We start from the raw sequence: 69,949 nt of genomic DNA, 5'->3' as shown, positions 1-69,949 counted from the left end.
AGGGCAGGGGTTGGTGAACTGCAGCCCACGGGTCAAATCCATCCGCTGCCTGCTTTTGCACAGCTCACGAGCTGAGTGGTTTTTACATTTTCAAATGGTTGGGAAAAAAAAAAGAATTCATGACCCGTGAAAATGATATGAAATTCAAATGTCAGTGGCTGCAACTAGTTTTATCAGAACACAGACACATTCATTCATTTGCATACTGTCTGGCTGCTTTCAAACTAGAGCAGGAGAGTTAAGCTATAGCAGCAGTTACAATAGAGACTGTAGGGCCCACAGAGGCTAAACTATTTACTATCTGACCTTATCAGCAAGTCTGCAGCTCCAAAGTCAGGGTGCTGGGGCATGCTGCTACCTCCCACAAAAACTTAAAGTTCAGCTTCAATGAACCTATCAAGAATTTTACAATTAGAAAATCTAGAGAGAGGTTGTGTTCATTTCAGTACATACACGTGAGCTTTGGGTTTTACAACTTTATATTGTTTGTGTGTGTGTGTGTCTGTGTACCACCATCTTCAAGATTTAGGATCTCTGACTCATCTTTCATGCATCTGTAGTGTTCAGCACATGCTAGGCACATGGTGGGTAATTAGTTAAGGTCTGTGGGATAAAATAACATGTGTGGTTCTCTCCATCAACTCAACAGTCCTGCTAGCAAAGCGATACTCTTGCCCATTTCATAGATGTGGAAACTGAGGTCTGGACAGGTGACAACGCCTGCTTGAGGCTCTTTCCTGGACCATTAACTATGAGGACAAGATGTCCTTCCTTGACTTTGTATTGCTCCTGGGAGAAGTGGGCGATCACATTATAACACATCTGGTGGGAGACATCTTGCCCCTCCCTCTAGCAGTTTTCCAGGCATCCTAGGTCCCCTGCCGGCCCCATAGGTTTCCAGGCCTTCCTCCCTTGCTGGGGGGTCTTGGCAGGCTCCCAGGAGCCTGTGGAGGGATGAGTATTTTTTTTTTCCCTTTTCCGGCAAACGGGGCAGGTGTGGAGTGAGCAGCTCCCGGAGGGGGTAGTGGGAAGACGACTGAAATTGAACTTCTGGGGGATCCAGTGAGGCTGACCCATAAGAGGGGTGCCATTGAGAGTAAGGGACCTGCTGAAAGGGGGAATGGAGGGAGTTTGGGGAGTTAGGAGCCCAAGTGGGGGTGTGGGGATAGAAAAGGAGCCCCGAACAGAGGTGTGGAGATCAAGGGCAAAGTGGCCAAGTTGGCAACCTCGGGTGGGGCTATCGCTGCTTCTGAGGACCATAAGTCACGCCCTGGAAAATCCGCAGCCTCCCCCCCCCACCGCTAGCTTTGAACCTACAGAATGCAGACCACTGAGCCAAGGAGAAAACACACTCCTGCTGTCACACCCCTGCCCTCCACCAGAGACGGTTCCGGGATAAACCAGAGAGAATGGGGCAGGGGACGCCTAGCAATTCACCATCAGGGACGCTGCCTCTCTGGAAGGATTGGCACCAGGACTCAATGGTGACTTCCTCTACTCTCAGGATAAAATCCAAAGCCCTTTTTCACGGCTGTCCAGTGCTGTATGTCTGGTCCCTGTTCCAGCCTCATCTTGTACCACCTTCCCCTCATCCACTGCACTCCAAACGCAATGGATTTGAACGTACTCTGCTCCTTCCCACCACAGGGCCTTTGCACTGGCTGTTCCCTCTGCTGGGAACACTGTCTCCCACACTCATTCTTTAGATTTCTATTCAAACCTGACTTCCTCAGATTAGCCTTCTTGACCACTCCTAGACCAAGTTTATTTCATGTTCTCAGACCTGCAACTGATGATCTGTGTGGTTATGTGTTTGCTTGCTTGCCGACTACATTGGAATCTCCAGCACAGGTCCTCCACAAATAGACCTCTACTAAGGACCCTGGCTGTCTTTTTTTTTCTTTTTTCTTTTGGCCCTGCTGCGTGGTTTGCAGGATCTTAGTTCCTTGACCAGGGATCGAACCGGGACCACGGCAGTGAAAGCGCCAAGTCCTAACCCCTGGACCACCAGGGAATTCCCTGACCTTGGCTGTCTTGCTCCTTGCAGTATTCTAGGGCTTAGCACGGGGTCTGACACACAACAGGAGGTCAGTAAATCGATGATGGCGTGAATGAACGATTGGTACCACCAGTGACTGCTGCCAATACCTGGTGTTTTGGAACACAGACGTACTGAAAAGTAACATCAACAAACCATCTGTTATGATTTTGCCTGTGTTTCCACACTTGGTGACCACCCTGTAGGCACCAAGCAACGTTCTAGAGCAGAGCTATCCACTAGAACTTTCTTTGTTGATGGTGATGTTCTGGATCTATGCTGTCCAATACAGTAGCCACAAGACACATGTGGCTATTGAGCACTTGAAATGTGGCTAGTGGGACCGAGGAAGTAAATTTTACTTAATTTTAATTAAACGTAAATTTAAATTGTCACATGGGCTTAGTGGCTACCATATTGGACAGCCCAGCTCTAAGAGAGAAGGGAAGTGTCCTACTGTCCCCAAGGTTGCTACATGCAGTTTTGTCATCTAGGGATTCACTGTAATTCCTTCAAACCTCCATCAGCTGGTCCTTGGGGGTGAACATGCCAAGGATTCCTTGGCAGCTTCCATGAGGCAGGACATCACCATTCCCCCCTGCCCATCAAGATTGTCGTAGAGACCACCAGGCAACAATGACTCAGGGAGATCTCCGCAGTGGTGGCAAACAAAAATGCTGAGAGTGGGACCTCCCCATTTTTATCACCATCATCACCTATCACACAGCACCAAGACTGCCACCAACCTCATCCTCTCCATCATTACCATCACACCACTCCCAAGACCACCACCAACACAACCATCAACACCACCACCACAAATTCCACAATCAATACTACCACTGACATCACCACCAACACTATCTTCTCCATCATTACCCCCCCCACCATCAACACCACCAACACCCTCACCCCCCCATCATTACAACCACCATCACATCACCCCAACAATACCAATACTTAGAGCCAATATAAGATACCAGTTAAGAGTTTCGGTTCTGGAAATCAATTGGGCTTAAATCCCAGCTTTAAGTTTAAATCACTCAACTTCTGTGAGACTCAGTTTCTTCATCTGTAAAATGGGATGGCTACTACTACCACTACTACCACTAACATAATAGTAAGACTGGCTGTAACAGTTGGAAAAAATCAAATGAGGAAGTGCATGAAAAGCCTTTTTACTATGATGATTGAGCGCTAATGATCTTCTAGGTTCTTTGCTCAGTGAGCACAATTTTATTGAATCCTCACACAGCTGTGAGAGACATTGACCCATCCATCTTGCAGATGAGGAAACTGAGGCTCAGAGAGGTGATGTAACTTGCCAACAGCCCCACTCCTAATATGAGAGGCTGGATTGGAACCCACGTCTTCAGCAGGACTTTGCTAGACTGTCCCTTTTGGGGGGAGGGGGTTGGATCAGCAGATTGGCGTTCCGCAGTTCTGTGCTCCCTCTTCAGGGATGCCGGGGGGCATTTCAGCATCCCGCCATGAAAGGTGGTATTGTGGTGGTGATGGTGGTGGTGGGGTGGGGAGGGTAGCGAGTCCACTGACCTGTGTCCTGGCGAAACTGGTGCATGGACTGCAGGTCGATGATGTAGGGCACCAGCTGGGCGTCCACTTGCCCCAGGACCACGGAACCACGGGCATCCTCCTTGAGCACGTTCTCGATGTGGTGGCACACGGTGGCTGTGTAGGGCCGCCAGCGGCTGTGCTCATTCAGCCACTCCCACACCACCACCCGGGCCACATTCTGCGGTGGGAAGCCCAGCCCGTTCACAGGCATCATCACACCCTGGCCTGGTCGTGACATGGCCGCTGCCGCCTCAGGGGCCAGGACCCTACTATTACTGGCCCAGCTCCTCCTGGGCCTGGGAGCAGGTGGGGAACTTCCTCTCTCCCCAGGGGGGCAGCAAGGACTCTCCGGCCTCCTTTCTAACTCCCGGCCCTCTCTGAGGCCCAGAGGCCTCAGTTAAAGGAGTGTGGGGTGGTGTTCCAGGCTCCAAGACCCCTTCCCGGCAGAGCCGTCTCAGATAAAGGTGCTGCTCTGGAGAGCAAGTGTCTTTCCTATGATGGGGAAGACGGTGCTCTAGATTCCTTGGTTCCCTCGGCTCCGATAAGGGAGTGAAGCAGCCGCCTCTACTCTAGGTCCGGGCTCTTTCCCGCTGGTCTCCCGTTCTTCCTGGCCGCGCAGGGCCTGTCACCAGGAGGCCCGGCCCCAGCCTGCCGCTCTCGGCAGCGCCCAGCCAGCCCTCTGCGCTCCCCACTGCGTCCCAGACCCTGCGCCTGGCTCCAGTGGGGCTGCTTGCCTTGTCTCAGGTCCGCCCCCCCGACGGCTCCCGCTGAAGGGGGCGTCCCTGTCCCCGTTGTCCCCGATCCACAGCGTCCTGGAAGGCCTGGGTGGCTGAAGAACGCACGGGGGAGGGGTGCGGCGCGTACTCCCTGCCCTCCGGCCGGGGCTGCGGCTCCGGAGCTGGGCTGGGGGACGAGGGGGGCGGGGGCCCGTGGGCACGCCCCACCCCACTCGTGCTCGCGACCTGCCAGGAGACAAGAAGGGGAGAGGGCCCTTTAAGAATAGAGCGCGGCACCCCCTCCCCCCTTCCCGGGAGAGCGATGGGTTGAGAACAATGGGGAACCGATGGGGGGGGGCAGCAAGGGGGGCTAAAGGGGGTCGCCTGGTCGCGCTCCCTTGGGGCAGGCCTGAAGGGAGGGCTGGGGCCGGGGGCGCGATTTCCCGAAACTCCTCGCCTGCTGCGCCCCCTCCTCAGCTCCCTGAGCGCTCTCCTCCCCCGGGGCCCGCTCCCGGCGAGGGATGCAGGGTGCGCGGGGATGTGCCAGGATGCGCGGCGCTGCAGGCGCGGCCCGGGGCCCCTCAGGGGTCGCGTCACCGAGGAGGCGAAGCCGGGAGCTGGATCGTCTATGCCTCCCTCCCTGGGGGAACAGCCCTCCCTCCCCAGAGCGCGCGCGGGCCTCCCAGAGGAGCCGGGGGTGGGGTCCCTAAGCACCCCGCGCTCTCACCGCCTCTCCTCTGCTCTGCCTCGTTCTCCGGTTCACGCTTCAGCACCGCCGCCTCCTGGGCTCCCCCCGGAGTGGGAGGGAGCCGCTGTCCCCCCCCCCCCCGCCCGTGCCCTTTCCCTCCCAGGCCGCGCGCCGGGGCGCTGGGCTTTCCGCAAGCTTACAGACTACCCCGCCGACCGACGGACGCGTGAGCCTGCTGCCGGCCGCCGGGATCCCGCGGGTGGGAGGCGGCCTCGGCCGTGCTCAGGGGAGGGAAGGGGGAGGGGGCGGAGAAGGAGGAAGGGGAGGAGACAGATCGCGGCCCTAAGCGCCAGCGGCGCTGACACGCGAGTCCCCGGGCGCCCCATATCCTCGGCTAGGCCCACCTGGGACCCCACGAGGCCTCCTGACCCCAGCAGGGTGCAAGGCATGGAGTGGGGTGTCCACTGGAACGCCTGCTTGAATCTTAGTCATCTTTACATTCCAGTTGCCCAGTCCAGGGCCTGGTACAGAATAGATGCTCAATAAATGCTTGAACGAATGGAATAAGATCCAGAGGTTGTTTAAAGAAAGATCTTAAAGCGTTCTAGGGTAGGCTTCTTTTCTCCTTCCACTATTCTGGGGGAGGGGAGTGAGGTGGGGCTGGCAGAGGGAATCGTAGAATCTGAAGTGTAAGTATGGGACAACTGAGGCCCATAGAGAGTAAGAAATAGGCCCAGGATTACACAGCAGCTTAGAGCAGTGCCCAGACAGCACCCAGCGCTGATTCTCCTACCAGTACCCAATTAGCCAGCCCAGAGCCCACTTCCCCAAGGCAACTAACCCGCTCCAGGTAAGTGGGATGGCAACAACATCTTGCCTCCAGGAGGGTGAGGTGGACCTGGGCCAGGAGGCAGAGACCTTGGAGGAAGGTAAGGGTAGGCCCTCCGTCATCTCATTAAGGGATGCCTGCAAACAACAGGTGCTCGATAAATGCTCAGTGAGGGTTAGCTGGATGGAAAAGGAGGCAGGTGGTGGCAGCAGCTCAAGTGTTAATGGGATGACCAGCTCTCCCTCCTCTGGCAGGCTGAATGCAACTGAGAACACACATCATCTTGGAGGGGGATGGACCACCCGGGGCCTGCGGGTGTTTAGATTAGGGAAGATGAAGGATACGTCCGGGAACTCGAGCCTGGGTGGCAGACGGAGGTCAGTGGCCTGTTTGGGAGCCTGTCCAGAGCAGCCCACGCTCCTCTTCCTCTCCAGGGCAGATGGTGATAAACTAGGCAAGGTCAGGGGCAGACTGCTCAGGGGAGCGTTCCCAGAACCGAACTCTGGCTCCCCAGACAGCTGGAGTGATCTTCCCCCGACACTGCGCCCCGGGGCCCCTGCTATCTCCAGCTCTCCAGTGCTCAAGGGGCTTTTCCAGGTTGGGCATGACTCTGTTTGCTTCTGCCTGCTGCAGGCTAAAGACAGAGGCTCTGTATAGAGCCAGCTCTGCAGTGCTAGCGCTCCAACAGGATGGCTGAGCTCTGGGATTTTAGCCTGGGGTTCACCGATGGCTTTCCAGGGGTCCACGAGCCCCGTCCTCCCATTACAGGCAAACTTATATGTCTGTGCATTTTTTCTAGAAGGGCTCTGGCTTTCATCAGATTTTTCTCAAAGGAGGCTGTGACCCAAAAGATTTGGAGCTGATGCTGAACAACCTTATTTACAGAAGGGGATCTGGACCTCAGGGTGGAGAAGAAACTGGCTCAAGGTCACATGGAAATTTAGCAGCAAGTTGGAAAGAAGCCGCCAAGACTCCAGACTGTATAATGCTATTTAAGGTCTGACTAAATGTCACCTCCTCCGGGAAACCTTCTCTGAACTCATCCCATCTTCCTCTGTGTTCCTTTGCACATACCTTGATGTGACACCCTATATCACAACTAGCCGCTTCAGTGGAATCTGTCCCTGCTAGAGTGAGACATCCGTGAGATCAGAGACTGTGTCTTATTCATCTTTGTGTGGTGTGGCTGGTGTTTATTACATAAGCATTGTCGTTTATTGAGTGCCTATTATGTGCCAAGGCACTTACATAATGCTCGCTCCTCTTCACAGTTGTCCTGCAGGGTAGGTAATATTGTCCTCATTTTACAGGTAGGAAAAAATCTCCTGGAGCTCAAAGGGGTGAGGTGGCTTGCCCAAGTTCCCACAGGGAGTGAGTGGCAGAGCTGGAATTTGAACCCCAAACCCTTTTGCACCACCCACATCACCATACTGCCATGGTGTTTGTTCAGCGACGAATGAATGGCAACCACCTGAGGAGCTGGTGCAGCGTGGCCCTAATGGCCCCTCTCAACTGGATTGTGGAGCATCTGGAAGTACAAAGCCCTGCTCCCCAGGCATCCTGGGAGAAAGGGATTCCAAGGAGGGGAAAGGAATTTGGCCTCCAAGGAGCTCACAATCCACTGGGGAGATACTCAGACACCAGTGGAGAAGCCAATAGAAGAAAAGCAATCCATCGTGAACTCTTTTTAAAATGTATTGTATGTGTGTATGACAGCCCTAGTAGAAGAATCCCAGGATTTTGTCTTCTGTGTGTTTCTGTCTTGCTTCCTTGAGGCCATGATACTAGCTGAGGTCATCAGTACAGTGAGTTGGGAGAAGATGATTCTGCCACTTTTCTAGATCTTTGAGTGACACTTCAAATCCGAGGCTGATCCCACTTATTTAACCTGTGTGTGAGTTTCACAATGACTTTCTTGCTCTGTGATCATCAGTGATTTCAGATTTGCTGATGTAGCCATGCTTCATCATCACAATTAGAAACCAGACGATGACTTTGGAGCCTGACCTAAAGGAACTTGGAGTTTGTCTTTCTTCTCAGCATTGTTGATGCCCTTAAGAGCATTGGCCAGGATGTTCATGTGCACCATTATAGCAGCATGGAAATACGGCAGAAAGAGATGACTCATTTTTTGTTCTCCTATCCATCCATCCGTCCACCCAACCATCCATCCATCCATCCATTCATCTGTACATTCAGCTGTACAAGTACCCTCCCTCCCTCCCTCCCTTTCTCCTACCTACCCATCCCTCCATCCATCTATCCACTCATCTATCTGTCCATCTATCCATCCAAAAAATACCAGACCCAGCCCATGAGTCAGGCACTAGGCTATCTGTGGAGACACAGAGATAACCCAAATAGCATGGTTCTTGCTCTCCTGTTTCTCAGAGTCTAGTGGGAGAGTGAGCTGTGAATCAAAGAATCACATAAAGTATGATTAAAATTTTGCAAGAGCCATGAAGAGGTTCAGGATATCATGAGGGCCTCTACCAGGGGTCCCACCAGGTCTAGGGAGTCAGGGAGGGCTTCTCAGAGGAGGTGACATTTCAGCTACTCCCCGAAGGATCCATAGTCTTAATGTGGCTAAGCCAGTGGGAGGAGGAGCGGGAATGTGCGAAGGCCCAGAGGTGGGAAAGAGCTTGGTGTGTTAAAGCAACAGAGAGGAGGCTGGAGTGGCCACTGAGAATGGATCAGGGGTGAGCGTGGGGCAAGTCGAGGTGGGCAGGGCCACCATGCAGAGCCTAGCATGGGTTTGGGATTTTTATCCTGAGAACCATGGGGAGTTACTGAAGGGGATTTAATGCAATCTGAGTTGTGTCTGAAAGAGCCTGACAGTAACTAGACTTTATTGAGCACCTACTGTATGCCCGGTGCTGGGCTAAGTGCCCCAGAGGGAGAAGTGAAGATGTGGGAACCGTTTTCTCCGGGACACAGAACAGGATGGGTGACCCTGAAGACCATACCAAGGTCATGTATGATCGGGGCATGGGTCCTGGGAGGCAGATGTCCCCCCTGCCCTCCACCCCGAGGAGCCAAGTGAGTTAAGACTTTTCCGAATTCTTCTCTCCATCTCCCTACATCCTGGTGCGTGGACCAGCTGTGACCTTTCCTACAGCAGCGGGGGGAAAGTTTAAGTGGGAAATAAGAAACAGAGCAAGAAAGATTGTTTGGGTGTCTTGGGGACTGAAACAGGGCCCCTGGAACTCGGAGCGTTCTGCTGAAAACAGGGGACTTCCTCCGGGCTGCAGGATGCAGGTGGGGTGGCGAGTGGTACAAGGTCATTCGCTGCCAGCTGAGAACTGGTGGTGGAATTAGAGAAACCCCAGAATGGTAACATACACAGCTGGCCCTGGTGGGCGAGGAGCGTCCACAGTCACAGCGGCCAGGGTGGGAGCTGCTCTGATGGCCATATGTCCAGGTCGTGGGGTTGCTGCCAGGTGAACACAGATCCCTGAGCCTCACCCTAAAATTTGGATCTAGCAGGACTTGTGTGGGGCCTGAGTATCTCTGAGTGAGACAAATGGCTTACTTTAGAGCTCTGGGCCTCACTCTGGATGCACAGGAGAATCTCCTGGGGAGTGGTTAAAAACTATCCATGTCCCAAGCCCCACCCTCAGGAACTCTGATTTAGTTGGACTGGGAGTCCTGGCATCAGTAGTTTTTGGCCAGTGGTCCTTTCCTGGATTGGGGCGATTGAAACTGAGAGAGGGTTAAATCAGCCCAGGTAATTGGGCCGATAATACATAGTATGAGCCCTCAGCTCTCGTTTTGGGCCATCCGCTTGTTCGTCCGATCAGAAGATGTTTATTGAGCATCTACTATGTGCCACACACTGATCTAGGCACTGGGAATACAATAATGAACAAAAGAGTCAAAAACCTCTGCCCTCCTGGTGCTGACATTCTAGTGGGGTGGAGGGCAGAGATAGACAGTAAACAAAGACATAAGTAAAATACATAGTATATCAGAAAGTGTAAGTGCTGTGGAGAAAAATAAAGCCTTCTTAACATTGCTGGTGGGGATGTGAATTGGTGCTACCATGTTGGAAAACAGTCTGGCTTTATCTCCTAAAGCCAAGCATGTATGTATCCTACGACCCAGCAATTCTACTCCAAAGTATGCACCGTGGAGAAATGCTGGCCCATCTACACCAGGAATTACATGGAAGAATATTCATAGGGGCGCTGTCCAGAAGATTATGGTGAGGGGATTATGATGGGGCAGGGGGAACCATCTGGTTAGATGTAGGTTATTGTCAAGGCTATAGTTTTTGTTTCGAGTGGTGGTTTCACAGGTGTTTATTATATTATTAAATTTAATAATTAAATGCTGATGAGAGTAGGCTGTGAATCAAGGGTTATGATTACCCCCTCTTTATTTTTTGTGAACTTGGATTAAAGAAAAAAAGCAAGCAAGCAGGAGAGGGGCTAGAGCATGCTGCTGGTGGGAGGTGGATTGCAATTTTCTTTCTTTCTTTTTTTTTTGGCATGTGGGATCTTAGTTCCCCAACCAGGGATTGAACCCGCGCCCCTTACAGTGGAGCCCCTTGCAGTGGAAGTGCAGAATCTTAACCACTGGACCGTCAGGGAAGTCCCAGTTTGCAATTTTCCATCAGTTAATCAAGGAAGGCGCCACTGGGGTGACATCTGCGCCAAGACTTGAAGGAGGGGTTAGTGAACCACAGGAGAGATGTAGGGAAGGGTGTCCTAGGCAGAGGGCAAAGCAAGTGCAAACGCCCTGAGGTGGGAGTGTGCTTGGCATGCTCTAGGAATGGCAGCAGGGTCCGTGGGCTGGAGGGAGGGAGTGTGGGCACTTGTCCTGCATGGAAGAGAGAATAAAGCAGGCTTCGGGGAGGGGACAGGGAGGATGGTCCAGGGTTCCCCAAAGAGCCCAGATCCTGGATCTGCTCTTCTCAGCAATTTGCTGTTCGATTGTTTTCTTGGATTCCATGAGACACTTCAGTTTCCTTGAGGTAGTTTAACTAACTGGGTTTCTATTACTTGCAACCCAGTGAGTCCTACCTGGTTAAATCACTGACCCTGTCTGGTCCAGAAGACCATGGTGCGGGTTACTCCAGGAGAGGTTTCTCAAGAGATAAGTGCAAACTCGGGAGTAGATGCTGTGCAGTAGAAAACCACCCGGAGACGGGAGGAGACCCAGGCCGGCATCAGATACGGGGCATGGAATGGTAATTACTCCATCCGCTGAGTGCTTTTTAAGCATCAGGGGTTTTATTAACTTCTTTCCATCCTCCTGGGTATTAATATAGATTTTACAGATGAGGAGACTGAGACCCAGGGAGGTAATGACATACAAAGTGAGCAGCCGAGTGGGAAAACCCCATGTCTGGTTGACGGTGAAGCCCCTGCACCTGGGATAGGAGGTCTCTGACTCATTTCCGTTGGCGTGTCCCCTCATCTTTGGGTAACTTGGGGGCAGGTGAGTCCTTGTCACTTCTCCCTCTTCTCCAGCCCCTGGGCAATCTGGAGGCCTGCGGGCAGCTAGGCGTGGTGGGCGCACTCCATCCAGGACCCGCTGTGTCTCCAGCACGTAGGGAAGGGACCCAGAGAAAGAACGGGGTTCAGAGTCGGCTGTGGCGGGCATGTGGCCGCGATGCGGTGCAGCTCTGGGGTTTATGCAAAGCTGGTCCATCTGGGGAAGGCGGGGAGCAGAGAGGAGCTCTGACTTTCTCCAGGATCCTAGTGCATTTTTTTCCCCCTCTAGAAACCGCCAGTTTCGTCCCGGGGTGGGAAGGGTGGGGAGGGCTGTGAATTGAAATGGAAGCATAGCGCCCCCTGGTGGCCTATTTTGGGTCATTGCTCTAATGCTGGAGGGATTTCCAGGTAATTCATTTTATTTTTGCTGTGGTAAAAACGCGTAACAAAATTTATCATCTTAACCACTTGTAAGCATACAGCTCAGTCGTGTTAAACATATTCAAATTGTTGTTCAACCAATCTTCAGAACGTTTTCATCTCATAAAACTGAAATTCGATACCCATTAAACAACTCCCCATTCCTCCCTCCTCCCAGGCCCTGGCAATCACCGTTTTACTTTGTCTCTATGAATTTGACTGCTCTAGGGACCTCCTATAAATGGCCTCATACAGTATTTGTCTTTCTGTGACTGGCTTATTTCACTTAGCATAATTTCCCCAGGATTCTTTCCCACTGTAGCCTGTGTCAGAATCTCCTTCCTTTTTAAGGCTGAGTAATATTCCACCGTGCGTACACACCACATTTTGTTTGCTTCCACCTCTTGGTTATTGTAAATAGTACTGCTATGAACATGCGTGTGCAAATATCTGAGATCCAACTTTCAATTCTTTCTAATCTATACCCGGAAGTGGAACTGCTGGATCTTACGTGCTATGGACTGACTTGTGTCTCCTCCCCCTCCCCCAATTCATTTGTTGAAGCCCTAACCCCACAATGTGACCCTATTTGGAGACATGGCTTTTAGGATGTAATTAAGGTTGAACGAGGCCATATTGGGGTCCTGATCTGATAGGACTGGTGGCCTTATAAAAAGAGGAAGAGACGGAGTTCTCTCTCTCTTCTCCCGGTCTTCATTCACACACTGAGGAAAGGCCACATGAGGCCACAACGAGAAAGCGGTCCTTTACAAGCCAGGAAGAGAGCTCTCACCAGAACCTCACCAAACTGGCACCCTGATCTTAGACTTCTGGGCATACATTTCCGTTGTTTAAGCCCCCCAGTCTATGGTATTTTGTTATGGCAGCCTGGACTGACTAATACAATTGGTAAATCTACTTTCAGTTTTTGAGGAACCGCTGTATTGTTTTCCACCGCAGCTGCACCATTTTACACTTCCACCAACAGTGCACAAGGGTTCCAATTTCTCTGCAGCCTCACCAACACTTGTTATTTCCTATTTTGTTGATAGTAACCATCCTCATGGGTGTTGCAGGTAATTTTCCTCCTGACCATTCAGTGAAGGCTTACGTGTGCCCAGTACCGGACTAAGTGGGTTCCATGTTTGCCGTCATTTAATCCTCATGTTAGCAAGTGAAAGTGTTAGTATCATCCACATTTACAGATGAGGAAACTGAGGCACAGAGGTTGGAGGGACAAGTAACTAACTTTAATGTCACCAGCCAGTAATATTTACATCAAGGGCTCGAACTTAGTTGTGTGTCTCTCTACAGCCCAGGATCTTGACAGCAATCCTATTAACCTTGGTGATGATGGTGGTGATGAAGACAGCTAGTGGTCACAGAGCATTATGCCTGTGCCAGGCGCTGTCCTCCACTTTTTAACATATATTTTAACCCATTTAAGTTTTATAACAATGCTATGAGATATAATATTATTATCCCCATTTAACAGATGGTGAAACTGAAGCACAGAAAACTCAAGTTGCATGTTCAAGGTCAGATGGCCACTAAATAGTGGCCGGGATTTGAAGCCAGTGTCCTATTCTGCCTTCCTATGGGCACACATAGCTTCCAGCAAATCCTGTTTATGAAAATCCAAATCCTCCCAAAGTAAAAATGAGGGAGGGAGTATTTGCTGTAATAAAAGCATCACTACCACAACTCTCCCTCCTGGTGTGTATGTGATGCTGTACAGTTTGCAAAGGATTCTCACGGCTCAGAGGGATTAATCCTCATGCCACCTTTGTTGAAAAAGGACTGGTTTTGAGTATGAAAGGGCCCGTGACTGACCTGAGATCATCTCTGGGTTTCTGGGAGCTGGTACTCCAACCCTGGGCTCCCAAGGAAAGCTCAGGCATTTGTATCAAACAAATCAAGTTTGTACCTGGCTCCCTTTTTCTTTTTCTTTTTTGTTTAAATTTTTATTTTAAATTCATTTTGGGGGGCTTCCCTGGTGGCACAGTGGTTAAGAATCCGCCGGCAAATGCAGGGGATATGGGTTCGAGCCCTAGTCCGGGAAGATCCCACATGCTGTGGAGCAACTAAGCCCGTGCGCCACAACTACTGAACCTGCACTCTAGAGCCCGTGAGCCACAACTACTGAAGCCCGCACGCCTAGAGCCTGTGCTCTGCAACAAGAGAAGCCACCGCAATAAGAAGCCCGCGCACCGCAACAAAGAGTAGCCCCCGCTCGCCACAACTAGAGGAAGCCCATGCGCAGCAACGAAGACCCAATGCAGCCAAAAATAAATAAATAAATAAAAAGAAAATTATTTTAAAAAAATTTCATTTTGGACTTAAAGAGAAGTTGCAAAGAATGCAATGACTTATTGTATATCCTTCACTCAGAGTCTTCAAATATTACCATTTTACCATATTTGCTTTCTTTATCTCTCTCTCTCCAGTTGATTGGATGAGGCCCACCCTCATTATGGAAAGTAATCTGCTTTACTCAAAGTCTTCCAATTTAAATGCTAATCACATCTAAAAATACCTTCACAGCAACATCTTGACTGGTGTATAACCAAACATGTGGGCACTACAGCCAGGCCAAGGGAACACATAAAATTACCCATCCCAGCTATCAAGGTTCTTTCATCCTTCTGCTTTTCTGTCCTAGATGTGTTGATATTTCAGCCTTAGCATTGTCACCTCAAGGTTACAAGATGGCTGCTGAACTCCAGAAATCACAATCTCAGACAACAATACTGTCCAGAGCAGTGGCCAGGGAAAAGAAGATTAAAAAGGTCTTTTCTTTGCCCATCTCTCTCTTAATAGACAGTCTGGGAATAGACTGGAAGACAGTCTTCCCAGAATCCCTTAGCAGACTTCTCTCTATGTTTAATTGGCCAGAATAAGGTCACATGTCCACCTCTAGACCAATCACTGGAAAGGGGACACAGGATGCCAGAATTGGCTTAGACCAATCAAGACTCATCCCCTGGGACCAGGTGGATGATTTTGGGTAGCAAGGGAAAATAGAGGAATTACTGCTGCCTAGGCAACCAACAGCGCTGGTGTGTACTCGATGCTCCCTAAATGCTGAGGAGTGAACCAATGGATGACTTAAACTTGGTAGAGGCAAGAGTCCGATAAAGGAAACCAAGTGTGTAGAGAGTTGGCTTGGGTCTCCTTTGCAGGCTTAGCTTTCATGGCTTGCCCAGTGCCCTTGACGATTAACAGGCTACCTGGGAGACCCTAGCTGGTCAGGTAGACAGGGCAGCCCAGTTGCAGAGGAAGAAGTGGCCACCACCAGCCTTTGTCCTCTCTGATGTGACAATCTGGTTCCGTCCCATGGCCTCCCAGCCTGGGCTCTGGCCAACCCTCTGACACTGGGACAGCCATCTGCTGTTCTAGAAGCTGACTCTGCAGGCGGGAGACCATGGAGATTTCCCCAGCAGGGAGTGGGGGTGGAAGGAGAGAGGGAGGAGGAGGAGCTCTCAACCCCAAAGCTAAAAGCCAGTAAGAGAGGCCAAGGGTATCCTGAAATGGGTTGGAAAATTCAATCCTCATTTATAGGATACTTTCCAAGCCTTTTCACATTTATTGTCTTGTTTAAGTATCCCCACAGGCAAGGGAGACAGATACCATTCTTCTCATTATATGGATGAGGCTCTGGAGGTCCCGAAAGTCAAAAAGCCTTGCCCAAGGCCACTATATACATTTCCTATTGCTGCTGTAACAAATGACCACAGACTTAGTGGCTTTAAACAATACAAATTTATTACCTTACAGTTCAGGAGGTCAGAAATCCTAAAGTCAAGGTGTCGGCAGGACTGTGTTCATTCTGAAGGCTTCAAGGGAGAATCTGTTTCTGTGCCTTTTCCAGCTCCTAAAGGCCACTGCGTTCCTTGGCTTGTGGCCCCTTCCTGCATCTGAATTCAAGGCCAGCAGTATAGCATCTTCCAATCACACCGCCTTTCCTCACTCTGACCTCCTGCCTCCCTCTTCTAAGGACGCTTGCGATTACATTGGGCCCACCATCTGGATAATCCAGGACAATCTCCTCATGTCGAGACCCTTAACTTAATCACATCTGCAAAGTTCTTTTTGCCATGTGCGGTAACATATTTGTCGCTTGTGGGGATCAGGATGTGGACATCTTTGGAAAGACATTATTCAACCTATCGTAGTTACCCAGCCGAGGAGTGACTGAGAACTTCTGAGCCCCTACATTGCTCCTTTGCCCTTCTCCTCAGCAGTTTCACTGTGGCTGCAGTCACTGACAGATCCTGTTTGTGCCTTGCACACCCCAGTGGCAGCATTTCAGTGGATCCTGCATTTGCCATTTTTAGGTAAGGAATGAACACATGGGCCCTGGAGTCTGGTTGTCTGAGTTGAAATCCTAGCTTCAACTCTTCCTAGTTGTGTGATGTTGGGCAAGGTACCTTACTTTTTTGTAGCTCTGTTTTCTCATCTGTAAAATGGGAATGATGATAATAGATACCTGTCCCCTAGGTGTGGAGTATAAGGATTAAATGATTTAATGAATGTTGAGTGCTCAGAACAATATCTGGTTCATAATAACTTCAGTACATGTTAGCTCGCTTTTTTGTTTTTAATTGAAGGCATGACAGCCCATCATTTACTCTCTACCAGTGTGCTTTGCTCTCTTCTAACTTTGGGGTCTGAAGGTGTCAGGGTATTTAATGCCAGCCGCCGCAACAGACAAACCTGGAATCACAGTGGCTAAACACAATAATCTTTAACTTATCACTACTTAGAAATCATGATAGTTATTAGACTGGAGTCTTCATTTCAGCCAATGCCCAAGGGCTGGGCTAATCAATGGGGACCTTGGGGGCTGTAGCTGAGGGTTTTCTATGTCTGCCAGGCTCTCGGGTGGGATTGTAACCCCTGAGGGTGAGGGTCTTTCTCTGGGACTTGGATCATTACAGCCGCAGTGAGTGAGGGTCACCTGGCCCAAGTTGGGGTAGGGGGCTGCTGCTCAGGTTCAGGGCTCAGCTGGGAGTATTCTGGAGGTTTCTTATCACTCAAGGAGAATCTTTTTGTTTTTGATGACCCATGGCCATTTGAACCTTTTCTCCACTCAGGCTGAGATCCACAATGGTTCACTAGCTTCCCAAGCCACGTTTACAGGAGTCCATATAGTTAAGAAGTTAAATGCTTAGAATTCAGAGACAGAGAGGCCCAGGGTAGAATCCCATCATCCTACTCACTTGCTGCAGGCCCTTTCGAGGCTGGAAGGAGACAAGGCACTTATCTCTCAACATCCTTCCCATCCCCCACAGACTACTCCCCCCCAAATCAAGGCCTTTCTCCTCTCAGTGCTACAGCCACCAAACCCACTCCCCTGCCCCCATCCCAACATTACTGTCCTCTTCTCTTATGGTCAACGAAGTGAGCATTTTCCATGTTTAAAGATCATTTTAACATCTTTTCTCATGAATTGTCCGGTCACAGTTTTTGTCTATTTTTCTATCTGTTTTTCACATTTTCCCCTCAAATTTAAAGGGTTATTCATAAATTAGTGAGAATGGCCCTTTATCCATGATACATAAATATCTTATAAATATCTTCTCCCAGTTTGTCACTTGTCTTTTGATTTCGTTTATGGTGTTTTCGACATGCAAAAGTTAATGAAAGTTTTATGTAGTCAAATGTACTAATCTTTTATTGCATTTGGATTTTGAGTCATAGTTAGAGGCCTTTTTTTTTTCCCACACACAAGTTGTGGAGGAATTCACCCATACATACGCTTCTAGTAATTGCGGTTTCATTTTTTACATCTAGATGCTCATCATTTAGGAGTTTACTCTTTTTTAAAAAATAAATTTATTTACTTTTATTTATTTATTTTTGGCTGCGCACGGGCTTTCTCTAGTTGCGGCGAGTGGGGACTACTCTTCGTTGTGATGCGCGGGCTTCTCCTTGCGGTGGCTTCTCTTGTGGAGCACGGGCTCTGTGTGCGTGGGCTTCGGTAGTTGTGGCTCGCAGGCTCTAGAGCACAGGCTCAGTAGTTGTGGCACACGGGCTTAGTTGCTCCGCGGCACGTGGGATCTTCCCAGACTAGGGCTCGAACCCATGTCCCCTGCATTGGCAGGCGGATTCTTAACCGCTGCACCACCTAGGGAAGTCCCAGGAGTTTATTCTTGTGTGTTGTGTGAGGAGTGGATACTGGGTCAAAAGAAAAGAAAAACAGAGAAAGTATTTTTGGGACAACTGGTAAAATTCGAATAAAAACGCTGTATTAGACAATAGTATTAAGTAAATGGTAAATTTCCTGAGTGTTATAATGGTACTGTGGTTATGGAGGATAATGTCTTTTCTCTTATATGACCACCTGCAGTTTTTAGGGTCGATGCGTCTCGATGTCTTCAATGAACTCTCAAATGGTTGAGCAAAATTACATATAAGTATGAAGAGACAGTTAATAAAATGTGACAAAATATTAGCAATTGATGACAGGCATATGGATATTTATTATACTTTACTATTCTTGCAACTTTTCTTGAGGTTCAAACTTTTGAAAAATAAAAAGCTGAGAGGAAGTGTGTCATTGCAAGGTTTGAGCAGGCTGACGAGGGCGCCGGGCCCCTTTAAGATGGCCCCGTGCCTTACGTCCCGCCCCCAGGCCCCGCCCACCCGGAAGGGCTTGGCCCAAGCCCCGCCCCTCCACCGCCTACGGCCTTTTCTTTCCAGGCCCGGCCCGGCCCTCCGCAGCGGAGTGCAGTCACGTGAGCCGGGCTGCGGCGCCCCGCTCCGCACCGTCATGGTGGACCCGATGTATGGAGCCCCGGGCGGCCGCTTGGCCCGGGCGCTGACGCGGGCGCTGGCGCTGGCCCTGGTGCTGGCCCTGCTGGTCGGGCTGTTCCTGAGCGGCCTGACCGGCGCAATCCCGACCCCGAGGGGTCACCGGGGACCGGGAAGGCCGGTCCCACCCGCCTCCCGCTGCCGTTCGGTGCTCCTGGACCCTGAGACGGGCCAGCTGCGCCTGGTGGATGGCCGCCACCCTGACGCCGTGGCCTGGGCCAACCTTACCAACGCCATCCGCGAGACCGGGTAAGGGTTGGCCCGGTCTCGCGCGGACCAGCCGGGGGAGGGAGTTGCGTGGGCGCCGGACCTCGCCTGCCCCTAGGACCGGCCTCTTGCCGGTGACAGAGTCCCATCCTTGTCTCCCTGGGGGTCAGTGTCCCACCTCTGAGGCTGCTGCACCGTAGTTGGGTGGGGCTGATGCCGCATCCCTCAGCTCATGGGGACCAGTCCTTTGCCTTCAGCCAGGGATGACAGTACCTCTGTTTCCCTAGTGATACAGTAACTCTTATTCCCACGTAGGCCGGCAGTCTCCCCCTCAACCCTCATCTCACCTCCATGACCAGAGGGGTGGTAATGGCTCTCCAGGAGAAATTCTCACTTCTTTGGTTTTAGCTTACCCCGTGGGTGCCAGCCCCACTGCCTTCTTTCCAGAACCAGAGCAGCAGGACTGAGCTTGGATTCCAGGCCAGTCTGAAAACAGAGGGTCCCTAAATTCACAAAGACCCAGAGTGTATCATTGCTTGGCCTCTGCTCCTTGCTTCCCTCCTCTCTCCTGGTCCAGGGGGAAGTCACTTGGCCAGATACTTAGTATGGGGCCAAGCACTCCATCTTTGGCAGTCACCGTCACTATCCTTATCACTGGGACCCAGGCTGTCATTCTGTTGTATGGCTCTTACCTAACTCCTCTGCCTGTCTGGGCTCTCATTTTCCCATCTGTGGCTTGGATTTTGATGATGTGCTCTGGCTGGGAAGTTGGGTGGTGTCCCTCTCAGGCCTTGTACCAGGGCTGGTGCCCATTCATTCATTCACTCACCTGGTGCTCTTGGCTATGGGGACACAGAGCTGAGGGGGTCCCCATTCAGTCAGGGAGACAGTGCCAGGAGGGAAAATCCTGGGCGTGGGGAACATCTGCCTCAAAGCCTTGTCAGCAAGTCCCAGATCCTGGATCCACGCTGTGTTGGGGAATCTTGGGGAACCCTGTGTTCCCCACTCCCCCCCTCCACCTGCACTGTCCCATCCTGGGGTCATCCCAGTGCTTAGAATACGTTACCCCCTCCAGCAGGCACGGCTTCTCCCACTGCTGCCCCCATCCATTTTGCTGGCTTGCATTCATTTCTGCAGGTGTTGGGGAGACATAGGACACTGTGGACACCCCCGTTCTGGTGCTTTGTGGCACTTGGGAGTGTATTAGATAGACAGACCAGAGATTGTGGGGAGAGGATTTGCTGCAGACCCAGGAGCTGGGTGCGGCTAATCTGGGAAGGCTCCCAGGGAGAGGAAGCCACAGAGTGGGCTGGCGTCTGTAGAGGGAATCAGAACTCTGTGGCGACTTGACTCTGGAATCTGGTGACCCAGTCTCTGCTGACTCATATGTTTTGGGCCCCCGCTTAGCAGAGCTAAGAGAGATGACAATCTCTGGATGCCAGGGACGGGGCACAGAGGTAAGGCTCAGCATGGGGAGGGGGCTTTGGCCCCAGCAGTTCCCCGCTAGGCTGTGTTGCTGTCAATTATGGAAAACAGAGAAGTGGGGAGAGGGCTCCCCTGCTTGTGCTGGATGGAAAGTTCTTCCAGGCTCAGCTCTGGCGCTGTGTGACCTTGGGCAAATCACTTCACCTCTCTGAGCCTGTTTCCTTCCCTGAAGGTGGGCCTCGAAGGGAAATTTGGGGAATCACAGAAAGCACCTCTGTTTATTTACTAAAGGAAGGAGTGAATGAAAGAGAAAGGAGCGCGTGTCTTCTGCCCCCATTTAGCAGGTGGGGAAACTGAGAAGTGAGCCCTGGTCTCTTCCACCCTTCTTGCTCTCACTTCACTGTTCCAGCATCTTTTCTGTCCAGTCTGCCCCTTTCCCTGTGGGTTTGACAGCACTTGGGACTATGATGTAGGGAAAACTGTATGGGAAGCCCCCATTTTATAAGCAGGGAAACGGAGGCCCTCAAAGACACCCTCCTGAGAACTCAAGAGTGAGATGTAAGAAAGACATCTGGGGTGTCCTGGCCCCCGAGCAGTAAAACCGCTGATTTGCAGGTGACTGTCTTATTTTTTGGAGGGTGGAAATCATGGTTTGACTCTTCTGTTCACCTAGAATTGGGATCCTTCTTCCTTTCTGGCTCCCAGATTTCACCAGATCCTGGGATTGTCAGGATAACTTGCACGTCTCCTTCCCCCATAATCTTTCCGCTTACTTGTGCTGTATCTGACTCTGGACTGACACTCCCCATGGAGCCTGAAACATTTAGATTTAATGCTAGGGGATCAGAGATGCACCCAGAGGCAGCGCCTGCGCCAGCCTGTCTCTGGTCTTGGTCCTGGGGAGGCCGAACCCTCCAACCTTACCTTTTCCTCCTTTTCTGACCTGATGCCCCCCAACCTGCTGATTGACCTAAATAGCCTTCGAGTTGGGAGAGGAAGTGAATACCAATAAGAGGGAACTAACCTATTAGGAAACTGGGAAACATCCCAAATCTACCACCCAACAGGCAGAAACCCAGCCCAGTAAAATGGATAAATACCACCCAACTGTTTCTTTTTCTTTTCTTTTTTCCTTTATCTATTTTTTTTGTATTTTATTTTATTTATTTTTTTATACAGCAGGTTCTTATTAGTCATCCATTTTATACACGTCAGTGTATACATGTCAATCCCAATCTCCCAATTCATCACAGCACCACCCCCAACCCCCGCTGCTCTCCCCCCTTGGCGTCCATATGTTTGTTCTTTACATCTGTGTCTCTATTTCTGCCCTGCAAACCGGTTCATAGGTACCATTTTTCTAGATTCCACGTGTATGCGTTAATATACGATATTTGTTTTTCTCTTTCTGACTTACTTCACTCTGTATGACAGTCTCTAAATCCATCCATGTCTCTACAAATGACCCAATTTCATTTCTTTTTATGGCTGAGTAATATTCCATTGTATATATGTACCACATCTTCTTTATCCATTCATCTGTCGGTGGGCATTTAGGTTGCTTCCATGACCTGGCTATTGTAAATAGTGCTGCAATGAACATTGGCGTGCATGTGCCTTTTTGAACTATGGTTTTCTCTGGGTATATGCCCAGTAGTGGGATTGCTGGGTCATATGGTAGTTCTATTTTTAGTTTTTTAAGGAACCTCCATACTGTTCTCCATAGTGGCTGTATCAATTGACATTCCCACCAACAGTGCAAGAGGGTTCCCTTTTCTCCACACCCTCTCCAGCATTTGTTGTTTGTAGATTTTCTGATGATGCCCATTCTAACTGGTGTGAGGTGATACCTCATTGTAGTTTTGATTTGCATTTCTCTAATCATTAGTGATGTTGAGCAGCTTTTCATGTGCTTCTTGGCCATCTGTATGTCTTCTTTGGAGAAATGTCTATTTAGGTCTTCTGCCCATTTTTGGAGTGGGTTGTTTGTTTTTTTAATACTGAGCTGCATGAGCTGTTTATATATTTTGGATATTAATCATTTGTCCATTGATTCGTTTGCAAATATTTTCTCCCATTCTGAGGGTTGTCTTTTCGTCTTGTTTATGGTTTCCTTTGCTGTGCAAAAGCTTTGAAGTTTCATTAGGTCCCATTTGTTTATTTTTGTTTTTATTTCCATTACTCTAGGAGGTGGATCAAAAAAGATCTTGCTGTGATTTATGTCAAAGAGTGTTCTTCCTATGTTTTCCTCTAAGAGTTTTATAGTGTCCAGTCTTACATTTAGGTCTCTAATCCATTTTGAGTTTATTTTTGTGTATAGTGTTAGGGAGTGTTCTAATTTCATTCTTTTACATGTAGCTGTCCAGTTTTCCCAGCACCACTTATTAAAGAGACTGTCTTTTCTCCATTGTATATCCTTGCCTCCTTTGTCATAGACTAGTTGACCATAGGTGTGTGGGTTTATCTCTGGGCTTTCTATCTTGTTCCATTGATCTATATTTCTGTTTTTGTGCCAGTACCATATTGTCTTGATGACTGTAGCTTTGTAGTATAGTCTGAAGTCAGGGGGTCTGATTCCTCCAGGTCCACTTTTTTCCCTCAAGACTGCTTTGGCTATTCGGGGTCTTTTGTGTCTCCATACAAATTTCAGGATTTTTTGTTCTAGTTCTGTAAAAAATGCCATTGGTAATTTGATAGGGATTGCATTGAATCTGTAGATTGCTTTGGGTAGTATAGTCATTTTCATAATGTTGATTCTTCCAATCCAAGAACATGGTATATCTCTCTATCTGTTGGTATCATCTTTAATTTCTTTCATCAGTGTCTTATAGTTTTCTGCATACAGGTCTTTTGTCTCCCTAGGTAGGTTTATTCCTAGGTATTTTATTCTTTTTGTTGCAATGGTAAATGGGAGTGTTTCCTTAATTTCTCTTTCAGATTTTTCATCATTAGTATATGGGAATGCAGGAGATTTCTGTGCATTAATTTTGTATCCTGCAACTTTACCAAATTCATTGATTAGCTCTAGTAGTTTTCTGGTGGCATCTTTAGGATTCTCTATGTATAGTATTGTGTCATCTGCAAACAGTGACAGTTCTACTTCTTCTTTTCCAATTTATATTCCTTTTATTTCTTTTTCTTCTCTGATTGCCATGGCTAGGACTTCCAAAACTATGTTGAATAATAGTGGTGAGAGTGGACATCCTTGTCTTGTTCCTGATCTTAGAGGAAATGCTTTCAATTTTTCACCATTGAGAATGATGTTTGCTGTGGGTTTGTCGTATATGACCTTTATTATGTTGAGGTAGGTTCCCTCTATGCCCACTTTCTGGAGAGTTTTTATCGTAAATGGGTGTTGAATTTTATCAAAAGCTTTCTCTGCATCTGTTGAGATGATCATATGGTTTTTCTCCTTCAGTTTGTTAATATGGTGTATCACATTGATTGATTTGCGTATATTGAAGAATCCTTGCATCCCTGGGATAAATCCCACTTGATCATGGTGTATGATCCTTTTAATGTGTTGTTGGATTCTGTTTGCTAGTATTTTGTTGGGGATTTTTACATCTATATTTGTCAGTGATATTGGTCTGTAATTTTCTTTTTTTGTAGTATCTTTGTCTGGTTTTGGAATCAAGGTGATGGTGGCCTCATGGAATGAGTTTGGGAGTGTTCCTTCCTCTGCAATTTTTGGAAGAGTTTGAGAAGGATGGGTGTTAGCTCTTCTCTTCTCTCTTTTATTTTTTAAAAAAATTTTTATTGGAGTATAGTTGATTTACCATGTTGTATTAGTTTCAGGTGTACAGCAAAGTGAATCAGTTATACATATATCTACATTTTTTTTTTTTTAGATTCTTCTCCCACATAGGCCATTACAGAGTACTGAGTAGAGTTCCCTGTGCTATAGAGCAGGTTCTTATTAGTTATCCAACTGTTTCTTTGAAAAGTCACAAAAGATAAACTTACACCATCAAGAATGGAAGAGGAGTGATAGCCGCAGATGAGGTGGTACATCCCACATAGTAGTGGGTGTCCAGGGCACACTGTACACTGAAGGGACAATGAAGGTGAGGGGAGATTTGTGACCCACTGCTCATCTCACAAGAATGGTCTGGCTTTTCCCAAATGTGGCCTCTTCATTAGATCCTGGAGTCATCTCAGAGGTATTAGCTGCCCCTGACATAAAACCACAGTGTGGCCCATACACTTTCCAAAAAAAAAAAAAAAAGACTGGGGAAGTAGATTCAGTGCAGCCGACTTTTTATTTTTGCCAAGGAAGTAGTGTATTAAAGACAAACCAGTACAATATTTATTGATCTCTGCCCATTTCATCTAATAAAAGATCCGCTATTTTAGAACCAAACAAGCAGGAAGGACATGATCTCTGAATCAAGAACAGTCTAATAGGGACATTTTGCTTTAGAAACACATTCTTTCCAGTGGTTTGTTGTTTTGTTTTGTTTTGGCCAGGGACTGGGGTAGAGTCTCCCAAAGTTGTCAGCCAGCACAGCAGTGAGGGATTCCAGAAGCCATTTGCTGATGTCCAAGCCTTCCCGTTTTACAGATGGGGAAGCTGAGGCTGGGAGAGAGTGGAGGTGTGGTATGACGCAGGGTTTCAGGTTTAACATCAGAGAGATCGAGGTTCAGATCTCTGCCCGGACACTTCCTACAGGTGGCTGTCGGCAGCTGCCTCACCCCGAAGAAAATCATTTGATTAGGGCTTAGGGCCCGATGCAGCAGAGGGATCCTCAGAGATCAGCCAGAGGGGCTCTAGCACTGAAATTCCCTCATGAATGGGAATCTCTCTCTTTCCAAGGTATTCTGGAAAGATAGGCAGACACCTACGTAGCCAGGTTTTCTGAGAACTCAAGCAAAGTGCACAAACCCCATCCAAACCGAATCACCCCAGTTGCCCTTTGGAATAAGGCGGATCAGAGAGGAATGCAGAAGGCACTCTCTCCGACAAGGGCAGTGACTAATTCCATATTTACGGTACTGTGGCCTGGCTGGGGGGCGGGGTTCGGGGGGGAATTGTCACTCTCCACTCATCCTTTTCCTTTCTGTCCAGCTTGAAAGAGTCACACTGCTCTCTTTTAAATCTTTGTAACTGTTACACAAGTACTTAACTTTCCATGGTAAAAAAAATTCTAGCAGTTTAGAAAGGTGAGGTGGAATGTGGAAGGTAAACTGCGCTCCCCACTCTTTCTTTTTGTATATAACCACTGTTAGTTCTTTCTTCTAGAATTTTCTATGCATAAACAGGCCTAAACATACATACATATATACATGTGTATACGTACTGGTATGTGTGTGTGTGTAATGTTTTTGTACATGGGGTTATCCTGAGTCCACCGTTTGTCCTTCTCTAATCTTATTTTTTTTTTAAAAACTTTGTGTCTGACATCTCATCAGCACATGGCGGTCTGCCACATGGTTCTAGAAGCCCACCGCATATATGGATAGATTATTGTAACAGGCCCCTAACCCTGGATGTTTTGGGAGGGTCCTGTTTCCCTCAGCTCTAGTCAAAAATGCTGCTGTGAGCTCTATTTACAATAGCCAGGACATGGAATCAACCAAAGTGTCCATCAACAGATGAATGGATAAAGAAGATGTGGCACATATATACAATGGAATATTACTCAGCCATAAAAAGAAACGAAACTGAGTTATTTGTAGTGAGGTGGATGGACCTAGAGACTGTCATACAGAGTGAAGTAAGTCAGAAAGAGAAAAACAAATAACCGTATGCTAACACATATATATGGAATCTAAAAAAAAAAAAAAAAATGGTCATGAAGAACCTAGGGGCAAGATGGGAATAAAGATGCAGACCTACTAGAGAATGGACTTGAGGATACGGGGAGGGGGAAGGGTAAACTGGGACGAAGTGAGAGAGTGGCATGCACATATATACACTACCAAACGTAACACAGATAGCTAGTGGGAAGCAGCCGCATAGCACAGGGAGATCAGCTCGGTGCTTTGTGACCACCTAGAGGGGTGGGATAGGGAGGGTGGGAGGGCGGGAGATGCAAGAGGGAAGAGATATGGGGACATATTTATATGTATAACTGATTCACTTTGTTGTAAAGCAGAAACTAACACACCATTGTAAAGCAATTATACTCTAATAAAGATGTTAAAAAAAAAAAATGCTGCTGTGAACAAGGACGCTGATACGTATCCGTGGGGGCTGTGTGAGCACTGGTCACGGGCTGAGTTCCTGGCTGCGGCCTGTCTTCAGGGCCTCAGCACTGTGGCCTTGACTGAGCCTGCTCCCTGCAGAAGGAGAGCTTTCAAGCAGGCGCTGTCTGGAAGAAGGCCACTGGCCTCTCAGTTATAACCAGGACTTGGCATCTGAACAACCTTTTTGGTTTTATGTAAGTTGTGTATGTTCTCCCTTGATTCCCCCGCTTTTTTTTTTTTTTTTAATCACGAGGGGAACTACATTCTGTACCCTGTTTTAAATTTCTTCCCATCACCAAGTCTACTGGATTGCTCCAAACCTCCCCTCTCAGGTTCATGATGAGACACATATTTAGTGAGTATAAAACGTGAGTTCTCTTCTGGCACCTGCCATGGCAACCCTCTGAAGTGGGAATCGCTTTGCCCATTTTACAGGTGAGGAAACTGAGGCCCAGAGAGGTTAAGCAATTTGCCCAAAGGTACGCAGTTGATAAGAGAGAGACCTGGGGATTCAGACGATGCCTGAGGGACCCACAATCCCAGACTCTCTTTGTCCTCCACTCTCCTTGAAATTTAAGACCTTTATTCTAGTCTCTTCTGTTTTTCTGTCCATATCTGTGATTATATGTGAGTCATTAGCCGGAAGTTCATGGCTCTTAGATTTGTTTGATAAGAGCTAACTCTTTCACCTTCAAGGACAAAACAATCCCCCACAAAACTCAGTTAAGGTAGAGGCTCAGGGCACATCATGCTCTGTGATGTTAGTCTCAGCTCTGTTGGGCAAGTGACTTCACCTCTCTGAGCCTCAGGTCCCACAACTGTAAATTGGGAGAATCAAACTCATGTCATAGGGTCTTTGGGAGAATTTAGAGAGAAAAGTAGACATGTGATGTGCTTAGCACTGGGGGCTATTGTTATCCACCATAGCAGGGCCTCATTACCAGTCCCCACAGCTCCATTTTATCTTGTAGCTCAAATTCTTTGGAATTTGTAGTTCCAAGTTCTTTGGAACTCTCAGAGCTCAGGCTTCCTTCTTTTACTTTCCCTCTCCTCCCCCCCACCCCCCTTCTCCCTGCAAGCTCCTACTTAAACTTCAAAACCCGGAGCAGCTGTCACCTCTTCTGTGAAGCCTTCCTAGATTTTACTCCGTAGCAGCAGGGTACTTTATTCCTTTTCTCGTCATAGCAGTTACATAGCAGTTACATATATTCATTCTTGTATACCCTCGGTGTCTGGCACCCAGTGGGTGCTCAAAGAAGCTTGATTGCCAAAACTATTGGGTGTGAGTATTTTGATAGTCATTTCCTCTCCTGTGTCTTCTCTAGGGCAGAGCTGTGCCTGTCCTGGAGCTCTTTGGTGACTTTTTAGCCAAATTCCTGTGAGACAGTCCTGGCTGAGCCTGGCTCTCCGTGTTGTGTAGCCTCTTCAAGGTCTCATTAGTGTCTTCTGTTGCCCTCATTTTCGTAATAGAAATTGCCTTCACAAGTGTTTTCCTTAGTTAACAGAAGTCACCTGGGTGAATATTCTTTGTGTCCTTGGAGCAAGGATGAAATCCAGAACCATAAAGGAAGGACTGATAGGACAAAACTGAAAACTACCATATGGCAAAAACAAAAGCAAAAATCAATTAAAATACAGGCATTTTCAATATTAGTGACAAGCCAAGGGCTAATATGTATATAGAGAATTTCACCAATCAATAAGAAAAGGTGATGGGAATTCCCTGGTGGTCTAGTGGTTAGGATTTGGTGCTTTCACAGCCGTGGCCAAGGTTCAATCCCTGGTTGGGGAACTGAGATCCCGCAAGCCACGGTGCAGCCGAAAAATAATAATAATAATAAGATGAAAAAAACCACGGTAGAGAAAAATGAGTAAAGGACATGAACCAAAGAACTATAAATGACCAATAAGAAATAAGAAAATGTATGTAACTTAACTCATTAAAGGATTATAATTACATGATTGAATTTTTCAACTGTCACCTTAGTAAGGATGAAAAAGATTGATTTTAAGCAGGGAAGTGCACAGACAGGAGTTTGTACGTTGTAGAAATGCAGTATATACCCCAGGCATCACCTGGGAGCTCGTTAGAAATACAGAGTCTTGGGCTTTACCCCAGACCTCCTGATCAGAATCTGCTTCCTGAGAGCCAGCCTGCCTGGAATTGAATCCTAGCTTTGCCCTTTCTTAGCTCTGTGACCTTTGGTATGTGTATCAGCTAGTATTGGGCAACAGTGTTGTGTAGTAACAAACTGCCCCCAAACTCAGCGGCTTGAAATGATAACCGTTTATGCCCGTGGATCCCTGGAGCAGTTGGGGCAGCTCTGCTTCATGCTATAGTTCTGCAGACCTGGTCAGCAACATGTGTCTCTCATATTCTTGGGACCAGCGAGCTGGCCGGGCATGTTTCTCTCATGGCCATAGCAGGGACACAAGTGGAAACACGGGAGGCCCTTTGAAGGCTAATCTCATAACTGACACAAGTCACTTCCACCGCATTCCATCGGCCAGAGCAAGTCATATGACATGACTGAGCCCAAATCAAGGGGACAGGGAAGGACATTTGGCCAGTGGTGGGAGGGATGTAAAGCCACACAGCAAAAGGCAGGGACATGGGGGGAAGAGGCTGCGATGCCATCTACCACAGCAGGTACATAACTCTGTGCTTGAACTTCCTCCCCTCCTGTACGATGGAGACAAGAACGGTGCCTGCCTTGCCGGACTGTGGGATTGTCATGAGGACTAGTACATGAGTTAATAGATATGGAAGTGACTAGAACAGTGCCTGGCTCAGAAGAAACCCTCAGTAGATATTAGCTGGTATTATCGTGGGGGAGGGGTGGAGAATGAAGGTTAGTACAGCCCTGGGGGAGGCTGTTTGTCAGTATCTATTAAAATTAAAAATACATGTGCCCTTTGACCTAGCAGTTCCTGTTTTAGGGATTTAGCCTGACACGTGCACAGAGACAGACTGACAGACATTCACGTGAATGGCAGTTCATCACTGCGTTGTTTTCTATGGTTTAAAACTGCAGACAGGTGCACGCCGAGCTGAGGGCCCGTTTCACGCTTGCCCTCTCGCTGACCAAGTGTCCCCTCTCCTCCCCCTGCAGGTGGGCCTTTCTGGAGCTGCACACGAACAACCACTACAATGATAGCCTGCAGGCCTACGCAGCGGGCGTGGTGGAGGCCGCCGTGTCCGAGGAGGTAAGGGCCAGATGCGGGACCCCGGGGTTCCCCCCGCCCATCAAGTGTGTTCCCCAGGGAGCTTTGGAGGGTTCTGAGGTATGTGTAGAGGGGGCTCTCCCACCCCCAGCCTTCCATCTAGTTGGGGAGAAAAGGCTCACATGTATTTGTTAAAAATTTACACTGGGTGCTATTTGATGCATGTAAAAAATACACAACACATTCCAAGTTACGAAGCTTAGTAATAAAATGAACACCCAAACTAAACCCTGGACTGTTACTGAAACCACTGAAGCCCCCTCTCAACTCCGTTCCCCTGCGTCTCCTACCCCAGAGACACCCACCACACTACATGTGGTGGCTGTCATTCCCTTTCATTCATTCATTCATTCATTCATTCATTTATATTGAGATAGAATTCACATGCCATAAAATTCACCATTTTATAATGTACAGTTCAGTGGTTTTTAGTATATTCACAAGGTTGCACGACCACCACCACTGTCTAATTGCAGAACCTTCTCATCAGCCCAGAAAGAAACCCCATACCTGTTAGCAGTCACCTCCCTTTTTCCCCACTCCACCCAGCCCCTGGCAATCGCTAATCTACTTTCTGTCTCTACGGATTTGCTTATTCTGAACAGTTCCTATGAAAGGAATCATCCAATATGTGGTCTTTTGTGGCTGGCTTCTTTAACTTGTCTCCAGGGTTCCTCCACATTCTAGTGTATGTTAGTACTTTATTCCTTTTTATGGCCGAATAATATTGCATTGTAGGGATAGACTATTTTATTTATCCTTTCATCAGTGGGTGGACATTTGAGTTATTTCCACTCCCTTCCTTTGGTTAAACTAGTTTTACTACATGTGATGAAACCTTAAACAACATATTATTTTGCTTTACCTGCTTTTGGGCTTTTTAAAAGTGATAATCACAGATTTCAGAAGGCAGACCTCATCGGGAGTGGGTGAGGCCGTGGTGGGCTGGCCATGCTCCCACACTGTGTGTGAAGGTGTGACACCCACGTTGGAATGTAATTTGGCATTAACGTGTAGAGTTGAATACACACATGCCTTAGGACCCAGGGGCCCCACTCCTTCGGTGTGTACCTTAGAGGTGACCCAAGGGGTTCAAAGCAGCCCCGAGGCAAACACGCTCAAACGCCACCGGTGGGTGCACGGGTAACCGGATTGCAGTACTGTCACAGTACAGGATCATAGAGCAGTGAAAATGAACGAGCAGAGTGGATGGGTGTGAGATGCATGGTGGTGAGAGGGACAGAGCACGTCACAGGAGACGGTGTACAGTGTGACAGCGTTTAATAAACTCCCTCTCCTCATTCTGACACCCAGCTGCAGTTTGAGATGCCCTCCTGGGACCTTGATGTCTGGGGAGGTGTCAGACACTGGGTCAGGCCACGCTGTTTTGGGTGCTTGGTGGTATCTGAGACAAGATTCCATCTCTCAAGGGCCCCGTAGCCTGAGCCAGGAACACTGAGGCAAGGCCCTAAGTGGTTCTCACGTGAGGAACCCCAGACACACGTGCCAGGGGCTTTGCCCACGTTACCTCTCTGAGCTTGCACACCAGCCCCCGAGGGAGGCTCTCCGTCTGTTGGGGTGACGGGGACGATGGGCTCATATGGTCTTTCACCCCCCAGCAGGCTGGCCCAGCTTGTTCATGTGATGTCGGGGCGGGGAGGTGGGGAAGGCCTCTTGAGGGCTGGTGGAACTGGCACAGGATTCTCTTGCCAGGTTCACTGTGGTGTCCTCAGTGCTCAGGACAGGACATAGTAGGTGCTCAAAAAAAAAAAAAAGGTAGTTGAGTGACTGAATACATGTATAGATGGGGGGGGGGTCCCCAGTAACAGAGGAGGCGTAATCTAGGGCAGACTGTGAGTGCTGAAGGCTTTCAGAGGAGGGAGGCATCCAGAGGCATTGGGCCCTGGTGGGGGTGAGAGCTGGCTGGGTGAGAGAAGCCAGCGTGAGCAAAGGTGCAGAGGTGTCCTCACCAGAGCTCCTTGACTCTTTGGAGACCTGGATAGGGGTGAGGACTCTGAGCCCGAGTGGGGGCCAGTGGGGTCCTCAGGGAAGAGCACAGCCCCGCTGCCCCGCCCCTGTCCTCGCCCACCCCACAGCTCATCTATATGCACTGGATGAACACGGTGGTGAATTACTGCGGCCCCTTCGAGTACGAAGTCAGTTACTGCGAGAGGCTCAAGAAATTCCTGGAGGCCAACCTGGAGTGGATGCAGAAGGAGATGGAGTTGAACAATGGCTCTGCTTACTGGCACCAGGTGGGCGTGGCCCCCATGCTCAGAGGGCTGGGGCAGCAGGCTGGGTCTGCTTTGGGGACCTGCTACCACTGCGGCTGCTACTGTTCCAGCTGGCCAACCTATCTGTCCCCTGCTCCTCCTAGCCAGCCATTTCTCCCTTCCTCCCTCCCTCCCTCATCCATCCACCCACCTACCTACCCATCCTCCCATCCATCTACTCATCCATCCACAGATCCTTCCAGTCTTCCCTCCTTCCCTCCCTCCATGTCCATCCTTCCCTTTCTCCCTCCCATACAGCCATCTATCCATCCACCCACCCACCCCTCCATCCATCTACCCGTTCATCCATCCATCTATTCATCCATCCATCCATCCATCTAGCTTTTCAGCACATTCGTCCACCCACAAGTCTATCCATCTTTCACTCTCTTCTTCCCATTTATTCATCTGTCACCAACCTGCCCATCTTAGCCTAGTTGTCAGATATTCTATCCACCCGCCTTGTTGATATACCCCATTTGGTTGCCTGTCTCTCTCTCTGTTTATCATCTACCTGTCTGTCCATCTACCCTCCCATCTACCTGCCTAGCCATCTTTCTGATGGACCACGTTCCCTGCTTCATTCCTCCTCTTCCTTCTGGCCAGAGCCTAGGCACCTCTCAGTCGGTCCATCTGTTGGTCCATCCCCTCTGCTCTGTCTCTGCTGCTCGTACATCTCACCAGGGGCTGCCCAGTTCTCCAGGGTGATGCCCACACTCCTTAATGTGGCCTCAACACCCCCCTGCACCCTCTCCCTCCCCAGCCTCATCTACTGACCTTCTTGATCTGTGCTCCAGCCTCCCTGGCCTCCTCCCAGTTCCTTGAACAAGATGTTACCTCTTCACTCAGGGCTTTAAAATGTGCTGTTCCTTCTGCCTGGAACACTTTTCCTTCTCCCCCCTCTGCCTGGCTCACCCCCACCACTCCTCACCTCCACGTCCCCTCCGTGCACTTCTTCGTAGCACTCTTGTGAGGCATTCAGGTTCTGTCTTCAACTGGACTTGGGCCGCATGAGGACAAGGCAAGGACCACATCTGCCTTGTCCACTGTGGTATCCCCAGTACCTAGCACAGGGGCTGGCACATAGTAGGTGCTTTATAAGTGAAGGTTTGTTGAGTATTTACAGATGAAGGAGTGAATCCCTCTGGTCCCGTCCATCTGCTTCAGCACCTGCCTGAACATCTGTCCTTCTCTTCACTCTCCTGTCCATCTAGATGATTGCCTTTCTCTCTCTCCTTCTCTCGTTTAACTCGGTAGCCACCATCCATCCATCCATCCATCCATCCATCCATCCATCCATCCATTTGTCCTTTTGTCCATCCATCTTACGGATGCTTGCTAGGTACCTGGTGTATGCCCAGCACAGGCCAGGGCCCGGTGGGGGACACAGTGATATACTCCATGGTTACAGAACAATGACAGTGACAGTGGGGAGAAGTCAGCCACGAGACAAGTGCGCTGAGCCAGCAGCACAGCCAGTAAAACTCAGAACAGGGAGCAGTCAACAGTGGGCCAAGGCAGGCTGGGAGGCTTCCTGGAGGAGGTGGGTTTGAGTTGGGTTCTTAAGTGGGGTGATTTGGGGTTGCCACAGGATGGAGACATATAGTTAAATGATGGCAGGAGGGTGCTTGGCATGGAGGGGTGGGTGGTGGTTAAGGGGGGGGTCAGGGTTGGCTGGAGCCTGGAGGGTGCACCTGAGCCTCCCTTGCTGGAGCCCCCCCCATTGCAGAAGGTATGAGCCTGGGGGAGAGGCCTCACACTCCCTCTGCCCCCTGCCCCCTGCCCCCTCCCCCTCCCCTTAGGTGCGGCTGACCCTCCTGCAGCTGAAAGGCCTAGAGGACAGCTATGAAGGCAGTGTGACCTTTCCAACTGGGAAGTTCACCATCAAACCCTTGGGGTTCCTGTAAGTGCCACCCCCAGAGTGGACAGGGCAGGGGAAAGTGCCACACACCTTATAGTCAGACAGACCTGGGTTCCAATACCAGCCCTGCCACTTCCTGGCTACATGGCCTCGGACCGGTCGCCCAACCTCCCAGTGCCTCAGCTTCCTCTTCTGTGAAATGGGTATGTAATGGCACTCCCAGCAGGCGTGGTAACCCTCCGGCACTCTGACCCTCCTCAGCCTGTTGCAGATCTCTGGGGACCTCGAAGACTTAGAGCTGGCCCTGAATAAGACCAAGACCAAGCATGCTATGGGCTCTGGCTCCTGCTCCGCCCTCATCAAGCTGCTGCCTGGCCAGAGTGACCTCCTGGTCGCCCACAACACCTGGCACTCCTACCAGTACATGCTGCGCATCATGAAAAAGTACTGGTTCCAGTTCAGAGAAGGGCCCCAAGGTGGGTAGATGTGGGTGGGTCTGTGTGTGAGCATGTATGTGGGTACACAGTGGGCATAGTACTGGGAGGTGTGGGCCTCAGCCCCGTATACACTGGGGTCACCATAAGGCCACTCTTAAGAGTTCATGTTATTTTTAACATGTTTATTTCCTTTTAATTTTTATCTCACAAGGCGTATCAGTAAGCTACTGCTGCGTAACAAATCACCCCAAATTTAAAACAACAAAGGTTTAAAACATAACCATATATTTTTGCTCACGTGTGCGTGGGTCTGCTGGGTGGTTTTGTTATTCTGGGACAAGCCTGCTGATCGTGGCTGGGCTCACTGATGCTTCTGTAGTCAGCTGGGGTGAGCTGGCTGACCTAGAATGGCCTCGTCTGCACGTCTGGGGGTTGGCTGTCAGCTAGGATGATGTGACAGCTGGGCTACATGGTCTTTCATCCTCCCACAGGCTAGCTCAGGTTTGTTCATGTGACATCTGGGCAGGGAAGTGTGGAAGGCCTCTCGAGGGCTGATTGAAACTGGCACAGCATTCTGTTGCTCAAAGTAAGTCAAGTGACCCGTGCAGATTCAAGAAGTGGGGAAATAGACCCGACCATGTGATGTAAGGAACTGCAGAGTCACATTGCAGATGACGTGGATACAAGCATGGGGAGAGTTACAGCCATTTTTGCAAACAGCTACACAGGAATGGATGAATACGTTCTTCCTGTCAAATGTGAAAACCTTGCCACTAAGGCCCAAGTGCCGGATAGTGTGCCCGTCATTCCTGGCCCCAGTGTTAGTCTAGAGGTAGCCACTGCCAGATGTTTGCAGTGCCTCCTTCTTGGCCAAACTTAAAAAAATTAATGTTGCCAGGAGGTGGCGAGAGGGTGGGGAAATGTATACCCTCATTCACTGCTAACGGGAGTGGGAGCTGGCACGGCCACTTTGAAGAGGAGCCCAGCTGGCGTCTAACAAAATTTAAAATCTGTCTTGCCTGTGATCCAGCAACTCTCTGGCTCATATCTGTCCCTGGAGAAACATTTCTATTTCTGCAAGGGGATTGTGTACGTGGATGTCAGCTGCATTAGTGGTTTGGAAACAACCTAATGCCCATTAATTTAAATTTAAACTTCTAAATTGACATTTGTACAGAAAAGTGTGCTCATCATAAGTGACCAGCTGGAATTTTTGCACGTTGAACACACACCTGTGTGTGTAATATCCAGACAGAGAAACAACATTCCCAGCCCCCAGAAGCTTCCTTCCTGTCCCTTTCCAGGCACTGTCCCCAGCCCGTAGTGACTTCTCACAGCCTGGATTAGGTTTGATGGATTTGGAATGTTTTGCGAATAGAATCATGCAGCATGGGCTTGTTTGCATCTGGCTTCTTTCACTCAGTGTAACGTCTGTGAGTTTCATCCACGTTGTCCTCTGTAGCTGCAGATCTGTCGTTCCCATTGCTGTGTATCCACTATCGTCTTAATATCTGAAAAACCTATATAAGTCATACACGTATGTTATAGAAAATTGGAAAATGCGGCAAAACACACATACACACAATGAAAGTCACTGGAACACCCCACATCCCACAAGAGATCATTTCTGCAAACACTTGGTTATGTTTTTTTAGACTTTTAAAAAAGTACCTCACTTTTCCATTTGTTTTAACTTATCAATATTTTTATTATACTATTTATATGTAAATACACCCTCACTGCCACAGATTCCAGCAATAGAGATGAAGAAATACATCTCCCTTGATACCTTCGTCCCAAATTCCAGATCTCTCCTAAGAGGAAAGCACTGATGCCATTTTGGTTTGGATCTATCTAGATTTTGGGGGATGCATTTATATGTGTGTATATATGGACCTTTTTAAAATTAATAGACTTTATTTCTTAGAAAAATTTTACATTGACATAAATTGAGTAGACAGTACCGAGCGTTCCCATATATCCCCCTTCCCACTTTCCCCTGTTACTAGCCTCTTGCATTAGTGTGGTTCATTTGTTACAATTGATGAACCAATATTGATACATTATTGTCAACTGAAGTCCATGGTTTACATTTGAGTTCACTCTTTGTAGAGTTTTATGGATTTTTGATGAACGCTCAATGACATGTATCCGCCATTACAGTATTCTACAGAATAGTTGCACAGCCCTAAAAAGTTTGCTTTCTGGGTTTTTAAAAAAAACATAAATGAGATCATGCTACATGGATTGTTTGCCACTTGTTCCTCTTGTTCCACAGCTGGCCTTGGAGAGCTTTTGATATTGCCATGTTCGGTCCACCTTTTAACAGCTGGACGTTAAATTTTAATTAGTCCCCAGTTGAGGATATGGGCCATTTCCAGGTCTTTGCTCTTCCTCCCTTCCTCCCTTCCTTCCTTCCTTCCTTCCTTCCTTCCTTCCTCCCTCCCTCCCTTCCTTCTTTCTTTTTAAAAAATATTTATTTCTTTATTTGGCTACACCATGAGGCTTGTGGGATGTGGGATCTTAGTTCCCCGACCAGGGACTGAACCTGGGCCCTCACCAGTGAGAGCAGGGAGTCCCAACCACTGGACTGCCAGGGAATTCCCAGGTCTTTGCTGTTTCAAACAGTACTACAGCAAGCAAGTGGGCCCCCAGATGTGTTTCCTGGTGGAAATGCTGGGTTAAAAGATGAGAATAATTAAAATTTTAGTTTCTAGATAGATAACAGCCAAATTGCCTCAAAAAATGGTTGGGCCAATTTACACTTCCACCGCCATTCTGTGAATATGTTGTCTTTCCCCACAGCCTTGCTAGCACTGGGTATTATGGTTCATTTCAAATTTTTTTGCCATTCTGCTGGGTGATAAATGATGTCCCGGACGAAGTTTGTTCTGTTTTTTTTTTTTTAATTCACTTTATTGATGGATAGCTTAAATACACATTTAGAGCATATAATTTGATGGGTTTGGACAAACATCTGCAGTCATGTAAACACCATTCCATGAAGATACAGAACATTTCCGTCACCCTAGAAAGTTCCCTGCGACCTTTGCAGTTAGCTTCCCCGCCTCTCCCCAGGCAACCGCTCTTCTGATTTCTTTCCCATGAGGTTAGATTTGCCTGTTCTAGAACTTCATATAAACCTGCACTAACTTTTAAAAATTTTCGAAGGGAACTCCCTGGCGGTCCAGTGGTTAGGACTCTGCCCTTCCACTGCAGGGGGCACAGGTTTGATCCCTGGTCAGGGAACTGAGATCCTGCATGCCTCACGGTGCAGCCAAAAAAAAATCGTTTTTTCTAGTTTTATTTATTTATTTATTTATTTAATTGAGGTGAAATTCACATAACATAAAATTAACTATTTTAAAGTGAACAATTCAGTGGCATTTAGTGCATTCACAGTGGTGTGCAACTGCCACCTCAGTCTAGTTCCAAAACGTTTTCATCACCAAGAGAGGAAACCCTGTACCCACTGAGTAATCACTCCCTTTTCCCCCTCCTCCCAGCCCCTGGCAACCACCAATCTACTTTCTATCTCTGTAGATTTCCCTGTTCTGGACATCCCATAAAAATGGAAACATACAATGGTGGTTTTCTTACGACTGGCTTCTTTCACTCAGCGTCATAATTTCAAGGCTTCTCCATGTCGTAGCAGGTGTCAGCACTTCATTCCTTTTTCTGACTGCCTAATATTTCACCGCATGGAGATACTACAGTTTGTTTATCTATCCATCTATTGATGGATATTTGGGTCATTTCTTTTTGTATTCTACACTTATTTTTAATAATTAAAAAAACAAATTACTCAAGTCATACATGTTCACTGTAGAAAGTTAGAAAATAGAGCACAAAGAAGGAATAAAAATCACTTGTAACCCGCCCTGCCACCAGCCCCTGAAAAACCACCATTGGTGTTGGTTGTTTTCCCTTCCAGTTTTAGCTGTTCATTGATGGCTTTGCCCTTTTTACTTTTATCTATTTATTAGTTATATAGAAATAGCTCCTTTGGTCCATCCCCTCATCCCTAGGGGCCCTCATCCCTACCCCAGAACACTTTGTACCAAAAGTCCATCCCTTGACAAGTGCTGGTCTGGTTACGCAGTAACCTTGATTGTAGGCCTACTGGGTACCCACTGTTATGCTAGAAACTACCTCCACGATCTTATAAATTAAATCTTTACAACTGCCCTGTGTGAGATGAAGGATTATTATTCCCAGTTTGCAGATAAGGAAACTGAGGCTCAGAAAGGCTAAGTAACTTGACATAAATCAAACAGTTGATAAGGCCTGAACCGGGATTCTGCCCAGGTCTCCTCCCGACAAAGCCTGTGCTCTCATATGATCCATCCATCTCACTTCCAGGAAATAAAATCTTGAGGAAGTGTCTGCACTCCTATGTTCATTGCAGTATTCACAATAGCTGAGATATGGAAACAACCTAAATGTACATCGCCAGACAAATGGATAAAGAAAATGTACACGTACACACACACACACACACACATACACACACACACACACACAAAATGGAGTATTATTCAACTGAAAAAAGCAGGAAATCCTGCCATTTGCGACAACATGGGTGAACCTGGAGGCCATTATGCTAAGTGAAATAAGTCATAGAAAGACAAATACTGTATGATCTCACTTTCATGTGGAATCTAAAAAAGTTGAACTCGAGGGAATTCCCTGGCGGTCCAGTGGTTAGGACTCAGCTTTCACTGCTGTGGGCCCGGGTTCAATCCCTGGTTGGAGAATTAAGATCCCGCAAGCTGCGTGGTATGGCCAAAAAAAAAAAATGTTGAACTGATATAAGCAGAGAGTAGAATGGTGGTTGCAGGGGGCTGGGGGGAGGGGGAAATGGGGAGATGCTGGTCAGAGAGTACCACCTCGCAGTTAGAAGACAAATGAATTCTGGAGTCTAAAGCACTGCATGGTGACTGTAGTTAACAACGCCGTATTGTATACTTGAATCTTGCCAAGAGAGTAGAACTTCAGTGTTTTCACCACACACACAGCAGAGGTAACTACGTGAAGTGATGGATGTGTAAATTAGCTTGACTGTGGCCATCCTTTCACGGTGTCTACGTCTATCCAAACATCACAGTGTGCACCTTAAACACAGACAATTTTTATTTGTCAATTATACCTCAGTAAAGCAGGAGATAAACCCTCCCCCCACCCCCCCAAAAAAACCAGAAAAACAAACTCCATGCTCTCAGACTTCTGGGTATTTGCTCTGTGAATTATCTTTTTCACAATAGGTTTTTGCAATTAAAAAAAAAAAAGGAAAGCCAAAAAAAGGTACAGTAATCAAAAAAATTATATATATATATGTATATATATATATATATATATATTGCTACTAGCTTTTACACAAATGGCCTGGTTTGCTGACTCTCAGAAAGACTGGAGTAGGGGCTTCCTATGAAGCCTGCCGTTCCACCTGGAGACTCCCAAGTCTTGCTGGGAGGGGGGAGTGGGGTTCTCCGTATGCGCTTGTCTGACCAGGCCCCCTCCCCGCCCCCCCCCCCCCCCGCCCCCCGGGCTCACTCTCCCGCCTGCAGAGCAATCTACCCGGGCTCCCGGCAACAGGGTGACCTTCTCATCCTACCCTGGTACCATTTTCTCCTGTGATGACTTCTACATCCTGGGCAGCGGGCTGGTGAGTCATCCTCTGGTGTCACTTTTCTCCCCGGGGGCAGCTTCACACCCAGCAGCTTAGGCACAGCAGGGGGACGCAGACACCCCCCATTCCCGCATCACCACCACCCCAGGGCCGAGGCCGTCCTCCACCAGGAAGCGCTTGTAAAATGTCGCTCCCCAGGTCACGCCCGGGCCTCCAGACCCTGCAGCCGGCCTGGGACTCTGCATTGTCCTGCAGCTCCTCAGAAATCCCTGGTTTGGGCCCTTTTGAAATATCCGTGGCCCCAGTGACCTCATTTTGTGTTTATGTATTTAGGACAAGCCATCTTTCTCCCTACCATGACTCTGCTCTTTCTCGTTCAGCCTTCCCTCTTGCTTTCCACAAAACCCCCTCTAAACCTGGCTGGGTTTTCTGAATAAATGTTGTTTACAATGTGTTGTTTTTATCGGTTTTCCTGGCTGGGCTGCAAACTCATTTAGAAATCTGTTCCTGGCACCCCTAGACGACACAGCAAGCCCTGTAGTCGCCAGGGTAACACTGCAGAGGAGAAAAAACATCACTTAAAAAAAAAATCCTAGATGCAGAAGACGCCAGTTCCTGGGGAGGGGAGAGGAAGGGGCTCTTTTTCTTCTATTACTTTGTGAGAGGAGCGTGGGATTTAGTTCCCTTAAATGTGGGAAGAAGCATGAGAGGGGCCAGGCAGTGGGTGAGGGGACCCCCTTGCTGCGGTCTGGGGTGGGGAAAGCAGGAGTGAAGCCTGGGGAAGGACAGTTGAAACAGTTTGATCCAGTTACGAAAAGTGTCCGGGAAGGAAATTTACCTCCATCTGGGTTCTTAACTGTTTTTGTGCCACAGACTCCTTTGGCAGTCTGGGGCCGTGAACCCCTTCTCAGAATAATGCTTTTAAATGCACAAGCCAACATATATGGGATTATAAAGGAAACCAATTATATCGACATGCATTTATCGAAATATTATATAAGTAAACTTTTAATGTAATATACAAGTATACCTCGTTTTATTGAACTTTGCAGATATTGCAGTTTTTACAAATTGAAGGTTTGTAACAACCCTGCATCGGGCAAGTCTGTCAGAGCCATTTTTCTAACAACATTTGCTCATTTTGTGTCTCTGTGTCACATTCTGGTAATTCTCACAATATTTTAAGGTTTTCATTATTATTATATTCATTATGGTCATCTGTGGTCAGTGATCTTTGATGTGACTATTGTAATTGGTTTTTTGTTTTTGTATTTTTTTTTCTATTTTTAAATTAAGGTATGTACATTGGTTTTTAAGACATAATACTATTGCACACTTAATAGACTATAGTATAGTGGAAACATAACTCTTATATGCACTGGGAAATCAAAAAATCCATGGGACTTGCTTTCTTGTGGTGTTCGCTTTATTGCAGTGGTCCGGAACAGAACCTGCAGTATCTCTCGGGTCAGCCTGTATGTGCTGCTTTATTAGCACGTTAAATAAGAAACTCCAGGGACTTCACTGGTGGTCCAGTGGTTAAGATTCCGTGCTCCCAAGGCAGGGGGCACGGGTTCGATCCCTGGTCGGGGAACTAAGATCCCTCATGCCACAAGGTGTGGCCAAAAAAAGAAAGAAAGAAACTCCAGTGGCAGGTGGGCTACCTGCCATAATTTAGATGTATGAGGAGCGTAAACGATATCTTGAGATGTGTGCAATCCTGTCCTATGGTGGGAAAACATCTGTGATTTCTGTTGGTGACGATCTCAGGTACCGCTAATAACACTGTCATGTGTCACCTCATTAGCAATGGAAGGAGATGCTGCATTTCGGTTTGACATTAGTGGAAATAAAGATGTAATGTTTCCCCGCCCAAGTCTGCAGACTCCCTGAGCACTGTCCCAGATTGAGAACAGCCCCTGGCGCAGAGAGAGGAAACTGCCCTCCAGGGCTTCTGAGGCCATGCGGGTCTGAATCCTGGCGATGACGTGGGACACTAGAGGGATGAGGAGGGTACAGTGTGGAGGGAGTAGAGAAGCTCTTCCTACCTGGGCATCGCTATTGAGAGGCTTGCTTTGCAGATTCCTCTTTGAAACATCATATTGATGGCTACTGCTATCTCGTAGTTGTTTTCCAGCTTCGTATAAAAAAGGAAGAAGCATGCTAATATCCTGCTGTAGGGGAGCAAGCCCCGATTTAAGAGTTGGAAATCTGAGGATCAAATCTTGGCCCAGCCACGTAGCGGCCATGACCTTTTGGCAAGTCTTTTAGCTTCTCCAGGCCTCAGTTTACCTTTCAAGAAGAAGGGGGCTTAATAGCCATGCTGTGTTTTCCCCCGGAGGGCTGTAAGAGTTCATGGAGACTGTAGCAGTCCACCAGGCTACCAACTCCAAGCCTCCCAGCTTTCCCTGCGGAACTGCAGGGAAGGGGTAGAGATGGGATGCTATGTCTCTCTGGGGAAAGAGTTGACCCACTTGGTAGGGGGAGTGGGTCCCGTAGGAGCGGCACCCTGGGCTCTCTTAGGGGCTGTTCCCCAGGGCAAAGGTGGATGCATGATCTTGATCATGACCCCCCCTCAATGCTCATCCAAAGAACTAGTGAGGAACATGCACCTAAGCCAGGACATGAAGTTTTAAAAAACTAGTCAACAAATTTGAACCACGATTGATGCAGCGCTGCCACTTGGTGGCACCACGCCCCGGCTGTGAGTTAGGGGGCCCTTTCGTGCAGCGCCCCCTCGGCTCTCCCACAGGTGGCCCTGGAGACCACCATCGGCAACCGGAACTCGGCCCTGTGGAAGTACGTGCAGCCTGAGGGCTGTGTGCTGGAGTGGATGCGAAATGTTGTGGCCAATCGCCTGGCCTTGGACGGGGACTCCTGGGCCGATATCTTCAAGAGGTTCAACAGTGGCACGTGAGTGGGCTTCTGGCACTGCGGCCATCCCACCCAACCTCCCCACTAATGCTCAGACCCTGGGAGACCTGACGTGGCACCAGGGCCACACCCCCCACACCCTCTGCAGAGTCCTCTCCTTGTTTTATACGTGGGGAAACTGAGGCACGGGGAAGGAAAGGATTTGCCCCCCTCTTGCAGGCTCCTCCACCCAGGGAAAGGCTCCCAGAGGGAGGACAGGAAGACACTTGGAACTTGAGAGCTCTGGGGACAGTGGAGAGGGCCATCCGAGGAGATGGACATGGGTGGATGGGGGCCCCATGAGCCAGAGACATGGGAACTGGATAGGGCAGGGTCTTAGAACATTGCGCAGAATTGACCTTTGTTCCAGTAAGCACTAGGGAGCCATAGACTCTTCTGGAGCAGGTAAGCAGCACGATGAGAGAAAAGTCTGAGGACGCCTGCTCAAGCTGCAGCGTCCGGGTGACGGTCGGATGGCCGGACGCGCCCAGACCACCCCGGCCCCATGATTCCTGACTGTGTGTGGCCCTGGGGGCAGGGGGAGGCTGGGGCAGTGACCACAGGGTCTGTTCAGCCCTCCTTCCTTGGGCACGGCAGGTACAACAACCAGTGGATGATCGTGGACTACAAGGCATTTGTCCCCGGCGGGCCCAGCCCTGGGAGAAGGGTGCTCACCATTCTGGAGCAGCTCCCGTGAGTACCCGGAAAGGGGCAGGGCATTCCAGCAGAGGGAACTGCCGAGGCAGAGGCCTGGAGGCAGCTAGCTGAATCGTGTGCGGGAGGGGAAACATCAGGAAGGCAATCCTGGAGGAGAAGGCAGCTCCTGATTGGGGCTAAAGATTGGGGACATAATCTAGCCCCAGGCAGTGGGGAGCCATTGAGGGTCCTTGAGCAGGGCAGCGCCCACAGGAGCCCCCTTTCTCACCACTCCTGCCCCGTGTCCCTTCCCGGTCGCAGGGGCATGGTGGTGGTGGCCGACAGGACCTCGGAACTCTACCAGAAGACCTACTGGGCCAGCTACAATATCCCGTATGTCCCCCCTTCCTGGTATTCCCGACCCTTTGCTCAGCTCTCCGTGCTGGGGAGGGGTGCGTCCCAGGTGATTCTTTAACTCCACAAAGAAACCCACCCTACCCCCTTTTTCTCCAGGAAAGCCCTGATGGTTTTAGGGTACAGTTGTGAGGTCGGCATCCGTTCGGCCTCCCAGTCTGCACCCACCCACCGCAGGGTGGTAGGAGGCGGCCTGGCTCAGGTGCCGACCCCTGCCGTGGCTCTCCAGCTGGAGCTGCTTTAACTGGGCTACACAGCCAGCACCTCTTGACCCTCACTGTGCTTTACCTGGGTTATCCCCTTTGATCCGTGCAGCCACCGTGCGTGGTAGCCACGGCTCCTATTCCCATTTCACAGATGATGAAACTGAGGCCTTGAGAAAGTACCTAACTCTCCCAAGGTTCCATAGGTGGCCAACAGTGAAGTCAGAATTTGAACCCGTGCCTCTTGGACCCCAGAGCCCTAGCTTGGCCACCCCACCAAGCCACCCCACAGCACAAACAAAAGACATGATTATTGCTATCCCGACTGTCGTGGTTGTTGGTGTTAATGTCCTGGCACGACCGCCCCCTTCACCTCCCTGGCCACGGTCACGGCCGGGTGAAGTCAGTGGGAGTCGTGAGTGACCATCCTCGTTCCCAGCAGGTCCTTTGAGTCTGTGTTCAACACCAGTGGGCTGCCGGCCCTGGTGGCCCACTTTGGGGACTGGTTCTCCTACGACGGGAGCCCCCGGGCCCAGATCTTCCGGCGGAACCAGTCGCTGGTACACGACCTGAAGTCCATGATCCGGCTTATGAGGTACGCAAGGGACCATGAGCCCAGAGTCATGTGGTGGGGCTTTATTGTAACTCATTTCAACCTCCCAACAAGCCCGGGGGGGCGGCAGGGGGGTGGTGCAACTGTGTAGCAGCCAGGACAGCAGGACCGAGGCAGCGCTCAGCTGAGCCCTCTTGCTGTCCTCATGTCATGGGTGAGGATGACGAACAGCTGTGGAGTGACCGCCCTGTGCTGGGCTCCGTGCTTGGCACTGGGAAACAGGCACAGAACGTGTCCCCACTGTCCTTGGGGAGCACCCTGTCCTTTGGGGGATGCAGAAATCCATCCCGTATTCACACCGATGTGGAAGTGTAACTAGAACCGTCTGAACTCCAGGAGATGCTATGAAGGGACAAAACGGGGTCTCTAGCCTGGCCTGGGATGGGGGCCCAGAGGGATTCCCGGAGGGAGGGAGGGAGGGATGGCAGAGCCGAGGCTGAGTGAGGCCTGTGGAGTGACCAGCTGAAGGGGGAGGTGGTGACTGAAGCCCAGGCGGCGGGAGGGAGCCGGGCACGTTGCAAGCAGGCGGCTGGGTGAGGGGCTGCCGCTAGCAGTCTGGCCTCCCCCGCTCCCCGCACCACTGATGTCTTCTCTCTTTCCGCATCCAGGTACAACGACTTCCTGCATGACCCCCTGTCATTGTGCAAAGCTTGCAACCCCAAGCCCAACGGGGAGAATGCCATCTCGGCCCGCTCTGACCTCAACCCAGCCAATGGCTCCTACCCCTTCCAGGCCCTGCACCAGCGCTCCCATGGGGGCATCGATGTGAAGGTGCCGGGCCTGGGGCTGTGGATGGGCTCAAAGTTGGGGCGGGGAGCAGCAGAGCCTCGCAGGTGGGGACAACTCAACGACCTGCCCTCCCCTCCACCCCCAGGTGACCAGCACGGCACTGGCCAAGGCCCTGCGTCTCCTGGCGGCCAGCGGCCCCACGTGGGACCAGCTGCCCCCGTTCCAGTGGAGCACCTCGCCCTTCAGCAGCCTGCTGCACATGGGCCAGCCCGACCTCTGGAAGTTCTCACCCATTGAGGTCTGGTGGGACTGAGGCTCCATCTCTGCTCTGCTGCGTCTGCCCCTGCTGACCCCAGCGGGGCCACCCGACTGGCTGCCACCCTGCCCTCCTGGCTGTCCCCCCGCCCCGGTCCCCCGTGTGAGCATTGCCCCCCGCGCTGTGCCCACGTTGGGGACCTGGGTCGGCCAGGTTCACTCTCGTCTGGGTGGCCTCCTGTGTGGGGAACGGAACCCGATGGGACCCAGGACTGACTCTGTCCCCCTAAGTGGGTGATGCCATCCCCGTCTCCCTCTGCGTCTCTCTGCGTCTCTCTGCGTCTCTCTCTGTCTCTCTCTCTCTCTCCCTGCTTTTCTCTCTCTTCCAGCCTTGGGCCCCCTCCTCGTGCCGCCCCTTCCTGAGGGCGGGAGCCGGATCCTGGGACCGGGTTCCGGGGCCCCTAGGGGGGCCGGCAGGAGAGGCCTGTTCCAGTGCCTGCTTCCCAGTGCTGTTCCTGCCGGCGGCTCTGGAGCTTCAGCCCGCGAGACCCGGGCGTTGCCTCCGGTTGGCATCTCTCCTCCCAACCCCCGACCCCAGCCCCACTCTGCTCCATCGGGAAGTAGCTCCCCTGTTTCTCCTCCTGGAGAGCCTCCTTGAGGACAGAAACTTGAAACCAAACAAGAACCAAAGTTTCTGGCCACTTGTGGCTGGAAGGGCCCGAGTGTCCTTCTCTCTCCGGGGGCAGGCAGGAGTGTCAGCCCCCTGCTCCAGCCTCGGCCCGTGCCCCCCCAAACCCAGGCCTGCCCCTGGCCTCGGCAGTGCCCACAGGTCCCCTGCTGCAGGAACCAAATCGCAGGCTGTGCCGCCATTAAAAAGAGAGGCCATGGCCCCTGTGCTGTGCTTCTTGGGGCAGTGGGGAAGGCTGGGTCGGCGCCCTCTCTCTTCTCAGGTTCGGGTTCTGACCATTCACCTATGCATCTCCTGTCCATCCTTCTGTCTGTCCATCTATACATTCATTCACCTGCCAACCCACCCACCCCTTGTCCATCTGCACAGTCATCCATCCATCCATCCGTCCATTTTCCAATCATCCATCCATCCATCCGTCATCCAGGTACTGACCCATCTACCCATTCATCCATCCATCCATATCTATCCGACCATCCTTCTATCCATATGTTTATTGAACACCTACTTTGTTCTGGGTCCTGTTCTAGGGCTCTCTTAACCACCAAGACCTTCCCAAATCCTACTGGGGGTTGAGGTGGGGGACAGATCAACACAACACAGAGTCCCTCCCCACCTGATCTTACCCAAAGCCTACAGTGGAGACTCGCACAATGCGGTGTGCTTAGGGAGAGGAAAGCACACAACCTGGGAGTCCGAGGCCTGGGCTTGAATCCTGTCTCCACCTCTTACTAGTTATGGGACTTAATCTCTCTGAGCCTCGGTTACCTCATCTGTAAAATAGGTAACCATGTGAGCAGCATTTCCCCGCGCATGTGTGTGCACGTTTGGTGGGGGGAGGGTGAGGATTTGCTGCAAAGGTGGCTGTGACGTAGCCCACACGGGGCTTCACACACTCAACGTTCATTCATTAGCGAGAATTTATCGAATGCTTAGAACATGCCAGGCACTGTTATAAGGTCCTGGGGATACCTCAAAACAACAGGTATCCCCCCCCCCCAAAAAAAAATCCCTGCTCTTGTGACGTTTACATTGGGGAGGTAGATAGGTAGTGAAAATAGACATACAGTGTGTAAGATGCTGGTAAATGCTCTGGAGAAACTAAAGCACAGTTGAGGGCTGGGGATGGATTTGCTATTTCTTTTTTTTTTTTGGCCTCGCTGTGTGGCTTGTGGGGTCTTAGTTCCCTGTCCAGGGATCTAACCTGTGCCCCTTGCAGTGGAAGCGTGGAGTCTTAACCATTGGACCGCCAGGGAAGTTTGCTGTTTCTCACCATAGCTTTACAATTCTTGTTATCTGGGAATTGACAACTTGTGGTTCTAAAAATTAACTTTTCTGCCGGTACATTTCCCAGCTCCCTTAAGAGTGTTGTCTTTCCCAGGTCTCTTGAGCTCACAACAGCCCTGTTAGGTGGGGTAGGCCGGGATGTTCACATGTAGTTAAAAGATGAGGATGCAGACTTGGAGAAGGGAAGTGACGTGCCTGAAATCTCAAGTCTTGGGCCCTTCCGAACTAGGACGGGGCCCCAGGTCTGCAGACTCTCCCATGGGACACAGCTCTCCCTCCCCATCTCCTTGTGATGGCGCAGGCCCCAGCAGAACAAAGGTCACCACCCCCCACCACTGTGCGCCAGCCACTGGATCTTCCCAATCACTCTTGAGGCTGAGGCTTTTATGAGACCCATTTGGCAGATGAGCAATCAGAGGCTCAGGCTGGTGGAACTCAAACAGGGCCACTCTGTAGGAAGGGGCAACTCTTGTCTCTTCCCTAGAATGATTCTGGTCCCTCTTTCTGCTTTTCAGGAGTTAAGGGTAGGTGTGAAGCTAAGGTGACTGAACAGAGAATGGAGGGGGTCATGCAGATGGTCCCCCACTGGAGCTTCAGCTGATCCAGTAAAGGCAGGACCCACCTTTGCAGGGGCAGCCTGAAAGGCAGTCTCCCTCAGCATCTTTGCACTGGGAGTTTCCCACAATCCTCAGCTTCAAGATGGCAGCCGCAGGCTCATCTGTGACTTCTGCCCTCCCCTGCAGGATAAGGGTCTGGCCAGCTGGTCGGCCCTGGCCCACAGCGGCTCCTCCTTTAGTGGGCAGAGATGTCTGCCTCCCTTCTTCGGGGGTTTTGTGCCTGATTCAGGCGGGACAGTGGAAGCTGGAGACTCCTGTTCTGGGCAGGTTTCCCTGAACTGAATGCCGTTTTAGGCCCTGTCCCCCTGGGAACAATTCTGAGGCCAAGGGGCTGATGATTTCCCATCCCTGCCTGCCCTTTCCTGCTGTCCTCTCTCCTGGGTTTTTAAAGTACATGTGCTGTCCCTCCTGGCTGGAAATCAGCACGTAGGCCTGTTGCTGGGATGGGTTTTCCCTGAATTTCACAGCACCTGCTCTTGGTCAAGGTGGGTGGGGGACCGCAAGCCCACGTGGATCTGTGTGGTATCCCGAAGGGTTAGGTTGGTTCTCAAACTTCACTTTGAATTTGGGGATCCACTAGTGCCCCAGGGGCTGCTATAGGTAGTGCAGGGATGTTCTTGAGTGGCTATGGGGGGCTCCCTTCAGGACCTCCAGACAGCCCCGGCAGTTCCTCTTCTGTCTGGTTTATCGGCTGGCTTCAGTAACGTGCTGTCCTTGGAAGAGAGGGTTTGTGTTTGAGAGGGTTTGCTTGACGTTGACCAGAGATGGGTGTCCAGTGTCAGTTTACACACCCCCACGAATGGGGGGCTCACTACTCCGCTCCCAGTGGTTCTGTGATAAAATCATTCTGTTATCAGGAAGGACTTCCGATCAGAATGAGGTTGGACTCTTCGGCCTCCACTGGAGGCCCGCATCCCATCCCAAACCCCTCGTGTTCAGCACAGCTCCCCCTCGCCTTCTCCCTGCCATGCAGGGATGCCCCCTCCCGGCACACAAGCCCAGCAGGAGTTGGGATCCTGGCCTCCAAGTGGGAGCCCAGGGTTCCCAGGGGTGGGGGTGGGGTGGAGGATGGAACGGTGCTCAGTGCTGAGAGCTGGGGGCGACAGCAGGCACGGTGGGGTGGAAGGGAGCGAGGGAGGGAGACAGCCATGATGGAGAAACTCAAAGGAGCTTCATTTCAATAAATAATGCTTTTCTTCTTCAGTGAAAGTTTGCACATTAGAAAAGTGAGTAAAGATGGACTTTGGGCTTTCTGCGGGACGAGACGGTTCTTCCACCCTGGACTGTGGCCCTGTCCACCTTCCCAGGGAGAAAGCCTGGGTCGGGGACATCTCATCTTGAGGCCCCGCTGCTGTCCCTCCTGCCCACCCTGCTCTGGGTACCAGGTCTATTCCATGTGGGCGGTTGCCACCCTAGCAGGGGTGGATAAGAGCGGGGTGCGGGGAGGGACCACAGAGCAGTCACCCAGATACCAAAGAGTTCAGTTCACAGCCTTGCCGTTGCTTCCCTTCCGGGCCCTCCGCACAGTGTTCGCGTGAGAATGAGGTTACCGGCTGGCCCGGGCCACAGGCTCCCAGCAGACACAAGAATAATATTTAACAACAAGTCACTGGATGAAACTCCAGCCCTTCCAGGGGTCTCCCGGGTAGGGGGAGGCGTCCTCACTGGGGCAGCCCGCTCTTCATGCCCAGCTGTTTCTTGAGCGCCGGCAGCTGGGCCAGGCTGATGTTGCTGCCCCCACAAACGATGACCACGAGGGAGGACAGTGGGGTGCAGAGCTTCCCCTCTCCTTGCAGCTTCTGAACCACGTTGCTGTAGATGGCAGCCAGGGCTGCCCCACAGGCGGGCTCCACCAGGATCTTCTCGTCATCTGCCAGAGGAGGGGGATGGTGAGGGTAGAGCCAGAGTTCCGCAGGGTGCAAGGGAACAGTTGGGCCACTGGTAAAGCATGAGCCAATCAGCTCTCAGCCCTGGGCACAGACTCTGGTCCTGGACCAACCCCACCCTGCCATCATTACCCTACATTGAACTTCCAAGGTCTGAGCCAGGGCTGAGTTTCATCGTCAGTGCTAACACTGATAAAATGATTGTAATTTCCTGAGCACCGTGTGGAGGATTCTGAGGAATCATCTGAGCAAGAGTGCCAGGGTTGATTAGCCAAACTAACTGTGAGTGTAGGAGAATTAAGTGGCAGCTTAAGTGTGTGTGTGTGTGTGTGTGTGTATGTTTGTCATGCCTGTCCCAGGATGAACCCAGTAAGAGTCCAACTTAGTTACAGACTCACCTCTGAATCCAACACTGAGGCCCATAATTTCCTTTTCTTACACTGGCTACCAGGAAACTCAGAGCCAACATTTTAGATACTCCGTTATTTTTCCTTGCTGTTATGTTATCAGACTTACTTCTTCATTTGTCCCTTTGGTCTTTCTATTTTTACCACCACATTGCATTAACTTCCATTAATGGGAAATTCCAGGGAGGGACGGGAGACAGAACTGTGAATGGGAGCCCTTGGCACGCCAAGTGGACAGCCACTTAGGTCCTGAATCAGCAGGTTGGGTCTTGAAAGGACTTGGCACATACCCACAAACTTCTCAACAGCGGCCACAGCCTCCTGGTCCGAGACAACTTCAGAGAAAATGGGGTGTTCCTGAAACACCTTCATAGCCTGTGCTGTCACAGTGGTCACGCCCAGGGCTTTGGCAACACTGGAGAGGCAAGGATGGAGAAGGGGGGGGAAGAGATAGGAGAGAGGAGGGAGGCAGACCACGTGACTACCTTCTGGCCAATGAGAGGTAAATGGAAATATCGTGTCTTTAAAGGGAGGGGGCATAGCTTCTGCCCTGACTTCTTCCTGCTAGGTGGAGTATGGGTGTGATAGCGGGCACTTAAGCAGCTATTTTGGGCCATAAGTCTACATGATAAGGATTATGGAGAACAAACTCAAGGATCCTGGGCCCCTGGCTTCGTGGAGTTGCCCCTGGACTGCCTACCTCCAGATTTTTTTTTATATATGAGAGGAAATAAAGTTCAATTTTGTTTAAGCCATTGTTATTTTGGGCTCCTGTATAATGTGGCCAAACCTAATCCTAATCAAACACCATCTGTCAAAGGTTTGGGGCTGGGATAAGAACTCCTTGGGAGCAGGAGCTGTGTTTATTCACCACTGTCTCCCCAGGATCAGCCAGTGTCTTGCACATATTAGGGGCTCAGTAAATGGTTGGTAAATTAGTGAGGTGTGTAAAACCCTGCCACAGAGGACACCAATTAATGATTAATATTAGACTTTTCATGCAAGGAAGTGTGATGTTCATGGTACAGAGTCACACAGACTTGGGTTTGGTCCCAGCCATACCACTCACTGGCTGTGTGACTCTGGGCAAGTGACCAAAGCCTCAGTTTCTTCACCTATAAAATGGGACTGGCATCGGGATCTGCCTCACAGCCAGCACCGAGGGGGGAGCTCCCCAACGCTCGCGGACCATAGTGGCAGCACCCCTGCCTACTTACCTGGTAATCTGGGGCAGGGTGACAAGCTTGCCGGCCTTGGTGGAAGCGTGGAAGCTGTTGGCTCCGATGGTCTCCATGGTGATGATGGGCACGTCCCCCCAGCCCACCTCCACCAGCCCCTGGGCCACTCCGCACAGCAGGCCTCCACCCCCCACCGCCAGCACGATGGCCCCCGGCTTTGTGCTCATCGTCTCCTTCAGCTCCTTCACGATAGAAGAGTGGCCTTCCCTGGAGGAGGTGGGGGGGCGGGGCAGGTCAGGGCTGGGCTTCCTGGAGACCCCAGGCAGTCCTGAAGATGCCACTTACCCTCTGTATTTGCCCTCATCCCAGGCGGCTGATGGGCCTCGGGGCTGGTCCCCTCGTCCCCGACTCCACCCTGATTTCCAGCTGCCAGCGTCTGCATCTCTACCTGAGGGCTTTCTCTGGCCACTGGAGCACTATGACTGTGGCAGCTGGCGGTGCCAGGAGATGAAACGCCCTGGGAGCAGCCCCCAGCCAACTATGGGGATTAACAATTACGGGAGCTGATGCACAGATGCCCCAGTATCGCCTTCTGCAGGTGCGGTAACTCTGGTTCATGTTCCACGCTGGCTTCCAGGGGCCCCCGAGGGATTCAGCTCCAGCTGCCCACAGCGGTCACTGGCCCATCAGTGCTCTTTATTGGCTTCCCTCCTCACTCCTCTAATGAGTCACCTCCCAAGCCAACTGCTTCCCCTGAAATCTTTGTCTCGGGGTCTGATGCCGGGGGACCCAATCACACCATCTGTGTATCTGAGCCCACGTGTTCGCTCGTGGTCAAGGAGAATGGGCCTTGGTGCACGTGTGTGCGGGCACCAGCTGCCATGCCTGTGTGTGTGCTTCTACATGGTGATGTGCACACACGTGTACACCGCTGTGTGTGATGGTGTGCTTCATGGCAGGTGTCTACTCAGTGGCGTAGCGGGGTGGTCACTACCCACCCCGGGTGACCCTGGGCTCCACGTACCAGATGAGGGGGTCGTCAAAGGGAGGGACGTAGATCCAGCCTGAGTTGTTTTTTGGCAGGGCCTTGGCCACCCTGACAGCCTCATCCAATGTCTGCAAGATCACAGAGGAGGCGGGAGGGGTGAGGGGCTGGGGGACCTGGCCCTGCTACCAGGTGCCCTCCGTGGCCCCTGCCCCAGGTTGGCACTCACCTCACCCACCACCTTGACCATGGCGCCCTCATTCTTGAGCCGCTGGATGGTGAGGGCAGGCGTGGTGCTGGGCACGACGATCGTGGCGGGGATGCCCAGCTTCCTGGCCGCATAGGCAGCTGCCACGCCTGCGTTGCCTGCTGCCGGGGGTCGGGGGCGGATAGTGTTAGTGGGACTCCCTGACCTCCAGGCTCTGAACCCTCCCTGGGTGACCGCTGGCCTCCAGCTGGAATTCTAAATTGGGACTTCTGCAGATATTTGCCACGGCTCATTGCTGGGGAAACCAGGGCCCAGAGAGGTGGAGCCCCTGGCCCCAGGACACACAGCGGAGGACAGGAGGAGGCATGCAGGCCACTTACCCGAGGAACAGACAAAATGTTCACAGCCTCGCTCAGCCCACTGTAGAGACAAAGAGGGAGGGGATCAGGCCGTACATCTTCCCTCCCCAAAGAGACTGGCTCAGGGAAGGGTGAAGGAGAGGCAGGCCACTGATGGCTCTGGGATCAGTCCACAAGGGGACCCTCTGGACTGGCACCCCTTAACCAGAGGAGGCGTTAATGGTGGGTGCTCAGGCACTGCGGGGAGGTTGCAGGGCCTAGCCTGTAGCTCCTAGGATTTCACACCGCACTGGGCCTGGCCTGTCCAGAAGGAGGACCTGCCGCGCTCTCCCGGATGATGCAGAGCCCGTGCTGTACCGTCTTGCAGAGGTGTCCGATGCCCCGGATCTTGAAGGAGCCGGAGGGCTGGGCACTGTCCATCTTGAGATAGACGGTGGTGCCAGCCACTTTGGACAGGGTCATGCTGTCACGGACGGGGGTCTTCACGTGCAGGGGTTCTCCTGACATCATTGCTGGGAGAAAGGAAGGAAACCCAGAGGGTCAGGGGAGCTGGCCCTGGTGGCAGCTGCTGCCATTCAGTAGGCAGTGTGGCTGGGAGGGACCCTGTCCCTAACTTCCCAGGAGGCCAAGGACAAGGCCCAGATTATAGCAACCTGGAGACCTGAGTTCAAATCTCAACTCGGCCACCTACTTGACATGGGACAAGGAATCTCCCTTCAGCCTCAGCTATCTCATCTGTAAAATGGGCATAAGGGTCATCTGCCCCCCCCCCCCACCTTGCCCACCCCAAGACACACATAAGCTATGCTGGGAAGCTACAAACATCAGAAATAACATCCAGGGAATTCCCTGGCGGTCCAGGGGTTAGTACTCCTCGCTCTCACTGTCGAGGGCCTGAGTTCGATCCCTGGTCGGGGAACTAAGATCCCACAAGCTGCATGGCGTGGCGAAAAAGAAAAAAAAAAAAAAAAGAAATAATATCCAGACTTTGTAGCTTTTGAAGAGCACGAGGTGGAAATAGGTTTGCAGGTGCTGATTCAGAATGAGCCACAAGATGGCTAAGTGGCTGAAATAGGGGCGGGATATCAGGTCTAGTCTGTGCAAAAAATGCAGGGACACACGCACACACACACAATCCACATGATCCCATGTACACAGAACATCTCAGGAAACACACAAGAAACCAGTCAGGGTGGGGGCCTCTGAGGAGAACTGGCACTCGGCATCCCCTTATGTACAATTTGAATGTTTTGCCATGTGCGTATATATTACTTATTTAAATATGCATTTAAAAAAATTTTTATTTTAAAAATTATTTATTTATTTAATTTTGGCTGCATTGGGTCTTTGTTGCTGCATGTGGGCTTTCTCTAGTTGCGGGGAGCCAGGGCTACTCTTCATTGTGGCGCGTGGGGCTACTCGTTGTAGTGGCTTCTCTTGTTGCGGAGCACGGGCTCTAGGGCACGTGGGCTCAGTAGTTGTGGCTCGCGGGCTCTAGAGCGCAGGCTCAGTAGTTGTGGCGCACAGGCTTAGTTGCTCTGTGGCGTGTGGGATCTTCCCGGACCAGGGCTCGAACCCGTGTCCCCTGCATTGGCAGGTGGATTCTTAACCACTGCGCCACCAGGGAAGTCCAAAATATGCATTTTAAAAAAACTAACCTTCGGAAAGCCCTGTACCCAGTTAGGGGAAGCTTTTTATTATTGTTATTTTTTATAATAATTATTATATTATTTAATAATCACTTCTAAAGTGATTACCATGTGCCAGGCACTGTCTTCAGTTTTACAGATATTAACTCACTTAACCCTTTTAACAGTCCTAGGAGGTGTCATTATTCTCCAGTTCTCCTGGTGAGGAAACGGACTCTGTTTTACAGGTTGACCACGTGTACCTCTTATGATGCGACACTGACGCTTTTCTAGATGGGAGGTGGGGTAGGGTCTATGCTTCCTCCTCTTGAACTGGGTTGGGGGTGGGAGGGGCGCTGTGGCTGCAGTGGAAGTGACACTATGTGACCTCCAAGCAGTGATGTGCTGGTGAACATTTAACTATGGCCTCTCCAAAGGAAAAGAAAGTCCTGATTTCTAGTGTGTGGCTCTAGCCCAGCGTGGCTCTCAAGGCTGGTCCATGTAAGGTGACCCAGCTTCCACCTGGTTGGTAAGCTCCCTGTCCTAACCCAGACGCCATGATGGGCGCAAGCCCAGGCCGCACGCGGAGGCCACAGGTAGGTGCCCTGCCCGACAGTTCCAGCTGAGATTCCAGCTGATGGCCAGACATGGGGTCTGACTTAGGGATGAATCTAGCCCAGCTACCGTCATCACACTGCAGCCCCCAAGTGAGACCCAAGTGGGAAGTACCTGGCTGAGTCCAATCAAGCCCCAGAGTCATGACAGGTAAAGAATGTCTACTGTTGTTTTCAGTCACTCACCTTGGGGCAGTTTGTCACACAGCAATAGAGACTGGAGTATTGACTTGCCCAAGGTCACACAACTAAGGAGTAGGGGAGGCAGGATTTTTATTTTTTATTTTTGGCCATGCCGCGTGGCTTGTGGGATCTTAGTTCCCCAACCAGGGAATGAACCTGTGCCTACGGCTGTGAAAGCGTGGAATCCTAACCACTGGACTGCCAGAGAATTCCCAAGTCGGGGAGACAGGATTTGAACCAGGCAGTCTAGGCCCAGAGCCAGGCTCTCTCCAGGACACATGGGTGTGGCTCAGGCTTCCCTGTCTGCACGGATTCTGGGTGACTGAGAAACTAAGGTGGCCCAGAGTCTGACCACACCCCCGCATACACATGCAGGCTTTCCATCCTGCCTCTCCTGCTGAGTCACAGGGGAAACTGATTCTCCCCAACTTGATCGGAGCCAGAATTGATCAGCGGGTGGTTGAACAGCCTATCTGCTCCTCCCCTCCCCCCCCGACCCCAGAAAGCCAGGCAAGGGTGGCTACCCTTGCCCATCCCCCCACTACATTTCCAGTGACTCCACTGGTCCAGCCCCTGGAGCTGGCTACTCCTGGCCCAGGCATCCCCCCTCCCGGAATGGTCCAGATATGCCTGGCTTGGAAGAAAAGTGGGGGATGGCGTTCCTGACCACCCCAGCAGCCTTAGCACCCCCCAAATATGGGCCTCCCATGTCTGTCTGAATTAACTGACATTCAGGGCCTGGGTTGGGGGGCCCAAACACACACCACCTCTCCCCTAGATCTGCTGAATAAAAGTCAGAGACAGGAGGCACTCCAAAACAGGGGCATCCCCACATCTGTTTGAATTAACTTTTAGCTCCTGGAGGTTATTCCTCAAACAATGGCACTCCTGTTCTGGCTGACTGGACCTTAAGGTCTTATGCAGGTCTTATGCAGGGAGCCAAGTCCTGGCCTCAGGGAGCTCTCCTGGTTGGGGCGGGGGGAGGCACCCACCCCTTTCAGGTGGATTTGGAACACCCCCCCCAACCCGTCTCCCATTGTGCCATCGGATGCCCTCAGGTGAGGGGGCAGGGTCCCTCCAGCACAGTGCCCTGTGGAAAGGGGGCATCTGTAAACTGCACTGCGCAGCCATTCCCACCTGCTAAGGAAGGTAAGACTTCAAAAAAGTAGGCTGAGCCAGGCGTGGAGGAGGGAGAGGGCGCGGGAAGCTGCAGTCTGCCTACCTGTCACCCGGCGGTCAGAAGTTACAGTCTCACGTGACTCACAGTAAGAGCTCAATAAAAATGAACTATTATTACACACGGACTGAACACTTTAAGTGCACTATCTCATTTCACCCTCACAACAACCTTAAGAGGAAGGTTCTGTTATTATTACCCCCACTTTACAGAGGAGGAAACTGAGGCCCAGAGCTGGCAGTGAACCCAGACAGTCTGGTTTCAAAGCATGGGTTTTTATGCTCAACTGACTCTACCTCCCCCCTCTTCACCTGGGAAAACCCAGGCTGGCCGCAGGCACTCCAGTCGCAGGGATGGAGCTGAGGATGGATGGGGCCGCTTACCGGGCAAAGGCGATGAGCTGGCGGCTGGACAAAGCGTGCGAGCAAGGGAGGGATAGATCGGAGATGGTCTAGATGGGTAGACGGCCCACGGACAGATGAAGTGCCGAACAGGTAGAGAGTGTCTTCAGAATTGTCCCGGGGCTAACGGGTCCCGGCTTTATGCCCCCGGGCGCCTCCGGGCAGCCAATGGGGCCCCAGGACAGGCCACACCCCCGCCAGGCCCCGCCCCCTGGCCCAAGGCCGGGGGCTTCCAGGAGGGGAACCGGCAGCTAGCTGTGCCTCTCTGGCAGCTGCTTCTGTCATTTTTCCAGTCCCGCTAGCCACCTCCCCTTCCCCACCCACAACCTCACTTGCAAATGAGGCCAAACACCTACTTCCCTAGGGCTTTTAGGAGGCTGCTGGAGGATGGTGTGCGATAAGGCACTTAAAGTCGCTAGTGCGTGCTTGGCACTTAGTAGGCACCCAAGAAACAAACAGTGGAGGAAGTGGATACTATAATTATCCCCATCTTACAGAAAAGGAAACTGAGGCACACAGTAAGAGGGATGAGATGGCACTTGAACGCAGCAGTCTGACTCCCAAAACTGCAGTCTAAACACAGTTTTTTAAAATGCCGTCCCCTGTCATCCTTTATGACTCCTTTGTCCTAAAGGGGCAGACAGCCTTACGGGTAAGACCCAGGAGGGTCAGGGTTCAAATCCTGGCTCTGCCATTTACTGGGCTGCGTGGCCCTAGGCAAGTCACTTTGCCTCCTGGGGACCCTGCTCATCTGTAAAATGGGGATGATAATGGTACCTCCCTCCTAGGATTAGATGACATGATAACGTATGTATGTATGGAATTGAGTGTGAGTGTTCAGTAAGTGCTGGCAGCCATCACCATCATCCTCACCATCATCTTCATCATCACAGAAGTGGAAGGTCTTGCCTCCCTGCCCCATGCCAAGCCTCGGATCTGTCGCTGGCTGTCTGCAGGGGTCTGTATCCCCACAGGGGTGGTGCGCATGCGCGCGCGCGCGCGCACACACACACACACACACACACACACACACACACACACAGCCGGCTTTCTCCCTGGCCCCTTCAACAAAGGTTTCTTGTCCAACTGGCCAGGACGAGAATATCGATGAGACAGAGGGCAGAGAGGGCACAAACAGCCCACACAACCATCCCCCTCCATGCGACAAGCTGTCCCCTCTTGCTGGCCCCCTCTGACTTTCCACAGGCCATCCCGAGCCCCCCTTCCTAGTGGGACATCCACAGGTGTGTGTTGGGGATCCAGGGTGGCAGAGCTGAAGGGATGTGGGCATCAGGAAGCTCACGCGTAGCCGCAGCCTCCCGGGGTGCATCTGAGTGTATACAGCTGGCGCTCACTTTGCCCGAGTATCTGCTTGTGCCTGATTCCATGTCAAGTGTTTCCTATGTGGATTTTCACTTAACCCTCAGATAACTAGGTGAGTGGGCATTTTGAATCTCACGTCACCGGTAAGGGAACAGGCTCAGAGATGAAGTAAAACTGCCCAAGGTCACCCAGGAAGGCAGGGATGAAATGAGTCGACTGAAATAAAACCTCACAAGGTGAGAGCTGTGAGTTTCAGTTTTATTTGGGAACTTACTGAGGACAGTAGCCCTGCGGGGGGGCGGGGAGACATCCTCTCAGATCGCTCTAAGGAGCTGCTCCAAAGAGGTGGGGAGGGGGGAGGTCAGTACATATAAGATTTGGTGAAGGGGGTACATGCAATCCAGCAAACATCTCGGTACAACGTTGCTGCTAGTCGCCAGGAGCAGACATCTCCGTTAATGATTTTAGTGCTTTTCTAGGTATGAGAAGATACAAGAAATTGGGTTCCTAAAAATTTTTCCTGAAAATATCCAACTGTCTGAAGGCCTGTTCTGCCAGTTTTCCCAGAGCACAGAGTGCCTCACTCCTGATCGCAGCCCTGAACTCCTTTTGGGCAGCGTGTGTTGAAGGTCAGAGATTGCAGTGGCTAGCGACTTCATTCTTGTAGAACCAGGTGACGAGTGACATTTTTTAGTCGTCAAATGCAAAGTCAGGAATTCTGAGTCCTTCGTGGATACAAGGCTGATGGAGGGGTTGGAGGTGGGGGTCAGGGAGGGCATCTGGCCCAGCCTGGTCACAGTCAGAAGTCCCAGATTTAGGCTTTTGATGCTACCTCCACATGAGGAAGGCAGCTATTTTAAGTGCTGGATTCAGCTCCATTCCAGTGGAGCAGCACCCTGACTTGGTGATGGGAAGCTGCAAGTGGTGGAAACAAGACGATTAATTCTTTCTTTTGACCTCTATGTATTGTTCCATTTATTTCGACAAGAATGGATCATGGCTGTGATTTGAAAAACACCAGATTAAGAAAATCAATCATATAAGAACCAACAAGAGAGAAAAAGACAAAATATATATCGTTTTTGATATCCTGTCTGGGCATTAAAAAAAAAAAGGAACTTTACTGGGACTTCCCATGCTTCCAATGCAGGGGGCATGGGTTCTATCCCTGGTCGGGGAACTAAGATTCCGCATACCATACTGCACAGTGCAGCCAAAGGAAAAAAAAAAAAAAAAAAGTAACTTTATTGAGATATAATTCACAAGGCGTACAATTCACCCGTTTACAGAGTATCAGCTTTAGAACATTTTCATCATCGCACAAAGAAACCCCCTACCCAATAACAATCACTGCTCCTTTCCCCCCCTCCCTCCAGCCCCTGGCAACCACCAGTCTGCTTTCTGTCTTTATGGATTCTTCTATTCTGGACATTTCATATAAATGGGATCATATACTATGTGGCCTTTTGTGTCTGGCTTCTTTCACTGAGTATTCTGTCTTCAGGGTTCAACCACATTGTAGCATGTGTCAGTGCTTCGTTCCTTTTTATTGTTATTTATTATTTATTTATTTAAATTTTTTTTTAAATTCAAGACCCATTTATTCTCTAGTTCTGCCCACATAGAGGCACCCTCCTTGAAAAGGTGTTGAATCCTTCCGTTCACTTTAACACCTTGTGTTGAAAACACGTGTTCCGAGGTTTCAACTATGAGATCCACATTCTTAAAGCACTAATTCTTAAACCTCATCTAGATTTCTCCCCTTGGATGGGGGGAGATGACCAAACACAGCGAAGAACAGCTCAGGACTGTGGGCTCTGCTCGCCCAGAAGACCTTGTAGCTTCCCTGACCACCCAGCTGGAGCCAGGATTAAGGCCCTTAGAAAAGGGGCCATCGCCATCGCCCCCAACTCCTGTCCTCTTCACTAGGCTGGCTGTCACCTCTAGTTTCCCTGGAGTTCGGGGATTGCAGACGGTCTCCGCTCACACTTCTGTATCCCGCCTGCTGCCTCAGCACTGCTGAGCCACACCAAGGGGGAACAGCACACAGAACTGCTTTTCAACACACCAGCGTTCCACGCCAAAGTTAAGCCTGCACGTTCTTTTTCATCAGAGGACATTCGCAAGGCCATGACTTCCCCCGGCTCCCCACTGCCCTTGCCAGCAGACTGGACATGCGTGGCCGCAGTGCTGAGTCGGGCACACCCCCCTGGCTCCACTCCGGCGCGCTCTCCTGGAGAACTGAGGGCGGTGCCCTGGGCGCATCAGCAGGATCTGTCCTGAAGCCAGTCCTAGAGTGACGAGAGCCACACCTGCAGGTCAGTTCCACTGACCAGCCGCACAGGACCGAGCTGGGCACACGGACCTTGGTCTGGACTGTGTCGGCTGGTCATTCTTGCCTAGGTTCACAGGCCAACAGCCCGTGTCCTTCCCTTCCTGCTCATCACCGCACCAGCGGCTCTCTCCTACCTGCTGCCGTCACACGCCTGGCAACCTCGTGTTCCGGGGCCAGCCAAGAACTGAGACCCCAGCAGGCCCCTAGTTCCCAGCAGGCCAACTCCCCATTAAACTACCGCTGCCTAGCGGTGTTCTCGAGGCTTCAGAGCCGGGAGAGTGCGGAGAGCAGAGCAAGCCGCGGCGCCCCCAGCCCCAGACCCGCGATCCTCCGCGGAGGCTCGGGATCCTCGCCCCACCACCCGCCCCAACACAAGTGACCTCTGCGCCCGGCTGTCCCGCGGACCCGGCGCACCTCCGACCACCGTGACCCAGGACGGAGGCGCGGGGCGCGGGGCTCGGCCGGCGGCGGGCGCTGGCGTGGGCGGGGACCTGGGTTCCGGCCCCGCCGCCCGGAAAACTTCGTTCCTTTTTATGTCTTTATAATATTCCATTGTATGGATAGACCACATTTTTGTTATCCATTCAGCAGTTGATGGACATTTGCAGTCTGGGCATATCTTCATTTTTAAAAAATGTAAAAAAATATGTACATGTGTGGGTATATGTGTGGTTCTGTGTCCCATCACATGGATGGAAACCCGAGACCCTAACAGGGCAGGGGGCTCACCCATGGTCACCCTGGAGAGCAAATGGAGCAGAACCAGGTAGAGTGGCGGTGTGATGGGGACATTGTGACCAGTCAGCTGCTGGAGGGTCTTAGAGGGAGGCTGGCCGCTGTCATTGTACAGACCTCAGCCAGATCAGTTCATGCCCATGACTCTAGCATCCAAGGCGTGTCCGTTTCCAGATAGCAGGTGAGTCAGTTTCCTGACAGGACCAAGTTCAAATCCAACTTTTGCCATGAACTTGCTTTAACTGATAGTAGTATCCACCCCTTAGATTTGTTGTGAGGATTTAATGACTTAATTGATGTCAAGTTGTAAGGACAGTGCCCAGCATATAGCGGGCTCTTAATAGGTGATGGCTATTTTCTTTTTCTGGTACTCAAGAGGGCATTTTCATCCCTAACTCTATGTAATAGGGAAACAGGGCTTTCCTTTCCCATCTAAACCTCCCTTGAAAGGTCTTGAGAAACAGGGGAGGAAACTGAAAGTCCCCTTCCCCCATTTCACAGATGGGCAAACTGAGGCCTGGATCTATCCAATGTAGGGAGGTGAGGGCAGAGCCGGTAGTCCCAGGAGGAGGGTGGGAGTCTGGCTGTGGAATCTTGGGCAAGTTGCCTCTCTCACCTCTGCCTGCTGGCTCTGTTGCATCACACCCAGATCAGTGTTTCCTTGTTTGTGGGAAGTGGGGATGATGACGACTGTCTTCACAACCCCGAGGAGGAACAGACAGCTCTCATTTCTGTTTGCCCTCCCTGGTAGGTGCAGCCAAGCCCCAGAGTCTCCTGATTAGTTAAGGTCTCTGGCTCCTGAGTCCATCAGACTTGGGCTGAAACCGACATCCATCTGTGTGACCTTGGGGTGGTCACCTAACTTCCCTAAGCCTCAGTTTCCTGCCCCAAGAAATGGAAATGATGGTACCTCCTGGGTATTGCAAGACAGAGATAGTGGCAGCCCAGTGTCAGGCACCGGGTAAGGGCTGAAAGAACAGTAGCTGCTATTATGATTATCTTTGGTAGTGTTATTATTGTCCAGGACTTTCCCACCCCTCTGGTCCCCTTTTCCTGAGTCCTCCCTCCAAGCCTGGCTCCTCATTCATGTTTGTTCCCCATCAAGTCTGGGTTGGAGCCTCTTTGAGTTTCTGCAGCCTGGCAGCACCTGGAGACTCGCCCCAGAGGACCATGAGCAGCCTGAGGGCAGGTCTGTACTAACTTGTTCCCCTCTGGATTTCCCACTCTCCCCTCCATTCACTCAACGTCCTATACTGCACGGGACCGCACCCTCCACCCCCTAACAAAGAATCATCTGGCCCCAAATGTCAGGAGTGCTGAGGTTGAAAAATTCTGTTTAAGAGTAATATGGAATGAGACTCTATCCTCCCTTGTTCTATCTTCTCTACTGCTATTAATATGACCAAGTGAATTAATTAACCTCATGTGGGTGAAATGTGCTTTATCTTAAAAACTGTTGTTCAGGGAATTCCCTGGCAGTCCAGTGGTTAGGACTCTGTGCTTCCATGGCCGGGGGCCCGGGTTTGATCCCTGGTCCGGGAACAAAACTGTGGTTCTATGTCCAAATGCTACTCAATCAACCCCCAGAGAAGTTAAAAGATTTTTTTTCTTGGTGCGATTAATACAATCCGATCACACCTCCCTTGTTTTGGATTTAATGCATTTAACCTCTGTGGCCCTGGCTGTACTACTGGACAGCTAGCCCTCTTTATTTTCCTTCACCTGGCTTCAACCCATCATTCAATTTGGCCAAGACCTTTTGGAACCCTCCTCGGGCCATTTGACGGTGCTGTCTGTGGTGGTGCTGCCCGGCTTTGCGTCATCCCCAAACATGGCAAACAGCCTGTTGGTGGGCCCTGTGGCTAAAACTGGCCACAGCGGGGCTTCCCCCTTGGGATTATCATCACCCATCAATCAACGTGTGAGGAGTTGACTGGGTCCAAATGGCCTAATGAGGGATTTTGTCCAAAGTTGACCAGAAAACCAAGATATTCGCAGCGGGTTTCAGTCTCAGAACACAAACCCCATGTGCAACAAATGAAGACTTTTTAATTTTCCTCTAACTCGGCTTAATTTTTGTTTCAAGCAGATAAATAATTGGAGGCAATGAGGGGTTTTCCCTTCCCCCTCCCCACCAGGGGTGGCAGTGACATTCCAGGGCTGAGTCAACACAAGGTGGGGTGGGGATGCTGTCTGGTCCTCACTTGTCTGACCCCCGCCCCAGCTTTCTGGGGGGCCCTTCCTCATTCCCAGCCACGTGAATCCTTGTCCCATAGTCTGGGGGCCACGGGCAACCATTCCAGAGAAAGGTTGGAGACTCAAGGTATCTTCACTCCCCTCCCTGTTTTGGCCACTGCCTTAAACTTTCTCTTATCTCCATTCCCTGAGGCAAAGTGCACGCCCCCTCTTCCAGCAGTGGAGTGTGGAGTAGCCGCCTATCAACTGTAAATCTGCAGGAAAGTTTGAGTAAGTCGTTAAACTTTGGTAGCTTGAAACTATCCGCTGGGGGACTATTGATACCATGAAAATCAACAAATGTTACAAATGAGGGCTCCTTCCTTCTTTCCTTCCTTCCTTCTTTCTTTTCCTTTCTCTTCCTTTTTCTCTCTCTTTCTCTGTTTCTCTCTGATCTGTCTCTTTGTCTCTCAGTGTCTCTCTTTGCCTCTGTCTCTCTGTGTCTGTCTCTCTGTTACTCTCTGTCTCTCACTGACTGTCTCCTAACCAGGGGAGGGAAGTGAGGGGGAGGGAGTGATACGTTAATATTCTCAAAATATTATTCTTCCATCATACATGACTCTGCTATGCATTTCCCCTGATTATGCAGAAACATAACTATGGCAAAAGGGAAAAAATTGTTACTGCTGATCCCAGACTGGCTCCTGTTCATTGCCCCCCTCTTTATTTATTTATTTATTTTATTTTTTATTAAAAAAAATTTTTTTTTTAAAATTATTTATTTATTTATTTATTTTTGGCTGTGTTGGGTCCTCGTTTCTGTGCGAGGGCCTTCTCTAGTTGTGGCAAGCGGGGGCCACTCTTCATCGCGGTGCGCGGGCCTCTCACTGTCGCGGCCTCTCTCTCTTTTTTTTTTTAAAAGGTCCACCTCGGACAACGCACTTTTTTTTTTTTTTTTTTTAAATTATTATTTATTTATTTATTCATTCTTGGCTGTGTTGGGTCTTCGTTTCTGTGCGAGGGCTTTCTCCAGTTGTGGCAAGAGGTGCCACTCTTCATCGCGGTGCGCGGGCCTCTCACTGTCGTGGCCTCTCTTGTTGCGGAGCACAGGCTCCAGACGCGCAGGCTCAGTAGCTGTGGCTCACGGGCCTAGTTGCTCCGTGGCATGTGGGATCTTCCCAGACCAGGGCTCGAACCCGTGTCCCCTGCATCGGCAGGCAGGTTCTCAACCACTGCGCCACCAGGGAAGCCCTGTCGCGGCCTCTCTTGTTGCGGAGCACGGGCTCCAGACGCGCAGGCTCAGTAGTTGTGGCTCACGGGCCCAGCCGCTCCGCGGCATGTGGGATCCTCCCAGACCAGGGCTCGAACCCGTGTCCTCTGCATTGGCAGGCAGATTCTCAACCACTGCGCCACCAGGGAAGCCCCTGCCCCCTCTTTATTTAATGGTTATAGTCAATTTCTTTTCCAGCTTTTTCTCTGTCATCGGCTAGCTTCTCAACATCTGCATCCAAGCAGTGGGTTTGTTTCTCCCTCCATTTTAAAACATAGGACTTTAGTCAGTTAAGCTCGCTTTGAATGAGAATGAAAAAGAAAAAAAAGCACCTCATTATTTAAGCACCCTCTGAGGAGAAGCTTTCTGCAAAGCAAAGAATCCTCTTGTAAGAAATATTGTTATTTTCCGCTACTTTTGCAGGTTTGGGTATAGGGACTTAAAAAAAAAGACTTTTTATTTTAGAATAGTTTTAGATTTACAGAAATGGAAGTCTAAAACTGCGTAGATAATACAGAGTGTTCCTATATACCCCACACCCAGTTTCCCCTATTATTAATTTACATTAACACGGTACATTGGTCACAATTACTGAACCACTATCGATACATTATTATTCACTGAAGTCCATATCTTACTGAGTTCCTTAGTTTCTCCCTGACGTCATTTTTCGGTTCCAGGATCCCATCCAGGACGGCACGTTACATTGACCCATCCTGTCTCCTTCGGTTCTTCTTGGCTGTGACAGTTTCTCAGACTTCCCTTGTTTTTGATGACCTTGACAGATTTGAACAGACCTGTCGTGGATTTTATGTTTTTTCTCATGAGTGGAAGGACGGGGGTTATAGGATTTGGGGAGGAAGACCATGGAGGCGATGTCTCATCCCATCTCATTAAGACCAGGCCAACTACCAACATGACTCATCACTGTGGATGCTGACCTTGATCACCTGGCCCAGGTGCTGGTTGTCAGGTGTCCCCACTGTAACGTTCCTCTTTCTTCCAGGTGTGGAGTTTTGTTGAGTTGCGTCCATCTGTATGGTTCACAGATCCCGTATTTACACGGGGGACTTCCTGTCCTTGTTTTGTGATTGCCCTTCTGTCTGCATGTCACTTGGATCTGTCTGTCTCTGTGGGGGAATCATTACACAAAGCCGAAGGACAGACTAACACGCTTCCCCCTCCCCTGGTGACAATACGCCTCTCATGTTGGGTCCACACTGTCTCCTAGACAGATCCTCTAGCTCATGCTGTCCAGTATGGTAGCCCCTGGCCACCTCTGGTTATTTACATTAAAGTAAAATTTTTATTGAAGTACAGTTGATTTACAATATTGTGTTAATTTCTGTTGTACAGCAAAGTGATTCAGTTATACATATATATACATTCTTTTTCATATTCTTTTCCATTATGGTTTATCACAGGATATTGAATATAGTTCCCTGTGCTCTACAGTAGGACCTTGTTGTTTATCCATCCTAAGGTTATTTACATTTAGATTAATCAAAATTAAACAAAAGTTACAATTCAGTTCCTCAGTTGCACAATCACGATTCAAGAGCTCGGTAGGCATGGGTGGTGAGTGGCTACCATATTGCACAGCGAAGATTACGGACCATTTTCATTGTCATGTTTCCATGATGGCCCCCGCCTCCTTGCCCCACTCTGCCCTCATCCCCACCTCTCCCATTTCCCCAGGACAAATGATGTTATCAGTATTGTTTTCCATGAACCTACAGGTATTGATACAATCATAGACTGGTATATCAGGAACTTTTGGTTATTGTTGTCTTTTTACAAGCAACACTGTTGTTTGTTTAAAAAAAAAAGTCATTACACCCCTGTTTGAGGAAAGCATCCTAAGAAGTTGTTTGGAAAATCTGGGATTTTTGAAGAATGCACTAATCATTCCATCTCTAGACTGCTGTTCTAATCTACAGATCCTGGACTTGAGCTGCAGCATCTAGATTTCCGGTCTCCAGCCACCCTGCTCACTTCAGACTGGCCCCCACTGCCAATCCTAATTGGCAAGAGCCAGTTCCTTAATATCTACCCTGCTGCTACTGTCTGTCTTGAATTCAGTGCGTTTTATATACTGACCGACTCCTCGGTCTCAGGTCTGAAGTCACAGGGAGCTTCTATCAGTAACCGAGGACCACTCAGTTCAGTTCTGGGTTTTTCCTCCAATCGCATGGCTTGTCCCTTTACTTGTGCTACTAAATGTATAAAAGTATATCGAGTTGTACCACCTCCTAGATTCCCTAATTGTTTAATATATTGTGCAATATTTAATACACTGCACCCTTAAAGCTGTCTATCCATTTATCTTTATTTCAAAAATCTGAACATAGGGCCAGAACTGTTCCCCTTTTTCCTCTGGGCCCCATTTTCCCCATCCACAATAAGGATGGCTTAGATGGCCCTGACAGATTCTTTCAGCTCAGATATCATGGCTGTGAATTTGTAAGTCTCTTGGGACAAGAACATCCATGTTGGATGTGGGATCCCTCAATGATTGGTCCCGTGGGCTACTTGCTGGGCACGTCACTTAAACTTTCTGTGCCTCAGCTTCTCCCTTAATAACTGACTCCTTTCCTTTTCAGGGCAAGAGGAGAGAGGGAGAGTTCCTCTGCACAGGGTTTCAAACTCAAAGAACTCCAGGAAACAGGCAGGAGCCTTCTGGGTGTTAGGGATGCAATAGAGAAAGATGGGGACAGTGGCAAATAGAACTATCCCCCACGGGATAGTTCTACAGAGGACAGAGTGAATCAGCTCCAGCCAGCAAAAACATGGCCCCCTAGTTTGAGACCCTCTCTGCTCTAGAATGATTTATCATCTTGGCAAGGGTCTGAGACATTAGCTAAGATGTATTGGGTGTTAGAAGATCCAGGGCAAATCCCAGCTGGGTTACTCACTAGCTAGACTGGCTGCTTGACTGCATGAACCCCAGTTCTTTTACCTGTTAATGGAACTGAACCTCTGTGGCTTGGAAAGTGTATGACGCAGAGTCCAGGGTTAAACCTGCAAATTCAGAGGGCCAATTACCTGTGTCCAAGACTCCATCCCTCCTCTTTACGCAGTTCCCTCGCCCTGGGAACAAGAAGGCCAGCTGGGGGTGAGGATGGTGAAATGAAGCTTAATGAATAATCCGGGAGACTGGCCAGGGTGTTTGGCAGCCTGAGGTGTCAGGGACAGGGGCTGGCTAACAAATGTGGATCTGGGAGGGAATGGGTCAGTGACTTGGACCCCTCTCCAGCCTCATCTGCTCTCTGATGCAGCCACTCTGGCTTCCCCACTCCATCCTCTTCCAGGTCAGGAGCTCTGGGTCTAAGCCCTGGCTCTGCCCCTGCTGTGTGACCTCAGGAAAATGACTTGGCCTTTCTGAGCCAAATCTGATTCCACAATGTGGAGTTCATTACAATACTTACCTCCTCCAGGGTGTTGTAAGCGTCCTGTGATAGAACTATGTCATGTTCCCAAACTTCAGACATTCATGTGCTGCCTTTGCAATTTTTGCCACACTGTTGTGTCACATCTTTTATAATACTGATAAAGCAACACTAGCAGCGACAGCAGCAAACACAGAGTACTTCCTACTGTTCTAAATAGTTTACATCTGTTAACTTTTTTTTGTTTTTTTGTTTTTTGGCCGCACTGTGCAACATGGGGGATGGTTCTCTGACCAGGGATCGAACCCGTGCCCCATGCATTGGGAGCGCAGAGTCTTAACCACTGGACCGCCAGGGAAGTCCCCATCTGTTAACTCTTTTGATCCTCACATCAACTCCACTAGGGAAGCAGTATTTTTTTTTTCTACCCGCCAAATGGAAATTCAGTATTATAATCAAAACTTCAAAGTCTTCCTCCCATACTGCTTTAATGTAAGGAAAAATAGCTTTTAATTTAATTTAATTTTTGGACAGGAAAGTAGTATTTATTGGTGGGCATGAGTAAGGAGAGGACAGCGCCGAGGCTCTCATGAATGCAGGACCTGCCATTTGTCCAGGGGGCCACGATGAGGGATGTATTCGACCCCACAGCCATCCAGGATGAACCACTTTTCTGCCACCATGTTTTCAAATTCATCTGCTTAAACTTAGTAAATCCCCACTTCTTGGAGATGTGAATCTTCTGGAGACCAGGGAACTTGAACTCAGCCCGTGTAGGGCCTCAATCACATGCTCCTTGTTCTGCAGCTCGGTGCGGATGAACATTACGACTTGGCCAGTGTGGACCCTGGCCACTATGCCCTGGGGCTTTCCAAAGGCACTGCGCATACCTGTCTGGAGCCTGGATTGGGGACTCCATGCCAGACATGAATGTCCACCGGAAAGGGCTGTCTCCAAGGCCCCTTAGGGCAACCCATACCGGCAACAGGCTGCATGCACTACTGGGGAAATAGTATTTTATCCCCGTCTTACACCTGAGGAACCAAGGCACAGAGAGGTTAAATAACTTACCCAAGCCACAGCCAGTAAGTGCAAAGCTGGTATTTGTACTAGAGCCTGGCTTCAGGGTCTATGTTCTAACTGTTACTGCCTCTTCATGCCAGAAACTTACTGCTACTATTTAATATTAAAAAAAGAAAAAAACCTCCATTTTTAAACTTTAATACCTGCCTTAGCTTCTTCCTAAGCAATAACATCCATAAAATTATGTATATTATTTTATATGCACACACACACACACACACACAGAGGATATAAATACCCAACTATTAAAAAACCTTTGGGAATCTCTCATCAACACAAAAGGGCTGGCATACAGTAGGCATGCAATAAATGCAGCTGTCATGCTTCTTGTCCAAACCTGAACTGTATGCTAAGGCCCCACTCCTCCAGGAAGCCCTCCTTGATCACACCCCACCCTCAGCTGCCCTATGGGGACCTTCTGCTCTCTGTTCTCCTAGGGGGTGTTAGCGTTGTCACTGAATTAGTGACTTCCTCTCCCCTCCAGGCTGGGGG

General features: G+C 50.2%; 3 protein-coding genes and 1 non-coding gene across 6 annotated transcripts in view; 1 reads left to right on the top strand and 3 right to left on the bottom strand.

Annotated features, from left to right (window-relative positions):
* The window catches only part of DTX1 (deltex E3 ubiquitin ligase 1), a 37,601-nt gene extending 32,464 nt beyond the window's left edge, over positions 1 to 5,137 (bottom strand). Inside the window, exons 1-2 of one of the 2 annotated variants that reach the window (XM_059893769.1) lie at positions 5,057 to 5,137; positions 3,593 to 4,575 (exon numbers count right to left, since the gene is read on the bottom strand). In XM_059893769.1, the coding sequence (XP_059749752.1) occupies positions 3,593 to 3,851 (259 nt within the window). In that variant the 5' untranslated portion in view covers positions 3,852 to 4,575; positions 5,057 to 5,137. Of the gene's footprint in view, positions 1 to 3,592; positions 4,576 to 5,056 lie in introns of those variants that run through there. The other variant, XM_059893770.1, reaches the window with a different exon arrangement.
* A 13,254-nt stretch (positions 5,138 to 18,391) lies between these two features.
* PLBD2 (phospholipase B domain containing 2) lies at positions 18,392 to 46,418 on the top strand. 2 transcript variants are annotated; one of them, XM_059894567.1, is made up of 12 exons: positions 18,392 to 18,769; positions 29,455 to 29,548; positions 31,663 to 31,821; positions 33,642 to 33,742; positions 33,962 to 34,176; positions 39,705 to 39,802; positions 42,519 to 42,679; positions 43,277 to 43,372; positions 43,637 to 43,708; positions 44,375 to 44,527; positions 45,154 to 45,316; positions 45,420 to 46,418. In XM_059894567.1, exons 1-12 carry the CDS (start codon positions 18,480 to 18,482, stop codon positions 45,585 to 45,587), a joined length of 1,770 nt encoding a protein of 589 aa, XP_059750550.1. In that variant the 5' UTR covers positions 18,392 to 18,479; the 3' UTR covers positions 45,588 to 46,418. The 2 variants fall into 2 exon arrangements, with proteins under 2 accessions (XP_059750550.1, XP_059750549.1); XM_059894566.1 differs by having other exon boundaries at positions 44,372 to 44,527.
* Positions 46,419 to 49,733: 3,315 nt separating this feature from the next.
* Positions 49,734 to 57,150, bottom strand: SDS (serine dehydratase). The gene is made up of 8 exons (XM_059894694.1): positions 57,130 to 57,150; positions 53,502 to 53,656; positions 53,166 to 53,205; positions 52,807 to 52,946; positions 52,617 to 52,708; positions 51,632 to 51,859; positions 50,705 to 50,829; positions 49,734 to 49,991 (listed from the first exon to the last, which is right to left on the bottom strand). Exons 2-8 carry the CDS (start codon positions 53,652 to 53,654, stop codon positions 49,783 to 49,785), a joined length of 987 nt encoding a protein of 328 aa, XP_059750677.1. The 5' UTR covers positions 53,655 to 53,656; positions 57,130 to 57,150; the 3' UTR covers positions 49,734 to 49,782.
* A 12,169-nt stretch (positions 57,151 to 69,319) lies between these two features.
* LOC132348323 (small nucleolar RNA SNORA70) lies at positions 69,320 to 69,451 on the bottom strand. The gene has a single exon (XR_009497441.1). It is a non-coding gene; the product is annotated as a small nucleolar RNA SNORA70 (small nucleolar RNA).
* Positions 69,452 to 69,949: the final 498 nt, after the last annotated feature.

This window comes from Balaenoptera ricei, chromosome 14 (genome assembly GCF_028023285.1).
Source record: "Balaenoptera ricei isolate mBalRic1 chromosome 14, mBalRic1.hap2, whole genome shotgun sequence".
In the NCBI taxonomy this organism is placed as follows: Eukaryota; Metazoa; Chordata; class Mammalia; order Artiodactyla; family Balaenopteridae; genus Balaenoptera; species Balaenoptera ricei.
Note: the sequence above shows the minus strand (reverse complement) of the source record. Positions and strands in the feature narration are given on the sequence as shown.

Coding starts and splice junctions, on each gene's coding strand:
- SDS (XM_059894694.1), bottom strand. CDS start 53,654: ATGATGTCAGGAGAACCCCTGCACGTGAAGACCCCCGTCCGTGACAGC. Junction 53,206..53,501: donor TCGGACACCTCTGCAAGACG/GTACAGCACGGG, acceptor TTGTCTCTACAG/TGGGCTGAGCGAGGCTGTGA. Junction 52,947..53,165: donor ACATTTTGTCTGTTCCTCGG/GTAAGTGGCCTG, acceptor GACCCCCGGCAG/CAGGCAACGCAGGCGTGGCA.
- PLBD2 (XM_059894566.1), top strand. CDS start 18,480: ATGGTGGACCCGATGTATGGAGCCCCGGGCGGCCGCTTGGCCCGGGCG. Junction 42,680..43,276: donor AAGAGGTTCAACAGTGGCAC/GTGAGTGGGCTT, acceptor TGGGCACGGCAG/GTACAACAACCAGTGGATGA. Junction 43,373..43,636: donor ACCATTCTGGAGCAGCTCCC/GTGAGTACCCGG, acceptor TCCCGGTCGCAG/GGGCATGGTGGTGGTGGCCG.